The following is a 72089-nucleotide window of genomic DNA, read 5'->3' on the forward strand; positions in this document are numbered from 1 at the left end:
GAAGTGTACAGATAATTCAGCTGAGAGCAAGCAAGGAACCTCTTTATTATTTTAACAATTTTAAATGGTAAAAAGCCATTTTTAATTTGTGTAGGAGGAGGGAATAGACTCCAGCTCCAGGAAGAGAATACATATATGTGAGCAATGCTTGACACCAAGAGCAATTTGTACACACCACATACTATCAGATCATAGCTAGTGATGACTCTTACTGGCTACACGACAGATAGATATGGGACCTGATGGCATGGGCAGAATTTTCTGTTCCACCTCTGGGAGTACGTAAGCATGAAGTTCTCTTGTGTCTCACTATTCCTGGGTCTTCCTGGAACTGCTTCTGCCTTTCCAGTTGAGCATTAAAGTGCCATGAAAAGTTCTCATGAAAATATCTGAACAGTAGATAATTCCAAAGGGGTAGCTGTGTACACTTGTACTTCCATAAAGACTAACAACATTTTTAGCATACATATGGTCCACTTCTTCAGATGTAATGGGTAAATCCTCATGTATGTAGGAGAGGCATTTAGAGGCAACAGCGCATAAGAAAGAGAAACATTTCCCTGGAAGGAAATAGGATACATTTGTATCAGTAAAGTATTATAGAAATGAAGGACATTTTAGACTGGTTTGCAAAGGGATAAGGGCTCTGCAAATAACCCCCTGTTCCTCATTCTCTGTCACCATGATAGCTTGCCAGATAAGGAAGCTGCTGGCATGTTCTCTGCTGTGCTTCAGCTTCACCCTTGAGGATTGCTAGAGTACTGAAACCAGTTCAGTAGTTTGAAGCTACAAACCAGTATAGCATTTCTGTTCACAGGGAGGAACTATGGGGCAAAATTCTGGGGCCCTGGTCACCAAAGGATTCATCATGATGGGTAGGTCATGAGACTTGTTTTTGCATGATTTTTGAGTTGGACTAAACTGTATGAGAGGGATCCCTGAGGGAATCTTTGCTTGGGTACCAGAGTGGCTCTCAGCTTCCTTGCCTGACTGGTATAGCTCTTCATTCAGAACAACTTCTCAGACTGGTACAGTCTCCTCCGTGCTGTTCTCATTTGCACTTACCAGTCTTATGGCCTGTTTGCTTCCCAGCTTGACTCCCTGCCAGGGAGTACCTGGATGCCTCCAGACTGCCAGCCCCAACATATCCATCCCTGTAGCAAAATAACATGATAATGCATAATTTTCTAAAGTGCTGCCAAGTTCTGAACTGGATTTGGAATGTCCCAAATAATTGGGATTTCCAAATCTTGATTTTAATTTTGGCTCCCTTTAGTTAAAAGCTGTGCTCAGCTGTGATTTTCTCAGTTCGCTCCTAAGTTGGCTAAGACCTATGGTTGCTTTATTATGTCAAACATTATCCTTTAAAAGGGTTTATGATGGCACATGCTTGTTCTGTTTATACATGTTACAGAATGTATATGGTATGTGGCTAAAATTAGCTCCTAGCTATAGCAATATATCTTCCTACAGCTGGGGGAGACTGCATGATCCATGTGGTTGAAAACAAAGAACTGAAACTAGATGGCAGTATGGACTAGTCAATTCAAGGCACTCTACAATAAACCTTATGATGACTCATACTCCTTGGAGGAATTTTGATGGAAACATAACTTTGCATAAGTTTTGCATGTGTACCCGAATGCATGAGAAAAGACGCAACTCAGAGGACCAAAAGTTCATGTAGATTTATTTACTTAGACAAAACATTATGTGATTTCCTTCAACAAACAGTGGGGATGATAACAAGACTGGAAATGCAAATCCCAAGAAAGCTAACCAATAAAATGAACTATTGTATTCCTTATAATCACAATGTATTATTGCTAGTGTGTAAGAGATATAAGATACTTTAAGGGCTTGACTAATGATATGCCAGAGCTTTGCTTGTATTATGGCAGTTGTGCATTATCTACTTGCCATGTGTTAACAAGACATTGCTTTTAAGTTTTTGTCTGAGAACACCTGCATATTTGTTTCTAAGTTCAATATAAGGAGTTGGTCTTGACCTTTAAAGCCCATCAGAATCTGGGATCCCCAAATTCTTACTTGTGCACCACCTTTGTTCAGAGGAGCAGGGTCTTTTATTTATCTCTCCCACACTTGGTTCAGTTTGTCACTGCCCAGCTTTTTCAAAGGTGTCCCATCACTGAGGAATGGTCTGCCAGATTATGTGAGACAAATCCCCAGCCTTCTGACTTTTAGGAAACTGTACAGAAGAACTTTTAAAGACAGCTTGTGAAAACACTTAAGCACTGATGTTTGTCAACTGCTTTGGCTGACTAGCTGACTGAGAGCCAGCTTGGTGTAGAGAGCCAGCTAGGTGTAGTGGTTAGGAGTGGTGAGCCGGGTTCAATTTTACACTCCCCCACATGTAACGAGCTGAGTGACCTTGGGCTCTCCACAGCACTGAGAAAGCTGTTGAAGTTTGGGGGTCACCATCAACAGCCCTAAGACTATCTGATTAGGTAGTATGTTAATTGAATCTGGACAGCTCAGGACTTTATGGCTACCATGGCAACCATGAAAGTATTTTAGTTAACACTTGGCTCAAAATATATGGCAGTAGGGATGGGCATGAACAAGGAAAATGTGGTTTATGACAGTTTGAAGCATGCCTGGATGGTGAGATGTATGGTGAACATTTCAATTAAGTGGAGGCAGTCTGGAAACATATCCATTCATGAACTGCCATGCATTGCTTGAAAGTTCATGGAAAGTTTATGCCAGTAGACCTGCCATGAATATCAGTTTGCAAACCATGGAACAGCCTAAATTTGACATGAATTTTAGTTTGTGAGATGGTTTGTGCCCATCCCTATATAGCCAGTCATAACTTTCTGTTCTGGATGGGTAGAGGAGTTTGAAACCACACTATTAACGCATAGAGACCACTTCCTGGTTTAAACTTCTGGAAAGACAAATCCTCTTAAATGGGTAGGTCACTGATTGAAAGATTATCCCCCAAAGAATATTGAATAGCTTCCATAGGACATTAGTGAAGTTTCCTTGGTTGAACAAAGCAGTCCTGTGGACTCCCTTGACATCCTCTGTAATAGAGAGCTGAACCAGGGCCCTAAGTGTCTTCTCTGCAACTAAGTACCTACCTGGTTTGCTGGTTTTTAGGGGAGCTTACATAATGGAATGGAAGGGATGTTAGTTTAAGCAGTAATGGAAGAAGACTCAGAGTGAAGCCATACACTAGACACCCACTCCCATGATGGTGACAGTAACAAAGAAAGCTTATGGTTACAATTCTATGCATATTTCCCTGGGAATGTGTGAATTATTTCTGAGTAAACACCAATAGATTTGTGCTACATGTATACTTAAGCCAGTTTTGGATATGTGCTTACAATGACTGGAGTTTATAGATTTATGAGTTCTTTGTTCTGTGTCTGATGATCAGAGTCAGAAAACCAAATTCATTTGTAGAGATCAAGTAGTAAAACATTCTGATGAGACCACTGCTAACCTCGGGGAAGTGGCAAATTTTTGTTTGCAATCTGCATAAACTAGATGAAATTTCACCATTTACTTTTGCTTTCATATCTATTCATCATCTTTATCAAAACATTAACTGATAAAGCCAACATTGATACAATGTATCCATCATCAAGAAAGTATTGCTGCTGAGTTCTGCTGGGAATAATCAATTTATATTGCTTAACGACAGGCACAATTTTAAGAGGCCCACTCCTTTATGATAAAATTCTAATCTCCTTCATATCCTGTGATTCTGGTTTCACTTTTCTTTGAAGCAATTAGAAGGTCACAGTTGGTGTTGTTAAAATCTTTGGGTCAAATTCCTCAGCTTCAAGGCTCAATGCTTGTTTTATGTTCCATGCAAAGGTTGGTCATGGCAAATATATCAACTGCAGTGTGTGTGTGTGTGTGTGTGTGTGTGTGTGTGTGTGTGTGGAATCTCCCAGAAAATCAGCTCCTTAAAACATTTTAATTAATTAATCATCTGCCTTTTTAACAGATTAAACTAATCTATTGCATCAGCAATGTTTGTGTTTGGTAAATGTTTGAGACACTGCAGGAAAATTGTAAATTAACAAAGTAATAAAGGGTTAATGATAGTGATATACCTTACTGGGCAGTTGTAAGGATTACTGTGATGTGAATTGGTGTATTGTGAAGGGAACTCTGAAACAGCTATGTAGGAATATAAAAGTGCCAAAAAGATTCAAAAAGTGAGTGCTCTTCATGTTCAGCTGCATGTCTTAAAACTTGTTCTGAGCCACTGGGCCTTGCTGACTAACCTAATAACTGAATCCACAGATATCCTGTTTTTTCGCTATAGAAATGACAACTTCTGTGTCTGAACTTGATGACACCTACATTGTTTTTTTTAATACAGGTTATTATGTATAAAATTAGCAGTTCATAAACCAGCTTTTGAATTAGTGGAAGGAACATGATCATACTAACTGAAGATCAGCATAGAAGTATAGCCTGGATAACTTAACAGCTCTATATAGTTTTGTGGCACTGATCATCTTTTGATCTCTTACCAAAAAAGCAATATGGTTAAAGGTTATTTTGATTAGTTTGAAAGTGGCTTAATGGGGGAGGTGGACAAGGTTTCAGCTCATATGCAGCCAATAAGCTCTGACCCAAGAAGAAAATGAATCACCTGGGCCCATTCCGCACACATAGGATAATGCACATTCAGTGTGCTTTGGCAGCTGGATTTTCCTACGCAGAACAGGAAAATCTACTTCTAAAGTGCATTGAAAGTGCATTATCTATTGTGTGCAGAGTAGGCCCAGGACTATGCTTGCTATGGTAGGCAAGCTCCTGCCCTTCCCTTCATCCAAAGAGTGACTGAAATGTGGAATTCACTGCCAGACAATGTAGTGATAGTCACAGCAGAAACAGTTTTCAAAGGACAGGGCTTGCCATAAAGAATGCAGACAATTTACAACTACCTGCCCACCTACAGTGACTCCAATTCCATGTCCAAATGATCCCCCCCCCCCAAACCAGAATCCGTGGCCAGTTTGGCCTGGATTAAATATACCTCCCGACCCAAAAGTTGTAATTGACATTTCTCTGGAAATGCTAGAAAGGGCCAGAAGAGCCAAGTGTGGTCACAATCCCTTCTGCCCTGCCATGTACAATCTGCCTAAATTCACATGATCTGCACTTCTGCAAAGTGGCTATCTAGCCTCTGCTTTAAAACTTCCAAAGAAGGAGAACCCACTACCACCTGAGGAAGCCTGTTCTACTGAGGAACTACTTCGTCAGGAATGTCTTCTGGATGTTTAGCTGAAAATTCTTTTGAATTAATTTCAACCCATTGGTTATGGTCTGATCCTTTGGAGCAACAGAAAACAACTCTACTCCATCCTCTATCCCAACCTTATTTGCCCTCCCTGGGGGGTGTGCCACCAAATAGCACTCTGCTAATGAAGGCCAATCAGTTCAAATTGCATGAGGACAACTCCCTACTTCATTGGGCTCCTCTGGAAATATTCTAACAGGAGATAGCCCTCAGCCAGGAGTGACTGCCCTGGTAGTTTAGCCCCAATCAGGAGGGAGCCCTTGGCTAGGAAGGGCTAATAACAAGTTAGCTCTCTACCTCAAAATTCCTGCTGGCTTCAGAAGTTTGCTGGAGGCAGCCTCAGAGCATGCCCTGCTGACTGTAAGTTGCCCTGGTCTCTCAACTCAGAGGATATAGGGGAGGGGAAGACCGAGCTGCCTCCTGGGGCAGCCTCTGCTTGCCTTCTGGAGAGGGGGGGGGGGCTGTGGGATGTCCAGAAATGCCCCCCCTGCTGGCTGTCTCAGATCCAGGGAAGCCAGAAAAAACATGTATCCCAGGAATGTTTCCTCATGAGTAAATCATGGCCACTGCCCTGGGAATGTTTACTGATGAGTAAGTCATATGAGGTTTGCAATTTGTAATCTAAGAAGGTAGGAATGCTTTGAGGATAACCATCACAGGTAATAACAGGGAAAATAATGTTGGTGTGAGTGGGACTGGGAGATGTATACTTCCATAAGAAGTTGTATCTGCATATAGCTGGCAACTCAGCTGAAACATCTGTATGACCTCTTGTATCAGCTATACAAATATATATAAAAACATAGGGAACAATATAAAATCTTGCAGGACCTCACAGGCCTAAAGCCAAGAGGCAGAGTAGCAGCCTCCCAGCCCTGCAGTTGGAAACCTTCCTTTGATGTGGGCTTTCTGTTTCAACCTTGAAATACAGTTCAGAAAGATACCATGATCAATGGTACCAAAAGCCACTGAGAGGTCCAGGAGAATTAACAGGGTCACACTACCCCATCCATCTCCTAACCCAGGATGACCAAAGCCATTTCAGTCACATAAACCAGCCTGAAACCAGAGTGGAATGGATCCAAACCATATGCATCATTCAGGAAAGTTGGTCTGCTACCTAAAGTTCAGTGATCTTGCTCAAGAATGTTTGATACTGGATGGTAGTTATTCAGCTGTCATTAGTCTAGAGTAAGTTTCTAGGAGTGGACACACCACTGTCTATTTCAAGGCATTTTCCCGCCTTGGTTGTTAGCCAAGAAATTGGGCTTAACTCAATCACATTTGAGGAATACAGGAAAGAGCAAGCTTACTACAATTCCCAGCATCCTATCTCTTAAAGCAACGGGGGGAGAATATCTCCTGTTTCTCAGAACTTCAGCCAAAAGCTGCCTGGCTGGACAGAACACTACTACTAACAGCCTAGGCAATTGCCTATGACCACCTAGTGGGCAGACTGCTTCTGTGGTGTTGTGTCTAAACTGTACATAGTGCACAATCTTCACAATGCACAATGATTGGGGATACATACTATATAAATAAGAAGTGGAGATGTGTATCTGTTCCGTAATCTCATAACATTTGTCTTTTACATACCAAGTATATAGTAAATGTAAAATGACACCCAAATGACTTTACAAAAAAAAGTTTGCAACAAATTTGAAGCACTGGCTATTATGCAAGTAAGATATGTTGCTGAAGTTGCTATGACAATGATTAATTTTAGTTGCTTTCTCTTTTTAATCATAGAGGTTTATGGCAGGAAATAGTTAATATTTTGCATCCACAAATAACAGATTTGACAGTGTATGATTGATGGTGGATTCTGTACAGCCCAGGTGTTATTGTGTTTTTGAGCATGCAGTAGGAAAACTCTAGTTTTCTCAAGACTTGGCCAAGGAATGTCATATCTATGTTAAATATTTTGTGATGGAATTTGATAGGTTTTGAAACAGCAAGTTGATGGCTGCAAATCAGGTGGATTAAAATGGAAATTTTAAGAAAAGCCATGCTAATTTGCTTTGCTAAAAACACAGAAACATCAAATTTTCAACTTCAACATTTGAAAGGGCTATTTGGTGACATAAAATGAAGGGCACAATCCAACCAAAGTGAATTTCTGTTTTGATGTCCATTTGATGCTTCAATTTCTCTGTTGAAATGAATGTTGGATCAAGTCCCCTGTATGACTCTCAGTGGAATTATTTTTTTCAAATCACAAGCTATTATGCTTCAGTGCCAGAATGATTCTTTGAATCATTACTCCTTGGGGTAGGCATCACTCATGAGGGTATTTCCATTAAAGCTGTGCTTTGCAGATGCATTTGCAGGCATTGTCAGCAGCCTGTATTGCTTGGTGTTTAATATCATAGGCTGAAAGCCTGAAACCTCTTATTTACAGCAGTTGCTGAAATTCGAGGCCCTAATTTTGAAGCAGGAAGCTTTCCTTAATGGATAAAATAAAATCACATTTGTTGAACTTCTGCTTGTCCTACATATTTTGTTTCTGGCATTCTTTGAAAGTTTGTCTTTGCTTTTTGAACAGCATTATCTTACTCAGAAAAGATATTTGCTTATGTAGATATACATTTTTATTTCTATAATAATATATACTTGGAAGAGATTTATCTTTTAAAACCTTCTGCCTGGTATAGACTGAAGCCAAAAAGAAGCAACCTAGACTGTATAAGCAGGGGGATAGAATATCAGCCAAAAGAAAGATATATTATTACTCAATCAGGTATTGGCTGGGCCCCATCTGGAGTGCTATGGTGCAGTCCCAATGGAAAATATGCTAAAAGACCTTTGAAACCCTTTGGGACAGGTGCTTAGTGTACAATTGCATTCTCCCTCCCCCTTTAGAAAAACAAGCTCAAGGGTTTTGAAAAGATTATACAGAGGCACTAACTTATATGCGTACATTTTAAATTACATTCTTAAGACATCTAAACACCGCTGGCGGCGCTGCGGACTAAACAAAGCGCTAAGGGGTTCTGGGGCGGGATGTGTCCGTGATGAGGAAGGGTCCGGATTGGACCCTTCCTCTGGACAGACAATCGGAGGGACCAATCGGCAGGCACGAAGCGCCTGCCGATTGGTCCCTCTGATTCCCAGCACTAGTAACTGTGAGCTGCGCGCAGTGCGGCTTGCAGTTGCTCCCGGCCTGACGCCTCTCACCGCATCAGGCTGCCGCCCGAGGGAGCCCCTGGCAGCCGGGCGGAGCGCGGCTGCCGGGGGCTCCCTGCCCAGCGGCCTGACGCCCCAGAGAGCCGCCGCCCCAGAGAGCCGCCGCAGGGGGGACACGCAAAACTGTAAGTTTCTAGCGCCTGCTGTATTCGTCATACAGCGGGCTTTATTACGAGTCATAGATAAAAGGTTTTCCTAGTAGGAATAGTACTCTGTGAGGATATTTGTTTCACAGGCTGTAATCCACAAGTGGTCACCGTATTGGTGTTACTAGCATAGGTAGTCAATCCACTCCTCATTACTTCCCAGGTATAGTTTGGTTACTGAGGATGGAAGGATATTTGTAAGGCTCAATCCATGGAATGTGTCAAGCTCAGTTTTTCAGCATTTAGCTATTCTCTGTTTTTTACTGGCCACAGTGTTGTCAGATGTAGTTCTGTGGACCAGGTACTTTCTTGACTCTAAATATATAGGGTTTGCTGAGGCTGGGAACAGTCAGGAGACACAGCATGGCATCATATGACTAGGTTCTGCACTACACCCTTAATCTTGAGAGATTTACTATTAAATTGGCACATCAATAGTCTGTGATTTCAGCTGGCCCTGACCCCCTGTAACAGAGCAACAGAGCATTCTTCCCAATCCTCTTGAACTATTTACTTATTTGCTCCATTTACCACCTGCCTTTCTCATTGAGGCTCAAAGTGGATTGCTATATATATATATATATATATATATATATATATATATATATATATTTCAAAAACAGTCCAATTAGACAACATAAAGCATCCAGCAGGAGCCTCTTGTGGCGCAGAGTGGTAAGGCAGCCGCCTGAAAGCTTTGCCCCTGAGGTTGGGAGCTCGATCCCAGCAGCCGGCTCAAGGTTGACTCAGCCTTCCATCCTTCCGAGGTCGGTAAAATGAGTACCCAGCTTGCTGGGGGGTAAACGGTCATGACTGGGGAAGGCACTGGCAAACCACCCCGTATTGAGTCTGCCATGAAAACGCTAGAGGGCGTCACCCCAAGGGTCAGACATGACTCGGTGCTTGCACAGGGGATACCTTTACCTTTAAAGCATCCAGCAAGCAACACAGTATTCCTAGGATCACAGAATTAGAAAACAATGTAAATAGAAAACTGTGTAAGACATAACATACCATAAACATTGTAGAGAATGGGTCTTAAAGGTAAAAGATGTAGTAAAAACGATTGGGCCCTTCCAAGTTTACTCATTCTCAGCACTACACAATGCTATGCAGCCAAAAAGTTGGCTATGACCCCTCATCTTCTTCGCCGTGGAACAATATTCCCCAACCTGTGGGTCAAGACCCAAAAGTGGGTTGCGAAGCCGCTGAAAGTGGGTTGCAAGTCAGCCTTCCTTGATGGCGGCCCCTGTTCTTTCCACTGCTCTTGTTTGTATTTTGAAAACCAAAATGAATCTGAAAATGGTATCTTCTTCCATGTCATGGCTCAGTTGATATTTTTTTTCTTCATTGCACATAGCTGTTGATCAAGTAAAATGTGTTCTTATGGTTACTAGAGTGAGTTTCTTAGAATCATTGGGGGGATTAGAAAGCTCCATGGAGAAAGAGAGGCTGAAATGTAACCTCAAGATGCAAAGGCTATGTATGTTGAATGCCACTTCCTTAGAGTTGATAGTGAGGGAAGCTGTGAACTTTTTGTGGTGCTTTGTTGGTTTCTCAAAAGAATCTGGTTAGCTGCTGAAGAAAATAGAATGCTGAACTAGATGGGTGCCAAGATCATAGTTTGCTGAGGGTGGCAAAAAACTACATGCCAGCCATGGATAGTACACCATACTGAAAAGGTTGGTAACAGCTGCTAGTAACAGAGTAAGGGAGCTAGTGGCATTCTCTCTCACAGGGTTGGAATAGGCTGCTGCTGCTGCTGCCAACCCCTACTTTGCCTACAAGGGTGATGGCTGCTGGGAAAAGCTGTTGCTGCTGCATTCTCCTCCTTCTGGGGGGCACTGGCAGCAGCTGCTCCTAGTGGCCATCATTTCACTTGCTCCTAGTTGCCACCAGTACTGCATTCTGTTCAGGCCCATCCATCCTCGGCATATTCTACTGTCTGTGGTGGCAGCAACAGTGTCTTCATTTCTTTCTTCTCCTTCTCCATATTAAAAACGAGCCTGAGACAAAGGGTAAGGATGAAGATCATGTACCAGGACTGTACAGCCATGACTTTACACATCACTAAAAATATGTATCAATGTTGTGGGAAGAGTATAGATTTTGATTTCTAAGATAATTAATTGCCTGGCAGTGTGGTAAGCGGCCAATAAAGATGCAACACATTTCCTTGGCATCAAAAAGGCCACAACCTTATTAACTAACCCCTGAACTAGGGTTGGCCTAACATGAGGTAGGAGTGAACCCCATGCAGCCGTCCGGCTGCTAACCTGGGCTCAAGAGGCGCCCTGGGTCCTCCTTCCTCCCAGCCGGGAGGAAGGCTCCCTTGCCCCTGAATGCCCTCCCCTGGGAGGAGGTCGGTTAATGGTTGTCGGGCGTCCACCACATACAGCCATCCCTACCTCCTGGCCCCGAGCCCCTGACCTTCCCAGCCGGGTAAGGCTGCACTCGGTATTAGTTGGTCTCTTATTAAGACCCCCAACCCCAGGGTCCCAGTACACAAATGGGTCCCTGGCCAAACACTCCACCTCATGCCCCTATTCCACAGTTGTGACGAAAAATTCCAATGACTGGGCGGGGGGGGGGGGGTGACTGTCCTCTGGCTCTCTGTGCAGCAAAAGAGGCGAGCTCCGGCTCGTGGCACTTAAATACGGCACCCGAGGCCTGCTGCTTGCCGCATCATCGGGACGCGCTGGCTGTTCTCTGCGGGCCGACGCCTCAGCGTCCTTTTGCCCTGCCCCCTCCGCTGTGGCAACCACGGCTGCAGTTTACTCACAGCCATTCTTTTCTCATTCAGGCACCTTAATACCTTTATATTGTATACTGGATCTGGTATGAAGGGTCTTTCCAGACAATAACTGATGACAATTGGTACTACATAACTGATTGTCTTTTCTTTGGGCAATGTATTATGTTCAGCATTTTTCACCAGTACATTAAATGAACATGTACAATGGGAACTGTAGACACTCAGGTTGAAAAATGGATAAAATCTCAGAAATCAAGAATCTAAGTCCAAAACGATACTGAAAACCCTGTTTCTTTTGCACAAAATCAGCGAATACAAGATGTGTTTTACATCATGATGACTTGTACATGTGTTAGGAGCTATTGTCATATTAATTAATACATACAATTCAATGTTAAAAACTTTTTCTCAAAAAAATTAGTTCACGCAGTCATCTATGCAAACCTTATTCCACTCCCTACCACATGGATTCACTATAAAGACATATGAATACAGTTGTCAAGTGCCAAAGATTCAAATGTACAGATATCAAGTTGTGTACATGTATGTGTGAATATGCCATTCCGAAGAAACTCCTATCTTTTTTTCTATAAATACAATAAATAAATAGATTAATGTGGGAAGAATGTATTGCTTGATCAGATTAATATGTTTCTATAGCATTAACTTAGCTCAATGTATTAAATCTGACAGAACTTATTCTGTCAGTTTTAGAATGACACTGTGTGTATATATGTGATATAACTTTCAGACTACTCTCCCCTACCCCAACCTATTGTAATGAGATTTCCATCCTAATTGTCCAGAGCCAGGTGGTCTTCACTTAGAAGATCTGATATTGCACAAATGGCTGTGAGGTTCCTCTCTTATGAAAGTAGGCAATACATTCTTTTACTTTTGAATGAAGAAAACATTTGAGATACTTCATTATTCCTTTAGTTTTCTAAGAAAAATGCAGAGCATGTAATATATGTGCAGCACATAAAAGATACGGATGACTATATAATCACTACAGCTCCTGGGTGGATGGTTTGAGAGTTGCTTCAGGGTCATGTACACTCTCTTGAAAGGCTTATAGGCCTGCCTCTCCCATTATTCATTCTCTAATCATGGCATTATTCTCCAGGGGCATTTCTTGTTTGATGAATTTGTGCAGTATGTTTTCATCTGGAGTAAGTTTTTAATGCAAATTCCTATCTAGCCTGTGGGTCCTTCAACACAGGGAGTTCTTATGGTTGTGCAGATTTTTTCCCCCTTAAAGAAAATTCACTGAATTGAAATGTGGGAATAAAAGGGCTATACTCACATTGTTCATAGCCAGAGATAATCTGTTCAGCAGAAAACATCAGCTTGTTATTCAGTTCAGAGAACCTATTTTTATTGCATACCTATTTAAGAATACTCCTTTGGAGAATAATCACACTTTGTGTTTCTGTGGTGCTTTTTTACAGGATGGTCTCAAAGCTTACTTGCACAATGCTCATTAATGAACCCCCAAAACTCCCACACAGAGGGACAAAATTCTTAATAACCCCAGTTTCACAGATGGACACCATGACATACGCAGATCTTTGGAGATACTTGAGGGTCAGTGTGTGAGTCTAGGATAGTGCAGGAAATGAAGCATACAAATTCTGATGCCGAGGTTTCTGAAGAGGCCCATTGTTCATTGAACTGAATCCCCTTAAGAAAGCTAGTAGAATATAAAGGCAATGAAATATTATTACTGCTATAACACACAAAGCACAGCATTTTGCTATAATATTCTCTCTCACACACACACAGACATGAACACACACACACAGAGAGAGAGAGAGAGAGAGAGAGAGAACTTTTAGGTTACTAATATTTCAACTTTATACAGAGTAAATTGAGGCTGAGAAACAATAACTTAACCAACATCACTCAGAGAGCTCGTAAGTGACAAAAGACTGCCTCCTCTGTCTGTCAAATCAGATGTAATTTTTCTAAGTTTGAGCGCTTTGAGGATTATAGCTTCATTTTCTGTTGCCCCTTGTATATTTAATTGTTCCGCCCCCATGAATTTAAGGTAAAAGGTAAAGGTATCCCCTGTGCAAGCACCGAGTCATGTCTGACCCTTGGGGTGACGCCCTCTAGCATTTTCTTGGCAGACTCAATACGGGGTGGTTTGCCAGTGCCTTCCCCAGTCATGACCGTTTACCCCCCAGCAAGCTGGGTACTCATTTTACCGACCTCGGAAGGATGGAAGGCTGAGTCAACCTTGAGCCGGCTGCTGGGATTGAACTCCCAGCCTCATGGGCAAAGCTTTCAGATGGCTGCCTTACCACTCTGCGCCACAAGAGGCTCTTTGCGCCACAAGAGGCTCTTCCCCATGAATTTACTGGTTGTATAACACTTAATTTAAAAAAAATGGCTTGAGAAATTAAGCGTACAGATCTCAAAAGCAAGCTGCTTTCATTTAATATTTCTACAAGTTTGAAAAATATCTTTCCACCAGTATTACATCATAAGTAATGATGTCATAGGAAGTTCGAATTGTTTATAGAATTGTACATATTAAATGGTCATGTAAATGTCAAGATGTCATAACTGTAATGGAGCAACCTACATTTTGAATATTTTAGATGTGATCTGGACACATGTTCAACCATTTTCAAGAACTGAGATCTGAGAAATCTATTTAGCATTGTGTATTCTTACAGCAATGTAATTCAGTGTAGAATAAATTCACATGCACATGTCATTACAACATAATTTAATTAAAAATATTTTTTGTTTCTTTAGAGAATTCCCAGGATCACCTGGACCTGGCTGTCACAATTCAGCTTAGAATATAGTTTGGTAAGTCAAAGTAATTTATTGATTATCATAGACCAGTAGTCATAGTACTGATATAATACAAAAAGTATCCAATTTACAAATAAGAACAATCTAGTCATGTCATCCTGAACTATAACATTAAAATAGCATTAATAAGAATCACTAAAATGTGTTTAAAGTTTTATAAATAACCTCTTTCAGTCTGACCTGTCAAAAGCTAAAGTGGATTAATAGCCCATTTCCTTCTGATCACAGTAGCTAGTCAGGCAAATCTAGCAATAGTTGATGTAACAGTTTTTTCATATCTGATAGAAGAAGTTGTATATTGTACATTTGTACAAGACATGCTCTGTGGCCTCAATCTGGCCCTCTTTACAAATTCATACACAGCCTGCAGTTGGTAGCCTGTTGAATTTCTCCCTCAGATAGGCTGAGGGTGGAGCATTATACTGGAGGAGAGTAAAGGATCTTCTATATTCAGGGTTTGTAATATTGCTTAAGTATGGCATTGGATCAGCACTGATGAGTTGCTCTTTCCTAAAAAGAGGGTCCAATATTCTGTTAAAGTTGTGTTGCCTCTCTATCTCTGTTGCCCTTGTCTTAAGAAGTTCCTTTGCCTTGTCAAGTCAAGTCTTTATTATTACGGTACTAGACCAGTAGTCAAATTACAAGGTACATAAAAACATCCCAAGGCCAGAACAAGTTGGTAAGAGAGGATACAATAGCTCATCTTTTTAGTGAGTGCGATTCACCATGCTGTAGCATAAGTATCTATTATATATGTACAATTCATTTTATAACAAGTTTTGGGAAAGCTGTATAACTCCAGGAGCTTGACTAAGACTGATTATGCTTGGGCCGGGAAAGGTGGGCTAGCACCTGCATACCGGGGGGGGGGGGGGAATCCCCGCTAACAGATGATGCCAGCACCATCCAGTCCTCCTCCCAGTTCTGGCCCATGTTAGGGCCTTTGATAGCCCACGGGAAGGGAACACGGATTTTTCTGCATTCCCTGTCTTGCTGCAGTGCACTGGAGGATTTTTTCCCTTGTGCGTACATGGGTTGTGGCAGGACATGCTGCCCCACCGCTAGGAATAGGTGGCATCCCAGTGCAGCCACTGCCATGCATAATTGGTCTAAGATACATAAATACTATTATGTATTCATATTCACACCATCAGGCTATCAACAAGAAACTTCAGTATTTTAGGTTATGCTCCATTAGAGATCTGGGTTGAATCTGCTTTTAATCCTCTCCCAGCCCAAATAATTTCCTCCACTATGCACTGAATTCAATTTCCATTTTGATTTTGGGTGCTTTAAAATTTCCCTCTGCAACATGCATGATTGATCCACGGTGACCCTACCTTTCCCTTGCGATATTTGAAAAATTGCCTACCAGTATAACTGTAGATTTCTGCCTTTTGCAAAATAACTCCCTGCTCCATGCCTGCAACACAGACACAGTGAAGCAGTCTTCCCTGATTGGCCAGGGCGTCAGTTCAAAGACTTCCTGGATCCTGGTTGCAAAGCTACCCTCCCAAGTCTTATTATTTTTGCCATTTTAAAGTGACTGCGCTTCAGAAGCCCACACTTCTCTCAGCAAAGATTTGCCTCATTTTCTGAGATGCTGCTGCTGGCTCAGGAGTCAAAAGAGAACAAATAAAGCACTAATGCACTAATGCTGGCTGGACTTCACCTGACCCCTGCTAGTTCAGGAAAAGAAAAATAAAGCAGCTTCATGACTACCACTCACCTCCCCCCTCTGAGCTTACCCAATCAAATGCAGAAGGTTTTCTGTTTCAATTCATGGGGGGGGGGGGCGAGGAAGGAGGAAGACCTGGGTTCAAATTGATCTAAATTCAGCAGGACCGACAATGGAAAAAACAAAGGAAGTGCAGAATCCGCCCTGGAAAATGAAACTCTCTGATAATAGAAGAGCAAACATGCCTAGCCACTTTTTCTGATCTGTATCACAGATATACCTGTTTAAAAAATCACAGATGGAGCATCTTTTAAGACATATTGAAGGTGAGTTGAAAAACATTTCTCCCTTTTCCAGAATGAAGAGGAATCTAATTCTATAGTAGGTTCACTTTCAAGTCAGAGAGTTGGAATATGAATTTACCCACTATGGAACTTTTAAAACCACATACAGTACAGATATACCTCAGAAAAAGATACACTACAGAACTTTGCTTGGAAATCTCTATCATTAAATGTATATATGCTGCTATAAAATAATTTTCCACAAACTTGCACATACTTTTGTTTGAAGTTGCTCAATTGCTTTGAGTAACTGGAGATAAGAACTTAAGGAAATGCAGGGTGGCATTGTTATAAAATGCTTCAAAGAGAGATCCCCAATAAACAATGTTCTGTAAGCACATTGCTTCCAGACTCTCTGTTGCTAAGGCAAAAGAATTCTGAAGTAAATGGAAAACAAGAATGTAGCAGTTCACATTGCTTTCTTTAGGGGGAGGGAAGTCTTCTGAAAAATATGTTTAATTTCAAATAAGTCTTTGGGAAAGACTATAGGGCTTTCAACTTGGGGTAACAACTCAATGATAGAGAACATATTTTTGTTGTTTTTGTTAGGTGCGAAGTCGAAGATGAATCTATATATCTATATATCTAAATCTAAGATAGATAGATAGATAGATAGATAGATAGATAGATAGATAGATAGATAGATAGATAGATAGATAGATAGATAGATAGATAGATAGATAGATAGATAGATAGATAGGTAACATTGCAATCAGAATCAGGAAGAAGTTAACTACTAGACTCGGGAATTATAGAAAAGAAAAAGAAACTTCTGCCTAGCTTCACTTCTCAATGGGCAGTCAAATACAATGTGTGCTATGGTCTCAATTCTTCACATTCAAGTTCTTTCAGAATAGGGAATCCTTGAATAATTTTGCTATCAGTCTTTAGTAATCTTTTATCTCTTGGTCATCCAATGGCCCCCCAGACTTCCTGGCTGGTTTTCTGCTACTAATGTATTTGATTTAGTAAAAGTTGGTCTTTCTAAAAATTGCATTTTATTTGCCAAAGCCTATACTTCCTTTTATCTACCTTATACTCAGTTATACCTTTTGCAGTTATATTTTTCTTAACTTGTGGTATTATTTATTTATTTTTCATACTGCTGCTCTCGACCAGTTGGTCCATGGCCTCCCATATAAGTCACCCCCTCCCTTCTCCACCCACCAGGCTTCAACCAAAGCCTAGCAGAAGAGCTCCATCTTGCAGGTCCTGCAGAACTTATTTAGCTTTGCCAGGACCCTTAGCTCTTCCGGGAGCTCATTCCGCCAGGCAGGTGCCAGGGCTAGGTGAACCTCATGAGAGCCAGAGACCTCCAGACTGTTGGCAGCTTCAGAGTATAGCACTGTGCACAGGGCATAGGGGTTAAATGGTCTCTTAGGTACACCAGGCCCAGACCAACACCTTAAAGCTGGATATGGGTCCTCCAGAATGAGAACCCTAGTGAGAACCATAGGAGCTGCATTCTGCACCATCTGCAGTTTCTGGGTCAGGGATAAGGGTAAGTCCACATAGAGTGAGTTACAGAAGTCCAACCTGGAGATGACCAATGCCAGCTGGGCTACTCTGGTGACCTGGGTCTCCATGGTCCAACATCGCCCCCCCCCCCAGATTCCTGGCCATGAGTGCAATCTCTAGTTGCACACCATCCAGGGTGGGCAAGCGTGCTTCTTGATCAGGCCCTTTCCTATCAAACCACAATACCTCTGTCTTGGAGGGGTTGAGTTTCAGCCAGCTTTTCTTGAGCCAGATTGTCACCGTTTCTGTGTGTGTGTGGGAGAATCAGGTTAACTGTCCATCAATTGATAGAGCTGGGTGTCATCAGGGTACTGTTGACAACCCAGCCCAAAGCTCCAGACCAGCAGTGCCAGAGGGAACATAAAGATGTTACTGTGTCCTGTGGAACTCGACAGGGCCTCTTCTGCATGATGGATAAGCTGATGAAAACTCACTAAATACATTGTTGTTTTTCTGATCTCTGCACAGAAGAGTGAATTTACTCCAAAAAACAGATTTTGCTCTGCATGGTGAACTGCCTCTTCGGTGCTTTAAGCGTATTTTAAGCGTTGTTTCTGAAAGATGCTTTTCACCGATTCATTTCTCTCCTGCTTGCCTTAGATAGTCTATTAGTCATGCAGAGAGGCTCCTTTTTTATGCAGATTAGTGACTGCATTAGAGAACAAAGCGGAGTTGGTAAAACTACAGGGGGCAGGGCTATGAATTGTTTCATGCAGAGAGCATTGCAATATAGCTTTTCAACAGACTATATTCAATGCAGAACAACGATTGTAATATAATAAAGTGGTCTAAACTGGTTGTATTTTAAACTGTTTTATTTGGCTCCATGCAGAATACCTCAGGAGAGGTTGAACTATGTGACTGCTCTTACCCCACAGCGATACCCTGTGTATGGTTCCAGAGCCATTGAAGGGTTGTCCCCCAAATCCCAGACCCGGGATACATTTTATCTGAGCTTCCAGTCTTTAAATAATCTACAAGCTTCCGGAAGGAGTATGACCCTCCTTACCTTTGTTTTCAGTTTCTTCTTCACAATCTCCCTCATTTGAGAGAATTTACCCCCTGTAAAGTTAAATGTGGTTATTCCCTGTTCACATCTCTCTTGAGCATTACATAGGACCATGTCCTGGACTGCCTCTCCTTTGGTAGTTTCTGTGACTATCTGCTCTATGGCAAAGTCATTGAGAGTATCCAAAAACCAACTGCTTTCTCTGAACTGGAATATATATTGACCCAATCAATGCATGGGGAATTAAAATAATCAATTATGACCCAGTTATTTTATCTAGCTACTTTCCTTAATTCTTTTGCTGTTTTTAAATCATTCTCTAACCTTTGATCTGGTGGGTGATAACAAACCCTGAGAGGTAAGCTTCCTTCTGGGCACACTATTTCTACCCTTTGCGTTTCTGTAAGCAAATCTATTTCTCTTAAATTCTCATTTTTTCTGGATTACATATCCTCATTGACATACAGAGCCACTCTACCACTGACTCTTCCCTCCCTATCCTTCTGCTATGATTTGCATCCAAGAATCACTATATCACACTGATTATCCTCATCATACTAAGTTTCTGAAATGCCTATAATGTCGATGTTCTCCTTTGACACTAAGCATTTCAGCTCCTCCATTTTACCTTGGATATATCTAGCATTTGTATATAAACATCTACAATTTCTCAGACAGGTTTCTGAGTCACGAGTAATATTAGAACCACAAGACAATATGAGGAGGCTTTTAATTCATATAGGAACTGGTGAAAGTTTACAGGTGTGGGTATTGTGTGGAACCACTGCCGGAAATAATAGCACCTGACAGCTCACAATGTATGGTTCATTTACATGACTGGGCATCAGAAGATCTGGGGCATATGTTTGCTTTAAAGAATATGGAATACATTTTGGTCAAATGCTGAAATCTTCTCCATTGTTTTCTATGCTGGTGATAGTTAAAGCACACCTTTGCAAAATAGATTAGAATTCATAGAAGGCTTAGTAGAAGTAAGCAGTACAGAATGACAGACTACATGTGGTTAACTGCATAAGTCACATTTGTAGTAGGAATTTGTGTTTCATTGATTGGAGACATGATTATGTCTCCATTATGACTAACATGTTTGTGAATCAGAATGGCTGCTGCTGGCAGGTAATCTCTCTGAAACGGATTTTCTTATAAGAAAACCATTACCCATCCCATAAAGCTGGGGTCACCAATCTTTTTGAGCCTATGGGTAACTTTGGAATTCTGACACAGGGTCGTGGACACAAGAACAACATTTATTTATTTGATTGATCTCATTGGAACAGGCTTCCTAGGGAGGTGGTGGGCTCACCATCTTTGGACATTTTTAAACAGAGGCAGATAACCATATAACGGAGAGGCTGATTCTGTGAAGGTTCAAGGGGATGGCAGATTACAATGGATGAGAGATAGAGTTGTGAGTGCCCTGCATAGTGCTAGGGGTTGGACTAGATGACTCAGGAGGTCCCTTCCAACTCTATAATTCTATGATTTATATATTTGTTTTTGTTGACTGCCACTCCCAGCCCAGCTGGCTCATGGTGCTTTACAATAAAACTTTAAAATTTTCATAAAACCCAATACATATAAACCAATATTGGTGGTAAAAAACCAATCTACAAAATTCTCCTTTCCCAACCACTCACACCCTACCACAACAGTCACCATTGCCCCAGAGGGGTATCTACTGGCAATGTATAGTCTAGGAGCCTAAAGAGGGAGGGTCACGATCTTCTTGGTCTGGCCTCAACCATATGCCTGGCAGAAGTGCTCCATCTTACCTCTCATGGCTACTTAAAATGGCTGACTAGAAAATAGGGGTCCCCCTCCAGGAGATAATGTCCCTCTCAATGGGAGAATTTGTGGAGGTATTGACGCAGGCATATAGGTCTGCCGCTTAAGAAATCATCCTTGAATCCATGGGATCCCACTAACTACCACCTCATCTTGCATTTAGTGTTACTGGGGGAAATGATGGAAAGGGATGCTGTGGACCAAATATCAGCATTTCTGGATGAAGCTTGCATCTTAGATCCATCTCAGTTGGGTTTCTGGCCTGACCATGTGGTGGAAACAGTTTGGCTACCCTGATGGATGATTTCTCCTGCCAGCTGGATTGGGGTAGGCCAGCATTACTCATGTTGCTCTATCTCACTGCAGTGTTTGACATAGTTGACCATGAGCTCACTTCCTCACCAATGCTAGGATACAGGGGACAGTGCTCCAATGGCTGATCTCCTTTCTCCAGGGTTGCAGACAGAGGGTAGCAATTGGAGAGAGACAATTAACCCACTGCCAGCTCCCAAGTAGAGTGCCACAGGGGTTGGTCCTCTCTTCAATTTTATGGGGGGCCCACATTTGACCCATGCTCCGACAACTGTTCTGGCTTCCAGTTGAATTCTGGATCAGGTTTTGGTAATCACCTTTAAGGCCATACATGGTCTGGGCCTAGTGTACCTGAGGAATCACCTCTCTGCCTATGTTTCTCAAAAAGCCCTATGCTCAGCCAACTCCAACTGGCTGGTGGTCCCTCACCCCAAGTAAATACATATGGCCTCAACCAGGGCCATGCCATTCTGTCCTGGCCCCTACTTGATGGAATGAGCTCCCAGAGGAGATACGGGCCCTGCCAGAAGTAGCATAATTCTGCAAGGCCTGAAAAATGGAGCTCTCCCACCAAACATTTGGCTGAGGCAAATGAATTGACAACATCTATTTGGCCCTCCAGTACCCCCTCTTACCAGATATCCTCACTGGACACATTGTGGGACAATTCCAATCTAATCACTCTACTGGGTAATGGTCAAAATGTTAATGGTCAAATAGTAAATAATTAAATGTTTCATGCTGTTGATATTGTTATTGTTAATATTGATGCAGTTACTAAGTTTATGTATATCTGTCATATTAGATTTCATGTTCTCTGTAAAGCACCCTGAACCTCAAGGGAGGGTGGTATAAAAATGTAAAACCAAAATAAAGAAAAAAAAGTATTTGCAGCCCACAGCTATAAGTAGCTTGTTAATCTGCTTAAAGTTTTGAAACCCTGACTAGTTTTTCCTCAAATTCACTGTTGTATTGTCAGCAATGTAAGATAACATTCTGTCCAAATGGAGACAGTTGTCCTAAACCACACTGCAGAGCTGTTCTGCAATCACCTCACTGGTCTTTGTCATTACAGAAGTCAAGCAATCCTTCTTTTATTCCCTCAGTTACAGAAAAGTAACAAACAGTCACAGGAAAGAATTTCCTGTTTCCCTTGTCAGAGGCATCACATCCTACTGAGAAAAAGTGTGCAGTATCCTCTAGCAACAATTCTATGGATTTTGTTGCCAAAATGTTCCCTACAATGCTGGTAGCTTTTGTCCGTCCACAAGACATCTTTTTTTGCTATGCCAGAATCAGGCTACATTCTTGGCAGTGGTTTATTTGTGGAGTCTTGACTTGCATAACTTTGTCAGAGCATAACTCTGCAATACACTTCTACCACTTCAGCTGCAGTAATCTGATTCACTTGTGAGGAATCTGGTTTATCAAAGAAGATGGTCACTAGTGTTGTTGGTCTGTACTGTTTCTCCACCTGTTTGTGCTCCATACTTTTCACATGATTTACTAAGGTTATCTTTCCCCTAATAACACAAATGTCTGTGGTGTCACCAAATGCATTCTGCTGTTTCAAGTTACTTTATTTTTTTAATGAAGCCAGCTTTTGAACTAGCCATTCATCTTTATAAACTGCTAGGTATTTTTCTTTTTTGCTTTGCCACTGCCTGAAGGATTTTCTCCACTATCTAATGAATCACTTTCTTCTCAATTTTTTAATGGGAACCAACCCTGAGTACCACAGCAGATTCTCACCCCCTCACAGATAGCCTTTTATTTCTTATGGGTGGAGCCCACAAGAAAAACCTCATCACTTTGGTGGCTTTTTGACCACAGAAATACAGATGCAGAGAATGTTATTCATTTACTTCAAATATATTATATATTTCTCTCCAATGGGAACCTAAGGGGGCTTTCATCATTTTCTTCTCCATTCTTTCCTCACAAAAACTACACTGAGAAGTGGGTTAGGCTGAGAGTGTTTGACTGACTCAATAGTGCCTCACATTTCTCTGTGGCACGGTAGGGATTTGAAATTAGGTCTCCAGATGCTAGTTTGGCATCTTATTTTTCACATCTTAATATTTTCAAGCACCTGCCAATAAATCACAAATGAGCCATATTTGCCCCACCCTCACCCAAAAGCTGCTTTAGCATGGACGCTTGCTAGATAATATCACTTATTTCACAACAAATCTGGGCTTTCCCATTAAACATTGGAAGCCATTTCCAATCTTGTAATGCTCAGGTACTGCTCTTTTCTCAGGTCACGCACAATTGCAAACCTGAGGAGCTCTATCAGAGCCTAGGTAACTCTGTGACCAGGTATTTGTCAGCTGCATTTCTGTTGTCACACAAAAGAAGTTCGGAAATTTAAATTTGAAAATTTAAGATAATAATTCACACCCGAGGAAATTCTTATTGACCCTTGGAGATATCCTATCCATACTAGAGCATATTACATTATCTTCTTTTCTATGGATTTCACTGCTGTTCTGTTGGCATCAGATATTTGTTTTGTAGATTTGATCTGTCTCTCATAATTTCTAATTAGAAAACATGTATCCTTAATCCTCTGCTCCATTAATCTAGTTTTATAAGCTTCCAAGGAAGTCATTTAAAGGCTGCTTTAGGAAAGACACGCTCTATGACTGCTTCAGAGGGCATCCATGTTGGTCTTCAGTAGAAGAGTTGAGCTCAAGTACAGTGGCACTTTCCCCGCATTCATTCTTACCAATCTCCATTCAATTTGGGCCCAGACATAGTAAGAGATCTGCAACAAACAGTTTCCCCAAACCGAATCAGCCTTCAGTTGCTTTCGCCATCTGCATCTGCATGGGCTCCCCCTCCTTGGTGCTTCTTGATCACACCACCCCTCTCCCAGCTTATGGTGGGCTGCCAGGAAATTTAGCACTCACCGCACCACTTTAAAGCAACCTTGCACTTATCGGCCCCCGCCCTCCCTCCATAGAAAGATGTAAGGGCCCCGGGGCAGAATGAGCCTTTGAAATGCATGGCTAAGGACAAAGGGGGGGGGGGTTTGCAAGTGCCGCTGAGCTGGAACTTGGAGGAGCGATCACCAGGAAACTGAGTTTCCATTTAGACAAAGAATATATTATGCCCCAAGCCCCTTAAATAATTAAAAAGAAAGAAAAGGCTTCGTAAAATGTATGATCAGATTAGTGAGCACAGACTGGAGAGTAGCATAAAATGGCGAATAATGGAATGGTTTCAGTCTCTCAACAATCCCAAGCAAAGGATAGCCTTTTGTTTTTGAGTCCGCAACTTGACCAATCAGCAAGAGACAACTGTGCTACGTCACCATTGTAAACACGTTTACTGCACTGAAGAAAAGTGGTGGTGGTGGTGGGGGGGAGGAGTGCTAGTTAATCTGAAGCCGTGGACATCTACACTTTTATGTACTGGGCTTCCGGAGTGCTTTAGTCGGATATCCCGGAAAATAAGCGCTCCCTGATATTCCAATGAAAAGGTAGGGTCAATGCAGGTTGTGGCATGTAGGTTGCAGATGGAAAATTCCCATCGACCCAAATAAAATGGAAATCGATTTCTATGCAGATGGGAGGGATTTAATCGATCTGGGATTGCAATAAAAGCTTTGTGCAGATTCAGCCCTGCTCTGTATTTGACTAAAGGGAGGCAGTTGCCTTCCACTGATGCTGCCCGGAGCTCTTTTTCAGATTTCTTAGCATTCTGGAAAGAGAGAGACTGTACGGCAGTTGCTGAAGGCAGCTGCAGGCATTACAAAGAAGAAAATGCAGCAGCATCAGACTTGCCATTCCTGGTCTAACACACAAAGCTCAATCATTTCTCTCCACATGCAAATTATACACCACAAAAATACAGGATTTACAGGAAAATGCATGCACAGGTGGTAAGCAAAGGGTCTCTGTGCAAAAGAACTGATTTAATGTCATCAGCACAAGTTTTATGGCATAGGAAGCCTGGCTATAGGGTGGGAGTAGAAACAGGCTTGAAAGAAACAGTGATGCTGTGGCACATACTAGCAAGCAGTACACTGACTAATCCTCCAGAACACTTATTTGAATATTGTTTTGTATTTGGGAATCCGTTTCTTCTCCAAAAAATTAATCTTGGATCAGATCAGAAACTTATTCGCTAATTCAGTCTGATTCTGAAATAAGTGAATACAGATCACACTAAAACCTCCCCGGAGAGGTGCCTCTAGGCTGGTGCTGCAAGGGTCTTTTTTTTCTGCTTTGCTTCCAGTGTCTGTCAGTATCTAGAAGTATGGGGCCCAGTTAATCTGGAAAAGATGAGCTGAATTTCCATGAATGTCATTGTGCATATGTGAGCAGCCAAGAAGCCTCCAGTACTGCTGTGCACCTTTCTAGTATATACCGACTTCTAGAGAAGATGGATTGGATCCCAGTTGTTTACTGGATGTTCAGAACTGGTTTGAAAAACAAACAAAAAAAATACAAATTAGGTTGTACAGTTAGCCCATTCCAAATCTGGAATCCACCATGGTATAATCCTTATCCTCTATATATTTGTGAAACAGCCTGGCAGTGGGTGGGACATGTCCGGCTATCCCCCCTGACAGACACAGATGGACAATTGGACCAGAGGGCTGGGCCTGCTCCTGTTGCCCCGTCGAAGCCCAGGCCTCGCAGGAAGAGGGGGTGGCTGAAAGGTGTCATCAAGCTGACGCCTCCCGAGCAGCCCCCAACTTCTGCCGCCTTCCCCCCACACCGCCATTACAATGCTGACCGCTGCTGTCATAGCCAGCTGCTCGCCATAGGCAGCAGGGGTTGGAGGGGTTGGAGCTCGCACCCCTGCTGAAGCCGCCCCACTCAGCTGGAGCCAGCCTGGAGCCAGGAGCCTTTGGCCCCAGCAAAGGGACAGCCCTGCCATGTCACTGACACGCCGGCCCTGTCCCTTTGACACCCATGAAGCCCACCAGCTGCCTGGAAGCCACCCGCCCGAGCCAGCCCCGCCATGAAGCAGAGGAGCCCCGCCCAGGAAGCACGGTCCATGCCAGGTAAGCCAATGCACAGCCTACCCTACCATTCGCCCCTTCTCCGCCCACACCCACCCATCCACCAACTGTGCTCTTCTGCCGTCTGCCCCCCAAGTCGCCCCCTCTATCCACCACCACCCCACTGCCGCTTCCCCGCACCCCACATGCTGAGCCACCCACCCACCGCACACTTCCGCCAGCCACTCCACCCACAAGTTGCCCCCGCGCTCTCCCCAATCCGCCGCAGTTTCTTTCTTTCTTTCTTTCTTTCTTTCTTTCTTTCTTTCTTTCTTTCTTTCTTTCTTTCTTTCTTTCTTTCTTTCTTTCTTTCTTTCTTCCTTTCTTCCTTTCTTCCTTTCTTCCTTTCTTCCTTCCTTCCTTCCTTCCTTCCTTCCTTCCTTCCTTCCTTCCTTCCTTCCTTCCTTCCTTCCTTCCTTCCTTCCTTCCTTTCTTTCTTTCTTTCTTTCTTTCTTTCTTTCTTCCTTCCTTCCTTTCTTTCTTTCTTTCTTTCTTTCTTTCTTTCTTTCTTCCTTTCTTCCTTCCTTCTATCCATCCCTTCACCCACCCCTTGCCTTCCTTTCTCGCTCCCATCCCTCCTTCTCTCTTCTACCTTCCTTTCCTACATTCTTCCTCCCAATGCTTACTCTCCTTTCTCCCCTTCTCTCTCTCTCTCTCTCTCTCTCTCTTTCTCTATCCCTCCCTCCCTCTTTCTCCCTTTCTCTATGCCTGCCTGCCTGCCTTCCTTCCCTCCCAGGGGGGCCAAGGTCCTGGGGGGGGGCCCTTCCGCAACCACCCACTGCCTGCTAGCACCCGCTGTATTTTTTCTACAGTGGGCTTAATTTCTAGTATTAATATATAATGTGATGGGTGAGTTCCTGGCATTATTCAATAAAGCCACTATTATGTTATGAAGGTATGAATCTTTGTGCCATTTAAATTGATATTTCCCACTGCAAAATTAATTTTCTTCTTGGAACCAGACGGAACTTAATGAAACTGTCTTTGGAGATTTGAAGAGAAGGTCACACCCCTGTAAAGAATTAGGAGTGAAGTACATTCTAGGGTTCATTTCCAGTGTTCTAACTGGGGCAAGTTTTGACTTGGTTGTATTACTAAGCTGGAAAGAGAATGGAAGAATCATTTATAAAAACAGGCAGTGCATGAAATAGTCCCACTTAATTGAGAGAAGGAAATACCCTGGTTGTCTGAAAAAACAACGCCAAACCAAAGCAGAGTATTGCAAACTGAACACAGAGGTTCATATAACATAGAAGATACAGAGAACACTTAAAAACATTCAAAAATTTCAATTTGTTTGCAATGTGCAAAGAAATGGTATTCGAATTAGGCTGCAAATTGAATTTGTTTCTACCTGCTCCCTTCACTGTGTTTGACACATTTTCAACCGACTTTTAGTAATCAATACACCCCTCCAGAATCAAGGACCATTGTAGAAAAGACAATATACACTGGAGAAAAGAGAATCTCTCAGGCCAACATTTTGAGAAGGAGTCAGCAGTCATGGTGAGTGTTGATATCAATGACATTGGGAAATGTAGTTGTGTGGTCCTGGAGCAAAAACTTATGTTACAAAGCAGAAAATTAAAGGTCATGACTTCAGAACTAGTATTCTCAGACTTATTGCTGGTTCCACATAGGTACAGTTTGAAGGTCTCAACATGTGCATGAGACAGTGGTGCTAGGAAGATGGGCTTAGATTCTTTTGAGTATTGAAGAACTTTCTGGGGTATGCCAAAGTTGTACAAACACATGGGCATCACTGGAACAATGGGGAACTACACTGCTAGCTCTTAATATCAAAAATGCATCAGAGCAGCTTTAAAATTTATTCCTGGCAAAAAAGCAACAACAACAACAGCAACAACAACAAAAGCCAACAGGAACTGGGAACGTTCTACTGTGGGACAATTCAGTCCAAAGGCACAATAGTAAAATACTCAGGGGGATATTGATATGGGAAAAAAATAATTGGGGAATGAGAGCAGGCTGAGAGATAGCAGCATATCCACTGCTGCAACAGCACTGGCCCTTAGGGAGGTGGGCAGGCAGGCAGGCAGTAGGGAGGCTTCTATTGTGCCTGGCCCCACATCAGACTAGGAGCCCATGCTGAAGCCCGCCCCCCCGGCACAGCAGCTGGAAGGTGGGATCATCCCTGGTGCCATGCCAGCACTGCTCCCCACCGCTTCATGGTTGGAGGGCTAAGAAGGAGGTGGAGGCGATTGATGTGGTGGGGCCATTTGGGCTGGGGTGGGCATTGGTGGGGCTTTCCTGGCCCCTGCAAACCCAGATGGGTACCACCCAGGCCTGCAGAGGCAACGGTGGGGCTGCTCAGAGTGGGGCAGTTATTGGCAGGGGCTTCCTGTCCCCCCTAACAGACACAGATGGCCAGTTGGACGAAGGGGCTGGGCATTCGGGGGCCTCCCATTCTTCTGAAGGGCAGCCATTTCCTGGCCTCCTTTCCTACCCCCGAGATCTCAGGCAGACAGATGGCCTTGGTGGCCATGCTGGCCTGTGACCCAACCTCTCCCTTCCCCATACCTCCCTCTTTTCAAGGTATCCTGCTCGGCTGGCTTACCTTACTGCCAGCTCTTCCTGATGGTGGAAAGAGGAGGAGGAGGTGGTCGGGGGGGGGCATTCCGAAGCTGATTGGTCCTCCGAGGTGACTGACATAGAATCATAGAATCATAGAGTTGGAAGGGGCCATACAGGCCATCTAGTCCAACCCCCTGCTCAATGCAGGATCAGCCCAAAGCATCCTAAAGCATCCAAGAAAAGTGTGTATCCAACCTTTGCTTGAAGACTGACAGTAAGGGGGAGCTCACCACCGCCTTAGGCAGCCTATTCCACTGTTGAACTACTCTTACTGTGAATTTTTTTCCTGATATCTAGCCTATATCATTGTACTTGTAGTTTAAACCCATTACTGTGTGTCCTTTCCTCTGCAGCCAATGGGAACAGCATCCTGCCCTCCTCCAAATGCCTTTTTTACCGCTGCATCACACTGCCTGCTCATGTTTAGTTTACAATCCACAAGTACCCCAAGGTCTCGTTCACATACAGTGTTAACTAGAAGCGTATCCCCCATCCAGTAGGCATGCTTTTCATTTTTCTGACCCAGATGCAGAACTTTACACTTATCTTTATTAAATTGCATCTTGTTCTCATTTGCCCATTTTTCCATTGTGTTCAGATCTCATTGAACTCTGTCTCTATCTTCCGGAGTATTTGCCAGTCCTCCTTGGTGTCATCTGCAAGCTTGATGAGTAGTCCCTCCACCCCCTCATCTAGATCATTAATAAATATGTTAAAAAGTACCGGGCCGAGCATAGAGCCCTGAAGTACCCTGCTATTCACCTCTCTCCAGTCTGATGAAACACCATTGACAACAACTCTTTGAGTGCGGTTCTCTAACCAATTCCCTATCCACCTAACTATCTGAAAATCCAGATTGCAGTCCTTCAACTTATCCATCAGAACATCATGGGGAACCTTGTCAAAAGCTTTACTAAAATCCAAGTAAATGACATCAACCGAATTTCCCCGATCCAGCAAACCTGTTACTTGGTCAAAAAAGGAAACCAGTTTGGTCTGGCAGGACCTGTTGGAGACAAATCCATGCTGACTTCCTTGGATCACCAAATTGTCCTCCAGATGTTTGCAGATCGCTCCCTTTAATATCTGCTCCATTATCTTCCCCACAACAGAGGTCAGACTCACTGGTCTGTAGTTTCCCGGGTCATCCTTCCTCCCTTTTTTGAAGATCAGAATAACGTTTGCTCTCTTCCAGTCCTCCGGGACATCTCCAGTCCTTAAAGAGGTTCCAAAGATGATGGACAAGGGCTGTGCAAGTTCTCTGGAAAGTTCTTTGAGTACTCTCGGATGCATTTCATCCGGACCAGGGGATTTGAACTCATCCAGTGCAGCTAAATGCCTCTTGACAACCTCTCTATCCATGTTAACCTGCCACCCAGACACTATCCTTTGTCTACGGCCATCTCTAGATGTGCCTAAACACGTTGACCTGTGGGAAAAAACAGATGTAAAATAGGCACTAAGCCTTTCTGCTTTCTCTGCATCCTCCGTTAGAGTTTGTCCATTTGCACCCAACAGTGGGCCTATTGCCTCCTTTACTTTACGTTTGCTCCTCACATAACTGAAAAATCTTTTCTTGTTACAATGGGCTTCCCTGGCCAATCTTAGCTCACTCTCAGCTTTGGCCTTTCTGATGATTGATCTACAGTGCCTAGTAACCTGTAGGTACTCTTCTTTAGAGCTCTGTCCTTCCCTCCATTTCCTGAACATTTTCCTTTTCTTTCTTAGTTCCTCTTGAAGTTCTCTGTTCATCCAAATAGGCTTCTTAGAGCTCCTGCAGTGTTTTCGTCTTTCTGGGATAGTCATTGATTGAGCATGCAATAGCTCTTGTTTGAGTAGTGCTCACCCTTCACATGCTCCCTTCCCTTCCAGCATTCTCGTCCCTGGTATGACACTCATCATGTCTCTGAGTTTATTAAAGTTTGCCCTACGAAAATCCAACATCCGCGTCTGGCTACAAGCTTCCTTGTCTCCCCATTTCAAAAGGAATTCTATGAGGACATGGTCACTTCCCCCTAGGTTCCCCACCTCCTTCACCTCATCCACCAACTCTTGCCTGTTGGTCAGTATTAAGTCCAGTATGGCTGAACATCTCTGACAGCCAATCAGGATGGCCATGCATTGTCCTTTTCTCTTTGATCTCATCTTTATATTGGCTTATGATTAGGGATGCCAGCCTGTAAGTGGGACCTGAGGATATCTTGGCATTACAGCTCATCTGCAGACTACAGAAATCAGTTTCCCTGATAAAATAGATACTTTGGAGGTGGACTCTATGATACTGTGTCCTGTCCCTGTCCTCTTCTGGCTCAGTATCTGGTGAGAGATGTAGATGTATCAACTGCTAGCAGTGACCACAACGATATTAAGTTCAGCATTTATATGTTTTGAAGCTGTGGTGGGATGGCTTGAGCAGAGTCACCTGAAAATCAACCCCTCCAAGACGGAGGTCCTATGGCTGGGTGGTAGGGGGGCAGCTCAGGAAGCCCTCTTACCCACCTTGGTAGAAACGCAACTGGTCATCGCATCTCAATCCAGGAATTTGGGAGTGACCTTTGATGCTTCCCTAACTTTGGAGGCTCAGGTCAAGAAAGTAGCTGGCCAGGCATTTTTCCATCTTCGTCAGGCTCGGCTACTAGCGCCCTACCTGTTTCCTGAACATCTGGCCACAGTGATCCATGTGACGGTTACCTTCAGAATAGATTTTTGTAACTTGCTCTATGCGGGCCCACCCTTGGGCTTGATCCGGAAGTTGCAGCTGGTGCAGAATGCGGCTGCTAGGGTCCTCACAGGGACATCTTGGAGAGCCCACATCCAGCCTGTGCTGAGGCAGCTGCATTGGCTACCGGTTACTGCCTGGATCTGGTTCAAGGTTTTGGTGTTAACCTTTAAGGCCCTGAGCGGTCTGGGACCCACATTCTTGAGGGACCACCTGATGTCCTATGCCCTCTGTTCGAAATTATTGGTCATACCGGCCCCCAGGAAGTGCCTCTAGCCTCAACTAGGGCCAGGGCCTTTTCAGTCCTGGCCCCTATCTGGTGAAATGAGCTTCCGGAAGAGCTACGGGCCCTGTGGGAGCTTTCGGCATTCCGCAGGGCCTGAAAGATGGAGCTCTTCCGCGAGGTTTATGGTTGAGGCTGGCACACCAGGGAGAGCTGGACCCCCCTGGGTCAATCTGTGGTGGGTTTTGGTTACCACCCCTTCCCTTCCCCTTGGCAGAGAGTGGGTGAATTGGTATTTTAGTCCACTGTCAGATACTTGGGTTATGTTCTAATTATATATTGTTTTATTGGGGTTTTTATTGGGATTTTTATTGGAATTTTTATTGTTGTAACCTGCCACGAGCCTTTATAGGGAGTGGCGGGCTAAAAGTCTAAATAATAATAATATCAATAGACAATTATCCCAATAGTTCAAAATAGTGAAATTATTTCAAAAGAGAGAACTTAGCAAAAATGGGGAGGGTGGGGGGGATAGTAAAAAGAAAACTGAAATGGAAAAACATAACAGTCCTATTCATAGAGTGGAGGCCCAGCACCAGCAGCCAGTCATTGACTTCCTTATCATTCCTTAACACTCAAAAGCAGATTCTAGCACGTTCCTGGGCACCATTTTTATTATTATTATAATATTTATTGCTCGCCACTACCAGCAAAGCCGTCTCATGGCAAGTTACAGAATATTAAAACCCCACATAAAATACATAAAATATAATTAATCCCCCATTAAAAATATATCCCAGCGGCAAAAAAACCCTCAATCCTCTTCCTCCCAGTTCAGACAGCTCTGTGCCTCATCAGAATCATCTATGGGAGCCTGCATAGCTCAAATGCATTTTGCAGTACATGCAGCTACCCTAAAAACATGTAACTGAAAGAAACAAGCAGTTGGGAACTGTGTACTGATGCAAGTCAGGAAAAGGAATTCAGTGCTTTGGAAGGAAGCCAATGAGAAGGAACACCCAAGAGCAGAAAAAGAGGCAACCAAAAAGGATAACACATATACCAGGTACAACTCTCAGGTATGGTGGGCAGATAATGGATTCATAAAGGGATTTCTCAGCACCGTGAAGCTGCTGAAACAGTGCAATGTTTCAGCACACATGCAAAGAAACCAACCCACCCACCCTGGAAAACCAATCCACAATAGGAATGTGAACAAATGGAACACTGGGGTGGGAATTGAAGAAAATATGTAAGCGTGCACAGATTGCACCAATAGCGCAATCCTTGGAATTGCCACAACACTGCCAGAAAGCGCCTGGAAAATGCTGTTTGTTATGGGAAATCCATATATACCTGTCAATATTTCATAAAGAACCAATTTACTGGGTTTTCCATTCTCATAATGTTAACATGTATGCATTACGGCTAAAGAAAAATATGTAGTGTGATACTGCAGTAAATCTTAATTAAGACGTGATAAATCACAAGTCAAAATGATGGAACAGCTCTTCTATGCTGAGCAATCCATCTCCGTGTTATGATATTTGCTTTATCTTTTACCATAGTTTTTAGAAATATTGCAATACATGTGCAAACACACACAAACACACAATTGTAGGCTATGCACCCTTCATTCCACATGCAAAGGAGAAGAAGCAGGGCATGAGAAAATGTTGAAGTAGATATGAGCCCCTAGCTGGTGATTATCCAAGGATTTGTTTATTCCCCATTCTCATGAGATTTTGATTAGACATAATTGCTAAAAGGAGGAAAGCAAATTCTGGAATTTTACCTTGGAAAACAAAAAACAGAAGATTTACAAAATTATGTTCTTCATGTAAAGTCAGATTATTTGGTTAACAACCCTTGCATACTACTGTGCATTATCTACAGTCTTGCTGATGTCCCTGGGACTTCTGCATGCTCATAATGTAAAGGAGTTCAGTTTGGAAGCTCATATTCTGTATTGCAGGGTAAGTGTATCAAATAACAGAGGAATGGAGATTTACAACCATGAAAAGAGTCTTTTCCCCTTTTTTCAGATGCAGTACATGAATCATCAGGAACTCCAGGAAAAAAAGTAAGACCCTGGAAACATTATTCTTTGCTTCTTGGAATTTGGTTTTCATTAATGCTTTTGGTGGTGTCTCCCTGATCCACTCTTAGATTAGAAATGCACAATATTCTCTCCTCTTGAACTCACGGATGCTCTTTATTGCAGTATTTCCTTTTAGTAACTTACTCCACATGTTGGATATCCTCTGTGTTAAACCGCTCTGTCTAAACTCACTTTGTGTTCCCAATTTACCTAATTTTAAAGTTACATCTGTTAATGCTTGGCCATATATACTCATGCTTTTTCTGTTTTCCATCGAATCATGGAAATTACAGATGGAGAAATACCAATAAGTCACACTGATTCCATCTGGCCTTAAGACACTTTTTCCTTTCTTCACTTGCATTTCACTCCTCTATTCCTGCACCCATATATGTGTGGCTAGTCTGTACTGAATCAAGCCTTTGTTCCTCTGTCTTTGCCATAATTTTCTTTCCATTCCAAACATACTAAGAAATTGTTAAGAGGAAGTTCAAGGATGATCACTCTATCAATTAGTTTTGAAAAGCAAGTTTGACTAAAGGTTAAGGAAAATTTGCATATATATTGAAATGTCATATGGTTATCATCCATTTTTTTTTTATTTTGGCAGCAATGGACATTCTTCCCTTCAAGGAAATCAGGGAAGTTTAACATGGTTCTCACATCTGCTTTTTCATCTTGATAATTATCCTGTGAGTTAGGTTAGGCTGACAGAAGGCACCAAATAATCTTCTTGATAGAGATAGGATTTGAACCTGGGATTTCCTCTTCCTAGTTAAACACTCTAACTGCTATATTACATGGATCACTTCCATATTAACTCTTCTGCCATTTGAGCATAGGGAGGATAGGCTGATCAACTGTTATTAAATCACCATGACACCTATGGAGAATCATCGTGTTCAGAGCAGGTATTTCATTGAGTAATGCAAGCTAGAGGTAAACAAATGGCAATCACCTTAAAGTCTTACCTATGAGCTTCCCTGAAGTATCTAGCTTGGCAGTGCTAGAAGCAGAAAGCTGGGCTACATGTATGGTAATATAGGATTCTGTATAGATACTATCATCAAACTACAATGGTAGATTTTTTAAAAAAGAGGAAAGTACCTAGACAGTTTCTTCATGGAGGCTCAAACCTTGCGCTGCCTCTTGCTTGCAAAAGCACGATTGTAAGCCACGCGTTTGCAAGTCTCCTCGTGGGAGACCCCTCCTATGTTTCCCTCATTGCAGCTTTTTGCCTGCCAACAAGGCTGCAAGGGAAAATAAGCCTAACTTCTCCCCTTGCTCCTTGGCTTGTTAATCACAGCAAGCCACCAATCAAAGCACAGTGGTTCTCTCGTGGACTGAAATTTTCTTCCCCCCAAGCCCCAAAATTAATTTTTCAAAAAAAGGCACTTTAGCATTGCTATGCAGTAATGCCACAACACTGAAGCACTTTTAATAAAAAATTAACACTTCCACGTTGTAATGGAGAAACGCAAGAACTAAACAATATTCCCCTTCCCTTTTGGGATTCGTGGTTTTTTCAGACTATGTTGGGGTAGATTTGTCAGAGGCTGGAAATGGTCAGTGGACCTGAAGAGTGATTTTGTGTAAACACTGGACTTAAAAACAAAGCACACAGAGGCACCTGGCTGATGGGGAGAGGGCTGCTTCATCACACACACCCCTCTTTCCTTGTTCATTCCCCACCAGCAGAAAACACAAACAGGACTGTGTTTTGCATGCCTGATCCCAAAAAGACCATGGACACTTTACAGAAGATTTTATTTTACCTTTGACAAAGTAGCTTCGCAATCCTGCAGCAATGCAGATCGTGCCATTAAAAAATAATTCTTGGAGCAGGAAAGAGAAGGGAGGGCAGGTGTGAGGGCAGGACAGTGCTACAGAGACTATTGCGTCTTTCCACCTCCATACGGGCTTGCCCCTGGTTGCTCCCTGGTGAGAAGTGAGATAACAAGTAGAAAATTCAGTGTTGGGGATTTCCGTCATCCCGAGGCAAATCTGCCCAAAACTTGAGCCAGCCCCTGGACAACCTCGGGATGCAGATGACATCATGTGGAGGGGGCTCTAAAACCCGCCAGCAACCAGAGGCTGTCCAGAGGCAGATTCCTTGTGCCGAAACATTCTTGTGTTGCATCCTAAACTTTGGAATTTTGAGCCTTTGGGTTCTGGCCAAAATTAGATATTCTTTAGAATATTCTATGCTCCCCCCCCCCGCCATGTAAAACGGGGAGACTTCTATTAACAACTTCAATACTTGATGTTCAGAGAAATTGGCTATTCCAATAGGTATTACATCAGCTCTGAGAACAGACACAATACAGTAGAAAGGAGCAAGAGTCTAGTAGCAGCTTAAGGACTAACAAAATCTGAGACAGTATAGTTAATATCAGTATTGCCTGAGAATGGTGGGCTTTTCATTCATTTCTACTGGATCAACTGGCTAAGGTTTCAAATGGTTGCAATGAAAATAAATCACAAAAAGCCCTCCATTTCACTGTTATAACCATTTTGTTTCTCTTTTCATTTGCAGATAACATCCAGGAATCATTTTTTTTTCTCTGAGAAAAAGCAGACACTGAACATTAGCAAACACTATTGGATAACACAAGTAAATCAGGACCGATTTCAGGATGTTTCCATATTTTTCAATACAAAAATTTCTTACTGGGCATAAGTGTTTGCAGACCAAACATGCCTAGAACTTAAACTTTGAAAAACGTTCTCCATTAAGCTGCTGTGTCTGTAAGAAGTGTATAAAGACAATCCCCACTAGCTCAGCTTCTCTCACATCTGTAGTGCTGTTATATATTGCTTCCCAGTGTTTGTCTGCTACACAATTATTGAAAGTACTGGAATTCTATAGAATCAAGGAACCCGTAAATGACTGTAATGTAAATCCATGTTCTGCGTAATAATATAAATTGTTGGCCAATACAATAGGAAAACTAGGACAGCACTTCATATAAGCAAGAGGGTAAGCTAGAATAGTAAATACCACAACTAGCTATATACATATGAGAAGTGAGAGATGATATATGTCATGAGTGAGCACTGCAAAGATCTAATCAGCTAACATGGGTGTCTGGAAGTGGTGGAAACGTTGTGTGTGTTTGTGTGTGTGTCATTGGTTATAGTATGATGTTTCTGGGGGAAACCTGGAATTGACATCCCACCTCTCTAGGAATTGTTGGAAACTTTATGGTCAAACCATATGTTGGAATATGCAAGATCTGCAGTGGACATGATTGAACAGAATATGAAGAATAGCTGTGTTGGTAATAATATGCTATAGTTAATACCTCATAATAACTGTAGCATAATATCATCAACATAACCCTGACCATTAATCTCAGAAAACATTTTGCTATGTATTATTCATTCTGATTATCTTCAATATCCAGTTGAAACCTTGCTTGGAGTTTAGCTCCTTCAAATCTCCCCTGTGGGACATGCAGAAGTGAGCTGTGACAACTTTAACACCAAAGCAAAACAATTCAAGGAGGTATTTCAGCATGTGCAAAACTCTCCCACAGAAATCAGTGTGGTTGGAAACACAACAATCACAATGTTCATATATTAACTTCCTAACACTGACAAAAGTTTGGAAAATAATAACAGATTGCTGGTTCTACTCCTCAGGGCAGGACTTAAAGCAGAAGATGAGAGGTACCACTTTGGCCACTTTCATATCAGAACACTGAACACCATACTTTCACTCCTGGTTATTCACCACAATCCAAAAATCAGAGCTTGAGTCCAGTAACACTCAAAATATTCCAGGGTATACGTTTTTAAGAGAATTACTCCATCAGATGTAAATCAAAATTTCACAAAATGGTGAGCTTTTGAGTTGCATTCCATAAACTGTCTTTTGTTTTTGGATTTTCATTTTCGACCAGCAACAAGTCACACAAACTATATTGAATAAGCACTTTCATACCTCAGTCCTCAGATCATCTCACTGGTGAGGCTTTGGATAGAATTCTTCCTTAGTGTAGAATCATAGAATCATAGAGTTGGAAGGGGTCATACAGGCCATCTAGTCCAACCCCCTGCTCTACGCAGGATCAGCCCTAAGCATTCTAAAGCCAAGAAAAGTGTGTATCCAACCTTTGCTTGAAGACTGCCAGTGAGGGGGAGCTCACCACTTCCTTAGGCAGCCTATTCCACTGCTGAACTACTCTGACTGTGAATTCCCCCCCCCCCCGATATCTAGCCTATATCTTTGTACTTGAAGTTTAAACCCATTACTGTGTGTCCTCTCCTCTGCAGCCAACAGAAATAGCATCCTGCCCTCCTCCAAGTGACACCCTTTCAAACACTTAAAGAGGGCTATCATGTCCCCTCTCAACCTCCTTTTCTCCAGGCTGAACATTCCCAAGTCCCTCAACCTATCTTCATAGGGCTTGGTCCCTTGGCCCCGGATCATCTTCGTTGCTCTCCTCTGTACCCTTTCAATTTTATCTACGTCCTTCTTGAAGTGAGGCCTCCAGAACTGCACACAGTACTCCAGGTGTGGTCTGACCAGTGCCGTATACAATGGGACTATGACATCTTGTGATTTTGATGTGATGCCCCTGTTGATACAGCCCAAAATGGCATTTGCCTTTTTTACCACTGCATCACACTGCCTGCTCATGTTTAGTTTACAATCCACAAGTACCCCAAGGTCTCGTTCACACACAGTGTTACCTAGAAGTGTATCCCCCATCCAGTAGGCATGCTTTTCATTTTTCTGACCCAGATGCAGAACTTTACACTTATCTTTATTAAACTGCATCTTGTTCTCATTTTCCCATTTTCCCATTGTGTTCAGATCTCGTTGAACTCTGTCTCTATCTTCTGGAGTATTTGCCAGTCCTCCCAATTTGGTGTCATCTGCAAACTTGATGAGTAGTCCCTCCACCCCCGCATCTAGATCATTAATAAATATGTTAATAAGTACCGGGCCGAGCACCGAGCCCTGAGGTACCCCGCTACTCACCTCTCTCCAGTCTGATGAAACACCATTAACAACAACTCTTTGAGTGCGGTTCTCTAACCAATTCCCTATCCACTTAACTATCTGAAAATCCAGATTGCAGTCCTTCAATTTATCCATCAGAACATCATGGGGAACCTTGTCAAAAGCTTTACTAAAATCCAAGTAAATGACATCAACCAAATTTCCCCAATCCAGCAAATCTATTACTTGGTCAAAAAAGGAAACCAGGTTGGTCTGGCAGGACCTGTTGGAGACAAATCCATTCAGTGTAAACTGAATGTTTATACACTTATAACTTAATGTATCCTGAAAGTTAGGTCAGGATCAGATTAACCTAGAGATTCTCAAATAGTGTGCTGTTGGTACACCTAAGGTGCACCGTTACATGTTGGGATTTAATATATATATATTATTTTAAAAACTCCCTTATATGGGCAGGTCAACCTATTCTCTCCCAAAGTCACCAGTGATGGGCCTGGAAGGGGTGGAGAGGGCCTGTGTCACTGGTGGCAGCTGGAGTCGAGCAAGGTGAGTCCTTCCTTGGGGTTGGGGATGAGTGGACTGGAGGTGTATCTTGGGGTTTTTTTTGTTTTAACTTGGGTGTCAGGGTTCTGCAACTGCAACCCCCCTCCCACCTTATAGTGAAAGCTACTGGTCAATGGGTTTTCCATGGACGGTGATCCCAGGTGTCCTATTCCATTGTGCTTTATCTGTGACAGAAAACTTGCTAATGAAGCAATGGTTCCATCTGGGTGATGTTACTTCCAGGCAACAGGTCACTTCCAGGGGTGATTGGCAGGGAGCTGTAGCCAGATGACAGCACTTCCAGTATGCCTCAAAGCCTGAAAATTCTTTCAGAAGTGCCTCCATGTTCAAAATGTTCAGAAAGGCTGGATTAACTAATCTTGATTTTCAAACATACAAATATATATTATAGACTAGTAAATAAGCCCGCTGCAGGCAAAATGCAGTGGGCAAAATGCAGCGGGGCTGGGCGGGAGCGGCTTCTGCCGGCCCCGGGCGCTCCTTCGCTGCGGCGAAGGAACGCCCGGGGCAGGCAGAAGCCGGGAGAACGGCAGGGCTGGGCGGGCAAGGCTTCTGCCAGCCCCGGGCGCTCCGTCGCTGCCGCGAAGGAGCGCCCGGGGCCGGCAGAAGCTGGGTGAATGGTGGGGCTGGGCGGGAGCGGCTTCTGCTGGGCCCGGGCGCTCCTTCGCTACCACGAAGGAGCGCCCGGGCTCGGCAGAAGCCGGGAGAACGGCGGTTCGCACGCACCTGAGGTGCCAAGTGGCCAATAGGGAGGCACGCGGCCCGAGTGGCCCTCTCCGAGTTTTTATCCCGGACGGGTCCCGCCCTAACTCCTCCCACAGAGGCCTTACTTTTTTATTTATTCCACGGCGCGGTGCACCACGGGGCGGGGTTTAAAGATATTATCTGGCCTATTGGTTGTTAATGGAATCCAAGACGTCATCTAATGGCTTAGGTAAGAGAGGAAAGCACACTGAGAACAGGCACAGGGTCACAGGGGAAAAAGTTACTTAACTTTGTTATTACTGAGTGCGACTTTATCCTAAATTCTTGTGCATTAAGATGTGCAATACGATTTCATCATAGATGGGTAAACTTTGTAACAAAGCTAACACCATTTAGTAGCAAGGAATTGATAATTGTGAAACACCAACATGGATTTAGGCATAGCTACCGTATTACATCTCAAACCCTCAAATGGATAAGTGTGGATTACTTCTGTCTCTCACAACGTTTTGGAGCTAATTTATTTTCCTTATGAGTAATGAAATTGGCCAAGGACATGCTGCAACTACAGTTAACCACTTTAAAGTTGCACTTATTTCAGTGGGAAGGTAAGTCTATGCTTCAGTCTCTCCCACTCCAGGCAGTGAGACTTTTAAAAGTTTAACCACACCCTGCTGAAAGCACCACATCCATTCCACAGGATTCCAGAAGCCTATCCCTAGTCTAGGTACAAAGAGTGAAATACAGGAGGAAAAACCTCAAAGAACCTGTACTGATCCATGGAAAATATTCCTCAACAACAGTACGGTTATAACTTTTGTGGAACCAACCGTAACATCACAAAATAGGGAGTATGAATTTTTGAGTTCCCTAGAACTCTTTCTCAGGTTGGATGTTAAATACAAAAAGTGAGAGTTCAGAAACGGGGGAAGCTGCCCACAGATAGTCCCAGTTTTAACAAGATGTCTTGGGTGCAAATACAGATTTCAAGATGCCCAAAAGGTTCCTGGGGTGAAAAAGCAAAACAACAACAAAACACAAAAACCCCTCTCCCAGCAGTTCAACAGTACCTGGAGTCAAATGTCCGCAGATAGAGAAGGAAAGCATGGCATATGAAAATCATTAGCCTCAAAGACAAAATGGCCTGGCAGCTGTGTGGGAGGAGAGGGTGCAACAGTAGATTTCAAGGATGGATAGGGAAGAAAGGGAGCTATAAAAAGAGAAAGGACAGCCCAAGCTCCAGTGACAAAGGTGAAAAGAATATAGTCCAACTTACTTGTATTTAAAAATTGCTGAGGTATTAAACTAGCCAGAAAGCTTTGGTGAGTATAGTATCTGAAGGTGTGACACAGTTTTCCAAAGCACCACAAACATCCCGTGTAGATGTTTATTAAGAATTAGAGTAGGTTCAACTAAGTCTATAAGAATGTCATAGGTGCAGAACACACAGCCCTTTATGGGTCTATCATTTTAGAAATACTAGTAGAGTATTGGCAGAGAGTAAGCGACTGTAGCACCAAGCTGCTTAAAAAAATCCAGTAGTTATATTTACAAGAGAACTTAATATAGAAAGAAGAGAGAGAACCCTGTCTCTGTTTTCTTCATTATGTCTGTTCTTGTGCAGGAAAGCAGAAGGGTGTCTGCTCTAAGGAGCAGGAAGTCCCCAGTTGAGCTAATCAGGATGCTGGAGGAGATTCTTTGAAAAAATATTAGGAAGTTCCTAAGCTAACCATTCTAAATAAACATATTTTCTGATGCCCCCTTAATAATTCTTCTTATACTTCTGATTCACGTATCCTACAGATCTTGCATATTCCAACCAAAAGAGACGGCTTTTCTATTCGGAAATGCAGCAGTTCCTCTCCCTTTAACCCAACCTGGATAGCCCAGGCAAGCCCATTAGACCTCAGAAATTAAGCAGGGTTGGCCTTGGCTAACGCTTGGAAGGGCAACCTCCAAGGAATACCAGGGCTGGCAGCCAGGATATCTTAGGATCTCTTGGCTGTATTATACACGTGCCATATAAGAAATAAATAAATCATCTCCTTTTTACCTCCCCAGGGAAAAATATATTGCAACCTGCTTGCTATGCTATTGAGAGAAGCCCAAGGGTGGTGGTGGTAGAGAACAGGGTTGAGTTCATTGTGGATGGACAGCAGAACACACTATCACAGGGGCAGCTTCCTTTGAGTATGGTGTGTTGCGACAATGCGGACCAATAATACAGGCCTTATGAGGTGTTTAAGCATCCTTTTTTGGTATGTTTACTACAACAATTTGCTGAAAGCACAACACTCTTTGCTCTAAAAAGGGGGAACTGATATATGTATTATATTGGTATAGTTCAAGCATTAAAAAGATATGTAAAGTATAAAAACCAAAATAACCACAACAATATTATTGATATTTGAAAAGATGAGACTGTTAAAAACTTAACTCAAAACATGTTGGCAATTTGTTTTCTTCTATTTGGGGCAAAATACATCTCTGCATGCCATGCAGTTACAAGTTTGGGTTTTCGGAATACTGATGTTTCCCCTCACTGGCAGTCGTCAAGCAAAGGTTGGATACACGCTTTTCTTGGATGCTTTAGGATGCTTTGGGCTGATCCTGCGTTGAGCAGGGGGTTGGACTAGATGGTTTGTATGGCCCCTTCCAACTCTATGATTCTGTGAAATGCTCCAGTGTTTTGAATATCTAGTTCTTAGAAATGGTAGATAAGGTTGCCAACATTGAGAAATTCATGGAGATATTTTTGTGAGTAGGGTTTAGATCCTGGGGTGAACAGGATTTGGGGATAGGGGGACCTCAGTGGGGTACAATGCCACTCCACCCTCCAATGCTGCCATTTTCTCCAGGTAGATCAGTTGTAATTCCAGGAGATGTCCAGCCTGGAGATCAGTTAGAATTCTGGGAGGTTGGCAACCCTAGTATGGTATTCTGGCTTTACTCCTCCACTGAGGCCATGTAACCAAATCACAATCCCAGATTGTGAAAATGGAGGGAGAACAAGCTAAAACTGAGTCCAGCCAAGACAGTGGTAATGTAAAGCAGAAACTGTCCTACCCACTTTGGATGGTGTCAAGTTGAACATGACTAAAGAGTGTAGAGCTTTGTTATAAGATCATGTAAATACAGGAGCATTCAATCAGTTGCATTTGGGGAAGAAATTGTCACCCTTCCTGTAGGCCTGGTCATGCTTTTGTAACCTTAGGGCAGAATTATTGCCTCTGTGAGACTGCCCTTGGTGTTTTTCCACCCTTGACCTTTGGCTTTAATTGGCTGTTAACCTGCAGGTCATGTAGGGCTACAGGTCCTCCCTGCCCACCAGGGGGGAATAGGGTAGGGGTAGGTTGCCAGATCCAGACTGGGAAACTATAAGAGATTTTGGGATGGAGCCTGAGGAAGGCTCAGTAGGGCACAATATAGAGTCTACCCTACAAAACATCCATTTTACTCAGGGGAACTGATCTCTGCAGTTTGGTGTCGAGCTGTAATTCCAGGGGATCCCTAAGGTTAGGGTTTGAGCTGTTGTGGTTGGCAGGAAAGGCAGCATACAAGTGTTTAAATAATTAATCAACAAACATGTGCAGGGCTTTGCGCCTAACAGCATACCTGCATTTCTGTGCAGAAGAGTTAGACTGGATCACCCTCTTCACATTTGTGAAGCAGCCTGAGATATCTATAAGACCCCAGCCATGTTTTTGCCATCTTGAATCCAGCTAGAATAGTTGCTAATAATCCTACCACTTCTTTTGCCCTTTATATCTGTATAATAATACATGCAGCAGCTCCATAAGGCAGACCAATATTACAGCCTGTATAGTATAGTGGTACGTGGTACTAGTATCTGGAAGCTCCACTCTGCTGTGGAAGCTTGCTGGGCAACCTTGGATCAGTCACATAATCTCAGTTTAACCAACCTCTCATGGTTGTTGTGAGGATAAAATGGAGGAGAGGAGAACAATGGAAGCCGCTTCGGATCCCCTCTGAGGACAAGGGCTATAAATGAATGAATAAATAAGAGGGCAACTGAGTCTGAAAAGGAGTGGCTTGCCTGAGGCTTCCTAATAAAATCAAGGTGAGATTTGCAAGCTCAGGGACCATGGAATAATTTCTTCCCACTAAAGTACATCAACTCTATGTTCTCTGTAGATATGCTGGGGAGTGCTATAGTGTCCTTAAGAGGCTTTGCTTCTCCATTCCCAAAGTGCAGAATGCTTGGCAAATACGTTGCTTCCACACCTTGAGAAAGCTGTGTGGGGAAAGGCTCTAGAACAGCACCTGTTAAGAAAACACCTGCCTGGGTTCAGCTTCTGCTTATCAGTTGTGTGATTTTTATGAGCACCAAAGTTCATAAAACCTGGGTTAAATGGAAAGGACAAAACTCCCCATTTCCTGCTCTTTGTATGGGGTGGCATTTCTAGCATCCTCAGCTATTTCTGAGAGAAGGATTTTAAAGCCTGGACAGAAGAAATAAACTAAACTTTCTATCCAGGGCCTTAACACAAATAGATAAAAATGTAAGGCAAGCTCCCAGATGCAAATACCAACAGGCTGCTGAGCCCGTTATTTGCATAAAAACAAAGCCTCCTGGTCTCTTTTCTTCTTGAGGAAAAAAAGAGAGGCCCGATTTAAAAACAGATGGCTTATAAAACAATTCAATGAAATTGGGTAAAGTCACTTAAGAAACCTTCATCTGTCACGAGAAACACTATTACGTACTGCTTGCAAAATTCATTGAATACTGGACAAAAGCTTGAAAACAAGCAACAGCTTGGAGAGGCTGGGCTATTTGGAGAAGGGAAATAAATGGGGCATGGATCTTTTCATTACTGTATAAGGCAAACATGGCTGGCACCATGTGGTAGCTGTTCTATGCCCTGTGTGGAGAATGGAGGCTTCCTGGGAGTTTCCAGTTGACACCTCTGTTGGCTACTTTATGATTACAGCAAAAACCCTCAACAAAAACCCTCAGGGAACAAGAAGGCTACATCTGCCATTTGGATTCAGGCATACTTAGAATCTAAATAGTGCCATATTCAGAATATTCCAAATATTTCTAAATTCGGATCTGAAAACTTCAGTTATTCGGAATCATTCCAGATACTTGGAAGCACAGTGGTAGCAGACTAGGCTGCCTGGAAAGTATAAACAAAGCACATGTCCTGGGCAGCTTGGCAAAACTGTGGTGGGATTAAGGAGTTGAGTGTCTCCCGTTTACCTTAGTCTTGTTGGCAGAGTTTAAATAAGCAAAGGGTAGCAAAGCACTAGGCTTCTGGAAAGAATAAAATAGTTTTAATGTGAAGACAAAGAGGAGAGAGAGGCCTGTCTGCTGTTATGAATTCATTCTGTCTGTTTGTTCTGGGGCAAGCAAAGAGGAAGTGTGCTCAAAGGAGCAGGAAGTTTCCAAAGAGTCAATCGGGATATAAGAGGAGACCATCTGAAAAATATCAGGAAGTACCTATTCTAACTACACACACATCTCTTCTGATGCCCCCTGTAGGATAGTCTTCATATCCTTTTGAATCATGCACACTACAGATGTTGTAGATTCCAGCAGGTCTTATCAAGGGAGGGGGAACTGGGGTGAGAACACAGCCTGTGGTTGATACTGCTCTGGAATCCCAAAGTAGGCCCAGGGAGCATTTTTACATTAGCCATGTCTCCTGCACAGACATTTTGGGCTGTGAATCCAGCTAATGTTTAATGGTCAAATTCTTTCCCACCTCCCTTTCTTCCCATTGGATCAGCTGTTATTTCAAAGAAATAGCAAAGAGCAGAAGCTTTTTGCGTAAGGAATTTTGAGATGCAGGAAAATAGCAGTGGGGCTTCTCCCATTGTTATGCTCCCCCATCTGTGTTTTTGTATCATGTGTAGCAGACTAGCTGGCAGCCCCTCTTTTCTTAGAGCTGTTGGAGGTTCCCCTGCAACCCAGTCTGCAAAAACAAGGGATTTGCCTAGCTCAGGATGGGCTGATTTATGAGGCTGATGTTGTGTTTGGCTCAGCTGGTCACAAGTTGTGCAGTCTGATCTTGCTTCATCTTGCAAAAGAGCCAACAGTTCCCTTGCTTCCATTTTTCAGTAAAACCCAGCATGTTATCATGAGCCAGGTCCTCACCCTATGCTGTGTACACTGTTCTCTTTATTTTCAAAAAATGCTTCAGTGGAACAGTAACCTTAGCATTAGTCACTAATTTCCTTTCATAAAGATGAAAATGGGAACAGCAACTATTTGCAGCTAATAATAGGAATAACATAGTTGAGGAGTTGCATTTTAAAACACTATTAATAATAGTTTCTTCATGAGTATCAAACAAAGTCTTTAAAAAGGACTTTGTTTTATTGTTTAATGTGCTGTGTGAGTCATAGAGAAAGTGTTAATCTTCAAGATCGGAAATGAATCATGTATTTCTGCGCAAGTGTGCACAATCTTCCAAGGGCAGATCTGGAGACCTAAGCGCATTAAGGCTGTAATTCTATGCTCCCTCATTTGGAGGCAAATTTCCCTGAACATAGAGTTTCTGAGTAAACATACATAGAATCAGTTCTTTTAGTGAATGCTGTGCAGTGAGCCAGTGCCATGTTAACATTGATGGAAGATAATAGTATTTTTGCTGGATTTAAATCAAAATTTTGCAATGCAAGATGGGCATTGGACAATTACTGTACAGCTTTTCTTTTCCCTGAAAGGTTCTGATTTTATAAGCTGGTCTTCTTTCATTTTTATAACTCACCAACTAATCCAGGTTGAAGTCCTATGGATACTTAACTGGGAGACAGTTCCAGCAAACACAGTGGGACTTACACCTGAGTTAACATGCTTAGGATGGTAGAGTTCTGCAGGGCCTGCAAAATGGAGCTCTTCCACCAAGCCTTTGCATAAGGCCAGTGGAAATACAACTGGAACATCTGATTGGGCCTCCCTCGTCTTTTCCTCTCCACGGGGACAGTGTTTATAAAGTCTTCTATATTGCTTGTTTTTTTTTAACAATGTCTTTTAATGAATATTATTGTTGGGTTTTAAGCTAATGCTGCCTCTTGATCCTTTAGTAGTCTCACAGTAGGTAATAAACACCAATAAATGCTCAATAAATGATCAGTAAGCCAATATGAGTTACCTTTGGCTTGGAATAAAGCTGTTGTCAGCAAAATACAGAAGTACTGTGATGGAGGAAGACTATCATTTCATGTTTAATCCTGTACATACTCTTGCTGATGCACAAGAAGATAATAGTTAATTAATTAGTTCAAAGCTGTGCACCATGCAGTGATCATAGCATCTCTTTTGCAACATGTAATCAAAGAACTGACCTTGTTTCAGCTACATCTGTTCAAGACATCATATTTTCCATCTTCTTTTTAATTTCTCTGGCTTCTACTTGACTCACTATAGTTTGCTTGAAAAGATGGGCTACAACTAAAATATAATGTACTAGGGGCAAAGCCTGTTGTCTCCAAGAATACAACGGGCGCTAGAGCTTGGCAGTGGGAAGAGGAAGGGGAGGAGTTGACCAGTCTGTAAGGGCATGGGGTTGTCATGTGTGTTGTGTGGGAGGTTGTGGTGGCATGGTGGCAAATGAGGCCATGGGTGTGGAGATATGGGTGTCAAGAACCTGTGGTGTGGAATGTTCGTTGATTGTGGGAGAGGACTGACCTTTGGGAATTGTGGCATAGTGGTTACAGATGAGCTTTTCAGAGCCATGTCCTCAGATATATGAAGGGAAAATCAGACTGGAGACTCTTCTTAGGGGAAGATTACATGGCAACCAATTCTCCCCAGTTCTGCGTCATTTCCCTTCTTGTGTGAATTAGGCCACATTCACTGAAATGCCCCTCTGCCCTAATACACATGGGGTAGTCACAGTACACAGGTGTCCACCCTTCTGTCTCCCATATTTTCACTGTTGGTAAAATGTTATGTGCCCACATGCTTCTTTCATGGTTGCTCCTTAGAAGAACGGATTTTTGTACCCTATTGCTTACTACCTAAAGGAGTCTCAAAGCGGTTTACAAACACCTTTTCCATTTGTCTCTCCACAATAGTCAACCTGTGAGGTATGTAGGGTTGTGAGAGATCTGAGAGAACTGGGAATGGGCCCCAGTGACCCAGCAGGCCTCAGGTGTCTCAAAGCATTTTCCAATCGTCTTCCCCTTCTTTCCCCATAGCACAGTGGTCCCCAACATTTCTGAGGCTGGGGACCGGCAGGGCATCGGGCCGCGCCCCCGCAGACCGCGCCCGCGGGCCACGCCCACGCATCGGGCCGCACCCACGGGCTGCGGACCACGCCCGCTCATCGGGCCGCACCCACGCGGCCACGCGGCCCGGCCCTGATTCCCTCTCCCCGCCCTCCCGCAGTAAGAAGCTTCCCGGGCTGCAAGCTTGCGGCCTGGGAAGTTTTTTACTGTGGGGGGTGGGGTGGGGAGAGGGAGCCGCGGCCCGGCGCCATGGCCTTCGTGGCCCGGCACCGGGCTGCGGCCCGCAGGTTGGGGAGCACTGCCATAGCAGACTCCCCATGAGGGAGGTGGGGTAGCGAGCCTCACAGGGAAGCTGGCAACCCTAAGAGGAAGACTGTCTGTGCACAGCAGTCTTGACCTTAGTAAGTTTTTTAATACTGTTTTTTTATTTGCCAGGCTAAGGTTATTTGCCAGTTACTATTTCAGTTACGATGTGTCTCCAGACATTTACTTTTTCTCTATTTAGTTTCAGGCTGTAAATATTTATTTAGATCTTCCTGCACTTTCCAGACTCACAGGACTGATGCTGGTCTGCCTGTCTGCGCCCCAGAATACAAACAGTTGCTGATAAGGGCTGGCCATAACCCATAGGCCAGGAGGGACACTCCTGCACCACTCCCTCCCAACTGCAGGCAAAAATGACTCCTTTGAAGGCTGGACTCTGAGGCATTGTACGATTTTGAATTCCCACCTTCAAACCTCCAGGAATATTTCCAACCCAGGGGTAGCCAACCTACAGGTGTGGCCTGGAGAGCTCCTGGAATTACAGCTCACCTGCAGAGTATAAAGATCAGCTCCCCAGGCAGAAAGGGCTACTTTGGACAGGGTTGTGGTAGAGAAGAAACATTTAAGGCTTCCCACACAGGTTGTTGTTGAATTGAAAGACTCGAGGCCTACTGCACAGGGTTGTTGTGCAGATGAAACAGGAGACAAAAGAGCCAGCTTCCTCTGCAGAATAATGCTGTGTAGTGGCCTCAAATCTGCAGAGTATTGCAAAGAAGAAAGACACATGGCTTGGCTGTGTCTAACCCCTGGTCAGAGTAGTATTTTAAGTGAGAAGGGGCTTTTCTGTGGCCTCCCTGTCAGCCAACTGTTTGGCAGAAGGGGAAAGTTCCCCACCCTCAAAAGGAAGGTCCTCAGGCTCCCCTGCATTGCTCTTGGAAAGGCCTCCTTCCCTCAGTCAGGGCTTGTCAGAGGCTCCTTCCCAGCAGGCCTGAAGGGGGGGAGGGGGAGCTATCTGCAGCCTCCTTCCAGCTCTGTCAGTGTTCTGAGGCAATTAACAGTTGGACATGACAGTTAGGACAGCCTTGGGGTGAAAAGGGCTGGCACAGCCTCTGTTCTCATCCCCCTTGGCAGCCCTGCTGACCTCCTCTCCCTTTGGTGGTCAGGAGCAGACTGGCAGCCAGACTGGGCTGGGTGAATGGAATTTTGGTCTGTCCTGGTGAGGGGCCAATAGGAAGGCACTTTGCGCGCCTCCCCATTGGCTGCTTGGCCCTGGATGGACACTCGGAGGGCCCAATCAGGAGCCGCTTTGCGGCTCCTGATTGGGCCCTCTGAGTTTTTATCCTGGACAGGGCCCGCCCTAACTCCTCCCCAGGTGGCCTTACTCTTTTATTTAATAGGACCCTGTCCTATTTAAAGATATCTGTGCACTAGAAATCTAGATCCTACATGGGAATTATGCCATACAATTGTTCAACATCTTCTGCATCAGCCTGTTTGGGCACAGTTCCTCATCTACACTTATTCAGGAAAGGAGGCAGGATTTTAAAATAAAATTGCCCCCTCCTAATGTCATATACTTGCAACCATATTTTATTAACGAAAGAAGACAAAGATACTTTAGATCAGGGGTAGTCAACCTGTGGTTCTCCAGATGTTCATGGACTACAATTCCCATGAGCCCCTGCCAGCAAATGCTGGCAGGGACTCATGGGAATTGTAGTCCATGGACATCTGGAGGACCACAGGTTGACTACCCCTGCTTTAGATTACAGAGCAAATAAAGCTTTCATCTTGATGTTCACAGACTGTCTCCATCCTGCACTAGTAAAAATGGTGAAACTATCATAATTTGAACTTCTTGGAGAAAAAAGAGACATAATAAAGCACATTGATCTGCATCCATTTGTAAAAACAAAATTGCATGTGTACACCTACTTGGATCAGGCATATATGGAGATGAAGAAGAGGGGATTTGACCCATCAAGATGGCTTTATTTCACTAAACAGAATCAAGATCCCTGTATTGCTGTTATCATTTTAAAGGGGAAAATATGAGTTTCAAAAAAGTCACACCTTGTTTCTCTTTACTATTACAATGACAGTATGGAGAGCCTGATTTCCGTTGGTCAAACTAAGCAGGAACTGAAGGGTTAAATCCTTTAACCCTCCATGTGTGGCCCCAGGCTGAAACAGGGCTGCACACATGTGCAATTTACCTTTACAAATGGATGGAAATATATGATCTTCCTCATATCTGACAGTCATCAACTATGGTGATGTTTTACTAAAGAGAGAAATGATGGCGGAACTGCAATAAACCAGTTCAACACATCCAAGGAACTATGGATTTGAATTTTCACACACACACATGTGCACATGCACTTACTCTCTCACACACATTGAGACATGGCAAACCACTTTGAAAACTGAGAATCTTTTCAAAAGCAGTTTAGGTGGTGATAGGAAGTCTACTGTTCAAAGAATAGTCAAAGGGCCTACTGAGCATGCTTTGAACACTGTATGTGCTGACTGTGCTTTGTGGTTTCTGGCAGAGATCTTGGATCCTACCTACATAAATCTTGAATCTGGCTGTACCAAAGTTCCTTGAATTTTCTATTTTCTTTTGCTTTATTGCTTTTGCCAAATTTTCAGATAATCTACTACATTTGCATTGGTTGAACAATTTCTCAGGAAAGTTCGTGAGGACATGCAACTTCACTGTTTGCACATCTATCCAATGCATACTGCAGATATAACATTTAAGCATGATTAACAAAACTCATTATATACAAACTCCTTTCAAACAAGGGTTTCCAGTCCTCAGTCATGGTTTGGATATTAAAATGTAGTGTTTAATCATCGTTAATGAAAACAAACCATTGTTAAATGTTATGTCTGCATATGGTCACTCGATTCAAATAATATAATCTGAAAATCATGTGCTATAGACATGTGCTATTATGTGATTCTGTTTTAAAATTACAGTATCATAAAAAGAGGAGTTGAAATGGAAGTAGGAACCAAAATATAAGTTACTCTTTAAAGATTATACCTTAACTCTTCACAGTTATCTCTCATTGATTTCCAAGACTGCCTTTGTCCAGCTCAGGCCATACTGCCACGTGTACTGTAGGAGCAAAGCCAAGAAGAACTCTGGGATCTCCTCACTTGAAAGGGATATGGGAGGAAGGGCTACAGCAAATAGTACAAAGGCAAGGCATAATGTGACTGAGGTACCTAATATTAGTATAGATCTATGAGCTGTGCTGCCTCAATTTTCTTAAGCTCTGAATCAGCAAAGTGCACATTCCAATAGTCCTCTGCAAATAATATTGTTCATTACCCTATCTGTAATCAGTGTTTGCTCTTTTCTTCCTGGATGGCTTTTGAACAGCATTATTAACTTATGAACATGTGCATGCTACTAGACTCTCATTGCAGGAAGCTATTAGTATTCAGGGATATCCATTCTCACCCTTTTACTGCCAGTTTGCCCTTGATACGGTGGGAGAGAATATTGTGATTAGACTTGGCTCTGATACCACGAAACAGCTTCTACAAGATTTCATGCCTCCAAGTTTCTCTTTTTAGTGGCAGAGATAAAAGAGGAAAGTCATATTTACCTGAATATAACATATCAGAATAAGCCACATAAAATCAATGGAACTGAAAGCAGATTAATTTGTTTATGATTACCTTTTAAATTTAGATTTACATGATATTGTTACAGTTGAAAATACTTGCCCAAATAGATGTAATGTAATACTTCATAGTTCAGTAAGTAGTTCCGTTAATAGTATATAAAGGCAAATACAAACCCTAGCTTGCTTACCTTCAAACCTTAAAGAAACTCTGCTCCATTATACATTGTAAATCCCGTCTTAATATGTTAAAATATGCAAGATCTGAAATGTGCATGATTCAAAGGCATAACTCGGAGAACTAGGACCGAGGCCTCTCTAAGACAAGGAGTAACGAGCTCAAGCAAAGAAACTGCAGGAGCAGCTGGCTGATCTCTACAATGGATCTGAGGACATGGGTTGCTTGTGTCTAACAGAGAATGTGATTATTGACATAGCTCAAAACTTTGTATCAAAAACATTCATCACTGTTAATGCAATTCTATGAAACTTTCCACACATGATTAAAAAAGTAAAATATTCACCTTATGCAGATGCCATATTTTTGGCGTTTTGCACAATGTTGCTAACATCCAGAGTTCCAGAAGCAACTGGCAGCTACATTCTAAATTTTAAAGCGATAGCTGGGGAATCCCAAAAAGTGGATTCCCCCAGCTATGTTGCATGAGTGAGAGGAGAGCAACAAGCAAGCCACACACCAAGGACATGTGCGTTACCAAAGTGGGCAAAGTAGTGAGATCTCGGTCTCCAGTGCCTGCCCTCAAGCCCGCCTTCCCTTTCCCTTCTCCCCTTTTTTGGAGCAAACTGCCTGGAGCAACGAATACTCCTTGCTTAACCTAGGCAGATCAAAAAAACACATCCATCCCCCTAGTATAGCTAATTACTGCTGGAGGAGGGACATTGATATCATATCGGCCCAGAGTGCTATCTAACTCTTGCACAGGCATTAACACTGGGGAGGGGGTGCAAATTGATCTTCCTCACCGCCCTGGCCTCAATCATAGACCTGGCAAAACAGCTCCATTTTGCAGGCCCTGCAGAATACAGAAAGTTCCCGCAGGGCCCAAAGCTCAACTGGGAGCTCGTTTCACTAGGTCAGGGCCAGGACCAAAAAGGGAAAGGACCAAAAAGGGCAAGGCCAGGCATGCTTCTTTAGGACTGGGAATTACCAACAAGTCAGCACCCACAGATCTCAAAGCCCTGTGGAGAGCGGAAGGTGACAGGCAGTCGCTCAGGTATGTGGGGCCCAGACGATGAAGGGCCTTGAAGGCCAAAAAAACCAAACTTTGAACCAGATCTGGGCACAAACTGTCAACCAATGCAGCTGCCTCAGCACGGGCCCTCCAAGATGTTCAAGTGAGGACCCTAGCAGCTGCATTTTGCACCTGCTGTAATTTCTGGGGCAGGGATAAGGTCAGGACTGAGTAGAGCGAGTTACATAAATCTATTCTGGAGGTAACTGTCATAAATTCTACCACTTTCCCTCAAAAGAAGAAGAAGAGTTGGTTCTTATATGCCGCTTTTCCCTACCCGAAGGAGGCTCAAACGACTTACAGTCGCCTTCCCATTCCTCTCCCCACAACAGACACCTTGTGAGGTGGGTGAGGTTGAGAGAGCCCTGATATCACTGCTCAGTCAGGACAGTTTTATCAGTGCCGTGGTGAGCCCAAGGTCACCCAGCTGGCTGCATGTGGGGGAGCGCAGAATCAAACCCGGCATGCCAGATTAGAAGTCCGCACTCCTAACCATTACACCAAATTGGCTCTCATCCAAAAGGATGAAAACTTGCAAAAAGGAGAAAAACTTGTACCAACCCCTGCACAGCTGTGGGTTGCACATCACGAAGAAGCAGCATTAAAACCCACAAACAATGAGAGGCTGGGAAGGGGCAAATTCTTCATGTGGAGAGTGTATTTACCAGAGGAACAGAACCAACAAAATAGGTTTTGTCATTTGGAGTGTGCCACATGGTTCTGCTCTCTCCTACACTCTTCAGTGTTTATAGGAATCTACTGAATTAGGTCATCCAGAGCACTGGGGTTGGGGGTCGTCAATGTGCACATAATACCTAGTTTAGTATCACATTATTTGAACCTCCAGATGTATTCATCATAGCTCTGAACCAATGTTTTGAATCTGTTAAGAAGAAAAATTGGTTTTTATGCCCTATGTATTTCTACCCTAAGGAGTCTTGACAAAGCTTACCAACAGTTTCCTTTCCTCTCTCCACAACAATCATCTTATGAGGCAGGCATGGCTGAGTCAAGTTCTGAGATAACTGTGACTGGCCAAAGGTCATCCAGCAGCTTTTGTGGGGGGTGGCGAATGAAACTCAGTTCTTTATATTGGTGGCTGCTGCTCTTAATCCTTATATCACTCTGATTAGCTTTGCTAAGGGAAAACAAGCTGTCTCTAAATCCAGACAATACAGAGGTGATGCTGGTTGGGAAAGCTGATGTTTCAGAGGGCTTTGATCCACTTGCAGTAGATGGAGTTGGCAGTTGCAGAGCAGGTTAAGAGACTGGAGTTTCTCATAGATCTGACCTTGCTGTTTGAAAAATAGGTTAAGTTGTACCTTCTAAGAATGCCTTCTGTCTTTTGCACTGGGCTCACCAAATCTAACCCTTCTCAGACACACCTGATAAGGCCACACTGTTTCATTCTTTGGTAACCTCATGACTAGACTGTTTAAATGCACTCTGCATTGGCTGCCCTTGAATGCAACATGCAAACATCAGCTGATTCAGAATATGGCAGTCCAGTTTTTGTCAGTAAGTGGAAACATATCTTTCCTATCTTGAGAGTTGGGTGCAGCAGTCTCTAATCTGGAGTACTGGGTTTGATTCCCTACTCCTCTACATACAGTCAGCTGGTTGACCTTGAGCCAGTCACAGTTCTCTCAAAGTTCTCTCAGCCCCACCTACCTCACAGGGTATCTGTTGTAGGGAAAGTAAGGGAAGGTGATTGTAAGCTCCTTTGAGTCTTCCTCAGGAAGTAAAGAGTGGGTTACAAAAAAACAGCTCTTTTTCTCCATCTTAAAACATCTCTATTGGCTACCAATTTGTTTCTCATTCCAATTCAAGATGCTGGTTGTGACATTTTCAGTCCTCTAGGATCCACATATCTAATGGCATCACTTATAATAGCCTTCCTGACATAACCTACCACGCTCACTTACTTGACAGTCACTCCCATTCTATGGAATGGGCTTCCTGATGGAGTGGGTCATCATCTTTAGACATTTTTACATCATACTGCAAGACCATTTTATTTTCCAGGGTTTTTAATGGGAGATAAACTGCAGGTAAGGAGAGTTATATACATATTTTAGTATGTTGTTTTTGATTGAAAACATGATGCAAAGTTAAGTGAGATAAAATTGTTGCCATTTATTCTGGATCAAAACAGAAGAACAATAATTTAAATTCTAGTTTGGGACACAAATAGTGACAACTTAAAAACCCTCAGAATGCTGATTACTTATTCTTTTTATTTTTTCTATATGTTCTTCTTGGTTCTGGGGAAACCTTTTACTGTGTGTGTGTATGTGTGTCTTTTTGTAAAGACTGATGCCAAGGTACTTTTGCTAGGTACATTCTTTCTCACATAATTAACATGGAAGCCCCCATACAATCTTGGTCTCTTTTATGCAGGAAGGTATAACTCTGAGCCTTTCACTTGACTGCTGTTTGTCACCCAGGGACCTAACCGGCTCAAACTTGTCAGAGAGTTTAACATGATGTATATAACCCTTTTAAATCATAATATATTTATCATCTGGTTTTGATCAAAGCAGCGCGACTTCAAAGGCATCAGTTCAATGTCAAAGATGTAAGAAGCTAAGTTTATCTATTGTTTAGTGTGGATATCTTTTCTGTTATATCTGATATTTAAAATTACAAAACTTCTCTAAGAATTTTTCCACTGATGACAGCCATAAAACGTTTAAAGTTTCTTCATGATTCCTTCCTTCATTGGCAACATTCAGTATAAAAATGCCTATATTTTATATCCAGCCCACACCCGCATTTTCTAGCAAACATATGTGGCAAACATAAATTCTTACCTGGTTAATTATTTCTCACCACCCAGATGGTGATTGTAGGTACGGTAGAAATTCTTCTGGCAACAGGTAATTTCCCGATCATTCCTCATATGAACTTTCCCAGGCATGCATTCTGGCACATGTGTGTGCTTCTCTCACACAGAAATCCATGTGGTATTTTTGCATGGATGTGGGAGACCAAGGTTCAAATACCTGGTCTGTCCTGGAAGCTTGCTGGGTGTCTGTGGGCCAGTCACATTATCTGACAGAGCAGTAATATTGGGGCTTTCTCAGCCTCACCTACTTCACAAGGTGTCTGTGGTGGGGAGAGGAAAGGGAAGGCAATTGTAAGCTTCTTTGAGACTCCTGATAGAGAAAAGCAGCATATAAAAACCAACTCCTCTTCTTCTCATCTTTTGTTTTGTTAAAAACACTTTTGACTCATCAATCTTCCTTTAGTTATGATGGCGGGCAGCGGGTTGGGGGGGAGGCCTCACAAGTAGAATAGCCTAGGTCCTCTCTTCTTAGCCTGACATACCTAACAGGGTTGTTGTCAGGATAAAATGGAGGAGACAAAAATATTGTAAGCCACCTTAGGCCCCCATTGGGAAGAAAGTTGGGGTATAAATGAAGAAAATTATGAAATCATATATGTGAATAGACCAGAATTCTGCATAGTGTGTATATTCACTCTATCCAGTGTGGTGTACTGGTTAACAGTGGTGGCCTCTAACCTGGAGAACTGAGTTTGATTCCCCAGTCTTTCACATGTAGCCAGGTGAGTGACCTTGGGCCAATCACAGTTCTCAGAGCTTTTTCAGTCCCAGCTACCTCACTGGATGTCTCTTGCGGAGAAAGAAAGGGAATTGTAAGCTGCTTTGTAACTCTGGGTGAAAAGCAAGGTATAAAAAACAATTATTTTTCATTTTTGTCCCCATGTTTGTTCTCACTTTCTTCCCTTGATTTCAGAGGAAGAATCAAACAAATGTTTAAATCCTATTTAAGTCAATTAATGTTAAAGCTGATTAACCATGGCTGGTTGTGTCCCCCATTTAATGGGCAGTATTCAGAAACCAATTAGCAGTTTTAAGCACTTGCCAAACTAATCAATGAGACCTAGGGCATTTCAGCACATTGTTAACAATAGTGTTATGGCATTTGAGTGGTGGAACGCTACATATAATCATGCCTTCCTCACCTTTTTTGCTGTCTCACTCTTCTCTGCTACCATTTCATGCTTCTCCCCCTCTACAAGTGCTGCTGGAAATGGTAAAAGAGAACAATGCAATTTATACGTGACTCTCTTCCGCATGTCAATCAATCCAGGCAGCCAATCCCCTTTCTCCATGCTTTGAAGGGCCTGCGATGCCTGGTAATTTTTTTTAAAAATCCATAGTTCTCTTTTGAAATGCCTATGCGGAGCGGCCGGAATATAATGCTAATGACAATGAAAGGTAAGTATCTCACTATTTTTAAAGGGTGCAGAAATCCCCTTAGTTGTGCTTAACTTGACTGGATAGAACACAATGTTAAGGAAACTGAGCCCTGATCTTAAAACAGGTGAGGTTGGATTCAAGATCTTCACTGGATTGTCACTGATTTCCTATTCCCACTGTAGCTCTTGCACTGTTCTTAAAAGTCTACAGATGCTCAGAGATAATTTTTGGGGAGCTGTAGGGTGAAAGGGAAAGTTGGAAAGGCCAAATTGGATATGAGTTCCATCAAATTACTGAGAAATGCTTTCATGAAATGTTTAGCATTGGCTTAGAAATAAATGTAATTGTGCTTGGTTTCTTGATGAGAATTTTTATTTATTGTTCATAGTAATTTCAGATATTATTGCAAAGTACTACTTAGTCATCATGTTTAAAAACATACCATTTTTTCTTATTTCTATATAATTAACTGATAAGACCAATACATGGAGAACACCCTTCCGTATTTACAGTGTGAATGCAAACATAGTTATTGGAAGCAAATGCTGTGTTTGCAGACAATTATATATGTTGCCATAGTGTTTTGGGGAAATAGATCTGAAAGTCTTGTCGGTGTGATATGAACTAATACATAAAAAAGAATTAGTTGCTCTAATCTCTAAAACCATCAGGCTATCCAAAACATACATCCAGCAAACATAGCAAAATTACCACATTGTTCAGTGAAGCTGTCTTTGCTTTCAGAGCTTCTAAAAATGAAAAAAAAACATTATCTGTTACAGTGGGCACTGGGGTAAGAGTATTGAGTCAGTTTTCAGCCCCCTCCTCCAACATCTGCCATTAGTTTTCAAGCCATTAATTCTAAGATCATTTTAAAGTTACCGCCAAACAACTTTCACTTTGGCGACTGTACAGGTAAAGGTCACTGATTATTGTGGTCGGTGTCATAAAACTTTTTTAAAAGGAAGGGATATTTCCTGAGAAAGCAGATGTGGTCATCTTGGATTATTGGCTTTGCTACTATCAATGAACATTTGACATTTGAACAATATCTGAAATCAAAGAAAGAAACAGTAGAATAAAACATATCATTTGATCTGGGAAGGTCCAGGCAAAGAAAGCGGCACAGTATGGTGGGTGCACTCAACTACAGAATCATGGAATCATAGAGTTAGAATGGATCTCCAGGGTCATGTTGCCCAACCCCCTGCATAATGGAGGAAATCACAACTACCTGCCCACCGACAGTAACCTCAATTTCATGACCAAGTGATCCCGCCCTAACCAAACATTTTCAGAATGCAGCCTGGCCTGGAGAAAATTCACCTACCATCCTACAGTGGCGAATAGCAATTCCCTACGTATGTAAGGAGGGACCACAAGAGACAAATACCAGCACATCCCTTCTGCCCTCCCACTCACAGTCTGCCTAAGTTCATAAAATCAGCATTTCTGTCAGATGACTATCTACCCTCTGCTTAAAAACTTCCAAAGAAGGAAGGGGAAGGGCTAGGCAGATACAACAACTTCAATTTTCTATGATGTAGAACTGCTTGGAATGTTGTATTTGAAAATTTCTTGCAGAATGCAGAACCACAAATGTTTTAAAAAATGACTGCGCAAATCAGGTTGCTATTTAAAATGGTTTTTATTGGGGAATGCAGAATATGCCTAGCTGATTGATGCAGCTAGTCTTGTTAGCCTTGGCTGCACCCATAGCTTCTTCATAGTTGCCATCTGCTTAGGGTGGGGTGGGGGATGGTTGACTGGCCCCTTGGTGGATTGCATCTGTGAGACTGAGATCCATTAATAGGATGAGTATTGTTGTCAGTAGCTGGGAGGCATGAGCCAAGGGAGCCTGGATTAAATATGCATCAATTTGTATCTTGATTTTTGCCCAATCCGGCTCATGACAGCTCCTGCTAAATCTATGTAGACTTTGGTATGAAAGACTTTGTAGACTTGGGTATGTGATTCCCCTTTGGGTATTCCACTTTGTTCTTTCCACATTGGAGCTGACTTTTAAGTGTTTCTGTTTCAGGAAGGAGACTTCAGGCCTGCTTATGGAAATCCACAATTCATGTGCTTCTGTCCCCCTTTCTTGAGGGCCTTCAGTGTTTATTTAGTTTGAATAGAATATTTCTATGCTGTCACTTCAGAGTCCTGCTCGACCTGACTTCAGCTGATTCTCTCCTTCAGCTTTGGAAGTATCTCAACAGTTGTCTTAACCCTAACCATGAACTTCTGCTACATGGTTGTGTGTCAGCATTTGAATTAATAAACTTTAATCTTTCTGGTTTGACAGATCCACAAGAGCAACAAATGTGGTTTCTTGCTCATAAATTAAACCCTAATTGACTGGAGCAATACTGGCATATTGTAAAAGTCAAGAAAAGGCTGAAAAGGTCCTTTTAAAGGACCCATTTACAGAAGATGTTTGGATAGAGGCAGAATAATGTAAGAGATTTATAAATCCAGAGAGATTGATTTATTATGGCTTCAGATTTAAGGCCTCTTTGCAAATATCAATTAATCCATGCCTACTATCTTGACCTATCCAGTTAAAAAAAACAAATACAAAAGAGTAGCAGACTTTTCCTTCCTGCAAACCTTGGTCATGAAATCAGAGCTTACATGCAAATTAAATCATGAGCGTTTCCAACATGCAGTGGCCTCCCCCCCTTTTTTTCTATACTGAAAGCAAAATTTCATTGAATGTGCCTTTCATTTCCTCCTTAAGGTTTCCTTAATAAAGAATTACCATGTATTGAATATTGTATAGAGCAAAAGTCAGCTCATTTTTTTTGGAGGGGGGGGGGGAGAATAGTTAGATCAAGCACTCAGATCCTAAATATGATTATATCAATATTAAGGAATTTAAGAATATGTTTGGCTTTGAAAAGAAATACATTAGAACTTAAGAAGTGCTTTTGCCGGATGTGACCAAGATCTGTTGAGTCCAGCACTGAGCAGTCTGTTTCCAGCAACAGTTAGCCATATGCTGCTGGATACTCATTGTGAAGTTATGAAGATCTTGGCCTTCTCCTGCTGTTTAACCCTTATCCTATCATCATTTCTGCTATCTTGAGATATGCTCCTTCTGTACATGGAGTTTCATTTTGGCCATGCTGGCAAATATCTATGGATATAGCTATCCTTCGTCAACTTATCTAATCCTACTTTAAAAACATCTGAATTATGTGGTGATCTCCACATCCTGCACAATAAACTCCATAAAAAGATTAAGCATATTGTGCATGTTTTGTTCATTTTTATTATCTATAGTCTGCCTTTCTTACTAAGAATCAAAGTGGATTACATAGGGTGAATCGAATTTGGTTGACAGGATGGGACATCCAGTGCAATTGGGTTTGGACTGCAGAATCTGGAAACAAAGCTGAAAACACTTCAATATAACATGTTAAATTATGCAGAAATTACATAGCAGGAGCATACTTAACAGAAACAGAGGGCAATAGTACAGTTCACAGTTTTTATGGCCATATTAGATGAAAACAGAACTAGGTGTATACATGGATAAGGCTGTTGTTTATATACTGGTCATCTCTTTTTTCCTCACATAATTACCACATTTACAATGCAGTCCTAAGCAAAATTACACCCTTTTAAACTCATTGACTTTGAGAGAATCCAATTGTTGTAACTCTGTTTAGGATTGCACTGCCAATGTTCTATGATGTAGGGCATACTTATGTTCCTGTTAGCCACTCATGCCACTGATCAATATCATTAGGATTCAATATCAGATTCAATGCCATGTTGGATTCAATATCAGACTGGAAAAGTCATTTGTGATATTACATTGTACAGTGTGGCTTCGGAGCTGATGACACTAAATATCCTTGACTTATAAGGTTATCTGGATTCAATTCTGCTGGGTGATGGTGTAGTTCTGGAGAACCTTCTCCAAAGACCATGATATACAAGATAAAAAAATAAGTGGCAGCAGCCAAAACAAATATCCTGACAGCCACCAGGGAAGGATTATTTGTTGACCCCCAAATGTCAAAAGGAAGTAACGTGGGGCAACCTGTTGATATTGGACTTAGATGTTGAGATGTTAACGTTTCTGCTGTGTATGTGGACACAGAATTAAATGGGAACTGTATTAAGGTCCAAACACACCCTGTATATGAAAGAAGGAGAAAAAAGATTGCATACATTTCATTACTAATTTAACTTTCAACAGCCCATTTTAAGACACACAAAATCAAAAGGATGAAACATCTAAGTCTCTCATATCAGGTAATCATATGTCTTATTATTGCTGGCTTATCCCAGTCTCATTAGTAACCTGACAGGACTGGATTTCAGCCCATGTTACTGCTGGGTGGAAATGCGTGTCACAGCAGTAAAGGCATCTGCTTCCTCCAGTTCAAAGCATCCGCTGTGTTTTGTTTGACTTTAAATTGGTCTTAAAAGTTGCTATGAGGATGTGTTTAGTCATCCTTTTTTATTTTTATGCAGGTCATTCAGCAGTGGACTTTGATTATATTCCTCCTATATATGTGCATTAGTTTGCTCTCCTTTATAACCCTTCAAATGAATGTGATGTGGTTAACACCCTGAACACCTGGGAGGCTCTAGCAAATGATGTGGCATTTAATTCATACAGTTGCACTTAACTTTGTATTTGGTGGCAGTGTATACCTATTAGCCCTAGTTTTTTGAAGGAAGAAAAGTTTATGAATGGATGAGTCACCTGCATACATATTAAGATAGCAAAAGGAACTCCTTGATGTATCCAAATATTTAATGTAGCCTCTATCAATGTGTGCATACACCTGGTGCCTTTAAGCAAACAGTGAATTGTACCAGCCATAAAGAAGACCTACAAGACACTGGCTGCTGTGTTTTCATCTAATACAAAGGAATAACTTGGGTAAAATCCTTGGGGGAAGAGAAGTTTGTAACAACATGGCTGAAATGTTGCATAGATACCGTTCATATTCAGTGGCATTTGCAAGACAGAGCTTTCTGAAGACTTAAGTTGTTTTTTTAACTTCTCATGACATTATTTTCAGTTTTAAATATTTCTGCTTTCTTATGTAAAGGTAAAGGTAAAGGTATCCCCTGTGCAAGCACCGAGTCATGTCTGACCCTTGGGGTGACGCCCTCTAGCGTTTTCATGGCAGACTCAGTACGGGGTGGTTTGCCAGTGCCTTCCCCAGTCATTACCGTTTACCCCCCAGCAAGCTGGGTACTCATTTTACCGACCTCGGAAGGATGGAAGGCTGAGTCAACCTTGAGCCGGCTGCTGGGATTGAACTCCCAACCTCATGGGCAAAGCTTTCAGGCGGCTGCCTTACCACTCTGCGCCACAAGAGGCTCTGCTTTCTTATGTACACAAAACAAAATAAAACAGTTCATTTTGAAAAATAATTTTGTAGCTACTTAGCTTTCTAATGATAAAACAATAAAGTAAAAAGTTTATTCCACACATGGTTTCTCTAACCTTTCATTTTTTTTATAAGGTTGCAAGCCCTGGGTTGGGAAATAACCTGGAGACCTTGAGGGTGGAGCCAGGAGTGGGCAGAATTTGAGGCAGGGAGGGACTTCAATGGAGTATAATGCTATGGAGTCAGTTCTGGATTTAGATAAAGAGAGGACCGAGGCTATTCCACTTATGAGTCCCCCCCCAACCCCCTGCCCGCCATCACAACTAAAGGAAGACTGAAGAGTCAAGAGTGTTTTTTTTTAAACTAAAGTTGAGAAGAAGAAGAGTTGGTTTTTATATGCTGCTTTTCTCTATCCGGAGTCTCAAAGTAACTTACAATCGCCTTCCCTTCCTCTCACCACAACAAGACATCCTGTGAGGTAGGTGAGGCTGAGAAAGCCCTGATATTGCTGCTCAGTCAGAACAGCTTTATCAGTGCTGTGGTGAGCCCAAGGTCACCCAACTGGCTGCATGTGGAGGAGTGGGGAATCATATCGCCAGATTAGAAGCCACTGTTCCTAACCACACTACCATGCTGGTTGATGACAGGTGTGTAAAATTCCACAATTCACAATTCTTCTAAAATATATAAGATTTTATAGTCAAACACCATAGTGACAAGAAAAAAAACATAAATGTTAAAATTAAACTTTTGTACTAACCAAACTTTGTGAACATTTTGCTAGTTCCACTTAGTTTGTTGAATGCCATGTTTAAACTCCGCGGAATCTGAATAGCCTGAACAGAAGCACTGAGCTTCACAGCTGTGCCCCAAGTAAGCTTCATGACAGTGCCCTGGACCCCGTGCTCCCCTGTTCAGATAAAACATTTACACTGTATTGGCTGTTTGAACAAGAATGGGATGGTTCCACAGAATATCTGAGAAACAATTAAGGATGTAACAGACTTCATGCATTTCCAAAATGTTAATGTGCAGTAGCTTCTCATCCTCTTACCAAATACCTGTGGCTGTAAGTCCTTCACATTTAATGCCCCAACTCATAAGCAAAGTATTTGTAGTAATGACTACCTCAGGTTGAGAAATACTGGAATAAATTCCTTGGGAATAAATTTTCTTTAGAAGACTACAGTACTAAGAAACATATGACAGGTCTGAGTATAGAGAATCTGTGTCATAAGATGTGAATCCTACTCCTATAGCAATATAGAAACCAAAACTGAAGGTTTTATTTATTTATTTAGATTTTTATACCACCCTTCCATGCAGCTCTTTGTGGTTTACATAAAACATTGTAGAACATTTACATAGAATATATAACAATATAACAGATAACAATCGTGATATAACATGCCAACCAGAACAGTATTTTAACGGAACAATAACATCGACAATTCCTGGATTTTTCAGTCGGGTGGGGGGACCTGAAGATATTTGAGTCTGTTGGCCTCAAGCAAATGCCTGGTGGAGGAGCTCCCTTTTGCAGGCCCTGTGGAATTGTGGGAGTTAGGGAAGGGCCCTGATCTCTTCAGGGAGCTTGTTCCACTAGGTGGGGGCCAGGATTGAAAAGGCTCTGGCCCTTGTTGAGGTCTGATGCACTTATTTGGGGCCAGGGATTTGCAGCCAGTTGGAGGTGGTGGAGCATAAAGCTCTTTTGGGGGTTTTGGCAGGCAGGCGGTCTCACAGATACATTGGGCCCAGACCATGTATGATCTTAAAGGTGATTACCAAAACTTTAAGATTAATCCGGAATTCAACTGGGAACCAGCCAAGTTGTTGGAGTACCAGCTAGATGTGGGATCTCCATGATGTCTTAGTGAGAATCCTGGCCGCAGCGTTCTGCACCAGTTGTAGTTTCCAGATCAAGACCTCCATAGAGTGAGTTGCAGAAGTCCAGTCTAGAGATGACCGTCACATGGATCACTGTGGCTACATGCTCTGGGTCCAAGTAGGGTGCTAATACTTTGGCTTGGCAGAGGTGGTAAAATGCCAGCTGTGTTACCTTCGTGACCTGGGCTTCCATTGTAAGGGATATGCAACCTCACCATAGCCAGAATTGGAGTAGTAAATGCCATATATCCCTAAAGAAGTTTTTAATACCCTGCTTTTCCCTACCAGAAGGAATCTCAATGTGGCTTCCTTTCCTTTCCCCACAATAGACACCCTGTAAGGTATGTGAGACTGATAGAGCATTGACAGGACTGTTATATGAGAACAGTACTATCAGAACTGAGACTAGCTCAAGGTCACCCCACTGGCTGCATGCAGAGGAGTGGAGAACCAAGCCCAGCTCACCACATTAGAAACCACTACTCTTAACCATGACACCAAGCTGGTGCAAAATGCTTGGAGCTAGGGAGCCCTGAACTGTCTCACTAAGAGAAAAGTAAACTGTAACTCTTCCAGAGGCAGAAAACCCTTTACCCCCCAAAGAATCCAGCATAGCTCCAATAAATTGTACTCTTTGAGATGGAACTAATTGTGATTTCTCCCAATTTACCAGCAATCCTAGTTTTTGACAGGTATCGAGGACGATAGTGCACTGACACAATGATTCTTAGAATCTGCCATTAATAACCAGTCATCTAAATATACAGCAACCTCAAAGGTAAGCAATAACCAGTGCTACACAGAGATGACCTGGGAGAAGCAGTTTTTATTATTATTATTATTATTATTATTATTATTATTATTATTATTGTTGTTGTTGTTGTTGTTGTTGTTGTTGTTGTTGTTGTTGTTGTTATTATTATTTCAATTTATTTCCCGCCACTCCCAATAGCTCGTGGCGGGTTACAGTGTCTTAAAACCCCATTAAAACTCCCATTAAAAGACTTAAAACCATCACAACATGGCAGAGCAAAAAAACTACCCCCATTACTAAAGGGGGGGGTGGAGGAGAAGGAGCTCAATGATGTTAAGCCTGGGGGGGGAGCAGTCAATGTACTGTGCTGACCCCAGCCTCAACCATAGACCTGGCGGAAGTTAGTCCAAATGTTAGAACTCTGTACTTGAAAACTCTATCCCACATGAAAACCTTTAAAAATTTCAATGTTGAGAGTGAACTGAAACATGAAAATAGGAATCCTTCAAATCAATACAAACTAACAATATACTTTTAATAGCTGTATAATTGAAGGAATGGTCACCATGTGGACTATGAACAGTACAAACTTGCACAAGTACTCAATAAGACTTCTGATTTATGAATGGCTTTGCTGACCTTGTAACAATGACCTAGCACACAGGTCCAAAATACAGCATAAACACAAATTCCAGTTCTTCCATTTTCTGCAAAAGATTGTTAGCTTGAAGTCTGATAACACCCTTCTCATTAATATCAGAGTGCAAATGACCGAGGGCATCAGTGATAGCACTATAACCTTACAAAATAGCTTCCGTGGCTCTTCCATGTGCCACCCATCTTGTGTTGGACAAATTTCTAGGCACTTTTGATTTTAGAATTGCTCATCTCTTTGCGCAGGATGAAAAGAAGGTATACATAGAATCATAGAATCATAGAATCATAGAGTTGGAAGGGGCCATACAGGCCATCTAGTCCAACCCCCTGCTCAACGCAGGATCATCCCTAAGCATCCTAAAGCATCCAAGAAAAGTGTGTATCCAACCTTTGCTTGAAGACTGCCAGTGAGTGGGATCTCACCACCTCCTTAGGCAGCCTATTCCACTGCTGAACTACTCTGACTGAATTTTTTTTCCTGATATCTAGCCTATATCGTTGTACTTGTAGTTTAAACCCATTACTGTGTGTCCTTTCCTCTGCAGCCCTCCTCCAAGTGACAACCTTTCAAATACTTAAAGAGGGCTATCATGTCCCCTCTCAACCTCCTTTTTTCCAGGCTGAACATTCCCAGGCAAATGAGGTAGCAGGTAAATGAATGTGGCTTACCCAGCTGGGAGGCCAGGGGCTCGTTTTGCCAGGTGGCCTGGGGACAGCCAAATGAGGTGGACAAATAGGTCGCTTCCCATACAGCGGACTTCAGTAGGCAAGGAGATCTGCTCTCCTGTCTGGGAATGTTGTGTATCCCCAGAGCAACTTTGGACTCCGTGGGTTGTTGGTGCAGTCTGCTGACTGCTAGGTCAGGCTCCCTCTCCCATGCTGCGCCAACCCTTTCGTGGGGAGGTAATAAAAGCTGTGGCCTTGTTTATCCCAACATTGGTGTGTCGCGTCTTATTCCAGCCCAAAATGCCCTCCTGCGAGTCAATATATTTTTCTGTCCTTATATTGTGTAAAGTAAGAATACACTCAGGGGGACTTGATGAGAATTTCAAAGAAAAGAATCTTTGCATCCTTTACCAAGGAAACAAATCCCCCCCCCTCCCAAAATCTGTGACCTTTTCTTGTCTTAAAGCAAGGGTCACCAGTGTAATGCAAAGGGTGCCATGGCATTGCTGACAACTTTCTTGATATCTGCCAATAGTGCTGAGAAAGTGGCTGGGACCTAGTAGGGCTTTTGCCCAGCAAAGCTTCTGAGTGCCCATTGGAGATTTAATTGGCTGTGCAGGTTTTATGGAGCTGACAGGGGCGTCCCCCACCCCCACCATGGTGGGAGAGCAGCATGCTGCTCCCCACCCTCATGCAGTGGGGGCCCCATGCCCTCGATCCCCCCTCCCCCCGCCACCACTGACGCGGAGTGCTCCCTGCCCCATGTTCTTCAGGGATAACATTTTCAAGATTATAAGTAGTTCTTTTCATTTCTGGGGGAAAAGAAAATGGACTTCAGAATGTCTGATATTTTGCCTGATGGCCTTCAGATTCCCAGTTGTCCTGACAACAGAATAACTTTCTAAAATAGTCTAAAAAAACTGATTATAGTCTGTATAAAATGTAGCGTTAATTTAGCAAGTCTGAAATATGTAATGTCTAGCAGTTAACCTAAAGTCAAGAGATTTACATATATGGTATGTGAGAGATAATAAAGACCTTGTCATGGCTGACACTACTTAGAGAACATTTGAGAAACACTTTAATACTTCTGTTATCTCGTTTTTAAAAACCTCAAAGGAAAAGAAAGAGAATACCATATGCAAGGACCCATAAAGTTGCCTTTCATAATTGTTCTGTTCTATAACTCCAGGCAGCTGTTGATTTCCAAAAAGAGAGACAGTAGGGTTCAAGCCTATTTGAAAGCTATATTTACTGTTTTTTGCTAGCTTATTCTTTCGGGGACAACAGTATTGGAAATATTTCTCTAGCTCATATACTTGCTAACTTCTGTGACACAGTTCAGACTTAAGGCATTTTCCTGGACAGAACACCTTGTAAATTCAGTCAGAAAGAGGAAGTCAGTTTATAAGAACAAATTCACAGATGCTCATTTTTCAGTCACTCTCTGATTGTTTGAGTGCATGTGTGAAAAACAAAAAGACAGTTTTAAATCCACTTGTATCAGCTGATATGCAGCAAAAAAAATCCTAATTAGAAACCCCGTCAGTTTGGCTAAGGGTGCAGATATAAAACTTGGAAGATTATGTCAAAACCAATTTGGTTCTGTCAAATTGTTGTGGTTCCAATGTGTATCCTACCACACACACCCCACACCCACACCCACCTTATTTTGCATATAGTTACCACTATTTGTCTTTGTAGAGTAACCAACTGATGCATTAATTGCCTAGCCTTCCTGTGGAGAACTGCTTTTTTGTAGTAAATCTTGTTAGGATTCATTGCTGCATTGGACTGTAAGAACTTTGAAATCTCCAGTTCTCACCTGGAGATTCCCAGGTCTGGACACTGTCACAAACCATTTGGAATGTTTGTTCTTTTTCACCAGAATGCCTATGCTATCTGGCTTATTGTTATTAGATGTGTAGATTGACTAGAAAATTTATTGCTGTTTCCTTTTCTCCACCCCCAAAATCTCCAGTTATTTCCCCACCCAGTTGCCCATCCTATCTTGGGTGTTGTCCTTAGAGTCCAGTGGTGCTACCGTACTAAAGACAGTGACTTCCCCTCATGGCTATGGACACTATCCCAGTTCTAGAAGTATGGATTCCAAAAGCCTGAATTAGCAAGGAAAGATTTCCAATATAGCAATAAACTGGTAGAATCATAGAGTTGGAAGGGATCTCCAGGGTCATCTAGTCCAGCCCCCTTGCAGAAATCAAGAAATCCACGTTGACCCCAATTCCATAGAAATTTGCTTCCTAATCCCAAAGTGGCAATTGGCATTTCCCTGGACATGCAAGAAAGTGTCATAAGAGCCAAGCACTGACACAGTTCCTTCTGCCCAGCTACTCACTATCTACTACCTAGTTAGTGAATAGCTAACTATTCAGTATTACGATACTGAAAAAACTGTAATAGTAGAGTCCAGCTTTTAGTCATTCGTAGACTTGAGTTGCACAATTTCTATTTTGTTTACTGTTAACCTATGACTCCTCCATCTTTATGGAAATGCTAGATTGATCCCACTGAGACAGTACAGATCCCTTATCCATCTTAAAGATGCCTACTAAGGTTGTACTGTTAAAAGGCAGACATCAAAGGAGAATTATACAACTCTTGAAAACAGTGAATGGGACAAGGCAATTGGAATCTTGCTTTATCAGGTTATCCTGAGCTGATCCTGCTAATATGCCTCACTCTGAGGTCATTCATAGTATTGGATCCCCCTTTGGTCTGGGCATTAAAAATGAATACTACTAAATGTACTTGGCTGATAAATCTCTCATTAAGGCTCCTGACAAACTGTGTAAAGTAATCCACTGGAAAGAACTACTGACTATTCCTGCCCTAGAGCTTTACACCTGGAACTGCCTAAGGTTACTGCAGTAGCCATACTGCAGTGGCTATTGTATTTGGATCTAATTATGCCTTGATAGCTTTCCATGCCTCTTATGTGTCAAGGAACCACATTGTCCAAGGTTTGGATTCCATCCTCTCACTTGCCAAACATGCCAATGGTTTGAAGCCCTCAAAATGTATATTTACACTAAGCAAGGGCATTCATGTATATGGAAGCATTATACAGGTTAGGTTGTTATGATTTAACCGCACAGCATAACTCTGCTATAGCAACTTCCTAGGCTTTTTGTCACCTTATGGATACAATTATTATGAGCCTATTAAGACCTAAGTCAGGGGTAGTCAAACTGCAGCCCTCGCTGGCAGGAGCTCATGGGAATTGTAGTCCATCTGGAGGGCCGTAGTCTTGAAGTAAAAATCATCAGTGGAATTTTTGGGTCCCCATATATCATAAGAGTGGACCCCCATATTCCACTGTAGCCTTCAGCTGTGTGTGTCATTTTAATTGCCCCAGTTTTTTGCTATGGAAGTACTATGAAAGCATATACCTCAGAATTTTTAGTGAAGCTTGTTGTGGAGCTTGACTGTGAACTCACCAACATCTCAAGCTCATCTTGTTCTGAATGTAATACAAGGTATTCTTGTTTGGACTAGCTTTTAATGGCTAAAAAAACCCCAGCCCTCACACTTAAAGGCAGTTTGAAACTGCCAGATTACCCCAGAAGATGACTATCAGTAGTATGAACTTTTATGATTCAGAGCTCACTTCAGATGCTATGAGAAGAAAGTCATTTTGAAGATATTTATTAGAAAATGCATAGGGGGGGAGAAGAGAAAGAGAAGGTGGAGCAGTATAAATCCTGGTGTGAATTGTGTCATAATTCTTTCAGGTGTGATTCTTTGTGTAAGCAACTGGGATGACTTTGGTAATTGCACATAATAAATGTCCATCCTATGGTAACTGAACATAATAAATGTCCAACAAAGGTCCATCCTATGATAGCATACAAATTAAAAATGATACTAAAGTAAGACTATGGTTAAAGACTGTGCAACAAGCATGTGTGTGTCCAGGCACAGCTGACTTGTGGTGACTCCAGCAAAGGGCATTCAAGGCAAGTGAGAAGTAGAGGTGGTTTACCATTGCCTTCATTTGCAGAGTCTTCTTGGTGATCTCCCTTCCATGTACTAACTCTGTTTAGCTTTAGAGCTCTGAGAAGATCAGGCTATACCATGCTACCTTCCCTCCAATTACACAACAAAACTTTCAAGAAACTTCCGAACCACCTGATTATCCTTATCCATTGTTCTTCTTAATATTTGTGAAACAGCCCTGGGGGTGGAGAGTGTCTTGGCTGTCCAAGATGGAATAGGGCCAATCAGGGTGCGGCCAGCAAAGCGGGCTGCACCCTGATTGGCCCTCCCTCTTCAGCTCCCGCCCTCCTTTCCTGGATGCTAGCCACTTTGCTCTTGGATGCCAGAGAGGGACACACAGAGACACAGAGAGCCCTGCCAAACCGCAAAGGACCCCTGATTACCTGCTATGGCTCCTGCTGCGGGGGAGAGAGACAGACAGACAAAGACAAACTGCAAACAAGCCCCAAACTGCAAACAACTCTTCCTTCCATGCTAGGAGCCCTGATTACCTCCTATGGCTCCTGCTGCGAGAGAGAGATCTGCGCCTGCTGGTGTCCCCTGGGTCCTAGCGCCCATTGCATTCATGGTTGCAATGGGCTTTCTTGCTAGTTACTTTATACTATTAAAAAACAGAGAATCACAGAATGCCTAACTGAACTGGACTCTTGTATATGTTATTTTTCTTATACTTCAGAATGTTTCTTTCTTGATTAGCTGTATTTGCCCTGCTTCATTTTACTTTGTTTATTTGTACCTAGTAAGAGGCTGGAACCTTCGACCTCTCTCATCATCCATTTAGACAAAGGAATTCCCTATTCTGGATTATTCTGGCTATAGAAATTGAATGGACGTGTGAGTGTGTACATAATTTGTTACAATTAGTGCACAGTTATAAAAACTAACATGCATATGGATTTCAGTGCAATGATATATCCTCACAATGTTTTAAGACAATTAAAATGTATGCATTTATGAGCTTCCCAGTCACCTTTCCTTTTTCATGTATTCTTCTGTTTCATCATTAAAAAACAACTTCTCACATGGTATTCTTTTCAAAGTTATTTTAATTAGTTATGTAATTGGTCACTTGCTCAGTTAAAAGCAAACTTTCAGATTATACACTGTATGTTTATCCTTTGCCCATAAAGAGAGGTTCATTCAGAAGAAACTGCCATTGTTTCTTTGTCTTCCCATGGGAAAGCTTCAGTTTTGGAAGCCATTCAATAAATGCCAGGTATGCAAAGCATAGTGTAAAGACATGGCTTGCATATGCCAAAATCTTTGTTTATGAAGAATGGTTACCAGTCATTTTATCTCTTTAGCACAAAAGATTTTAATGCATTCTTCTGTGAGCTAAGACTTGATTTCTTGACAACTTAGGCAACTGCTATACTCCCTTATTTGCTGTA

General features: G+C 42.4%; 1 long non-coding RNA gene across 1 annotated transcript; it reads left to right on the forward strand.

The window, feature by feature from the left end:
* Nucleotides 1-784: 784 nt before the first annotated feature.
* Nucleotides 785-36200, forward strand: LOC143828777 (uncharacterized). Its single transcript, XR_013227871.1, has 4 exons — nt 785-875; nt 14147-14203; nt 33476-33513; nt 36068-36200. It is a non-coding gene; the product is annotated as an uncharacterized LOC143828777 (long non-coding RNA).
* The last annotated feature ends 35889 nt before the right edge of the window (nt 36201-72089 follow it).

This window comes from Paroedura picta, chromosome 2 (assembly GCF_049243985.1).
Source record: "Paroedura picta isolate Pp20150507F chromosome 2, Ppicta_v3.0, whole genome shotgun sequence".
Taxonomy (NCBI): domain Eukaryota; kingdom Metazoa; phylum Chordata; class Lepidosauria; order Squamata; family Gekkonidae; genus Paroedura; species Paroedura picta.